Consider the following 72,089-nt stretch of genomic DNA (forward strand, 5'->3'; position numbering starts at 1 on the left):
TCCTGCTTAGGAGAAACTGTAAAAGGTGTGTTGTATGTGCCAAATTTACAATCAAACCTTTTATCTGTGGCACAATTGGCTGAAACAGGGTATGTCATAACATTTAAGAAAAGTGGTTGTGAGATATGTAAAAATGGGAAATTGTGTGCTACTGGTATGTTAAAAGACTCCTTGTACATTGTGCAAAATGCAAGGAAGCCAAGCTGCAAGGCTGCAGTTGGCAACACTCCATATCATGACCAATGTGTACACCTGATGCACAGGAGATTTGGTCATGCTAATTTCAAGTATATAGCACAAATGCCACAGCTGTGTGCTGACCTAAAGATAAAACCCTGTGATAAATACTTAGACTGTGTAGTTTGCAAAGAATGCAAAACACTAAAAGCTCCTGTGAGTAAGCACAGTGACAGAGTTACAACTAGACCTTTGGAAATTGTACACTCTGACATTATTGGTCCTTTTGCTCCAAGTCTTGGACAAGCAAGGTATGCAATGACCATCATTGATGATTTCTCAAGATACACATTTATCTACATCTTAAAACATAAAGATGAGGCATTTGAGAAATTTAAAAGTTTTGTGACATGGGCAAATGGAAAATTCCCTAGGCCTGTATCTGCACTCCAATGTGATAGAGGAGGAGAATACCTTTCTCACAAATTCAAAAGGTTCCTAGTGGAAAAGGGATAGAACAAATTCTTGCTAACCCTTACACCCCTCAGCAAAATGGTGTTGCTGAAAGAAAGGGCAGAACCTTGCAAAATGCGATGGAATGCATGCTGAAAGATTCACATTTATCTTTTAAGTATTGGGGAGAGGCAATATCTACTGCCTGTTATGTACAAAACAGATTGTATAACTCTGTGATTCAGGACACTCCATTCCATTTGTTTTATGGTGTGAAACCAAAGGTAAACCATCTTAGAGTGTTTGGTAGCACTGCATGGGTTCACATTCCAAAACAGCAGAGAAGGAAAGGAGGCCCCACAACAAAGAAAGTCATCTTTGTTGGCTATGAACAAAGCCAGAGGAGCTACAGGTTCATAATGGGAGAGAAATTAATAATTAGCAAAAATTTTGATCTCTCCGGGGCCAAAGGCTTTCCTAGCAACCTGCTAACAAGCTCTAAGTAGCCAGAATAGCATTAAGCTATCTGAATCAGGGCTGAATCTAAATCTTCTGCAGCTCCAAAATTAATTCCCCTTGTTTGGCACTCCATTAGATTCAATGGGAATTACTTTGCTCAGCCCTCAACTTGTGGGCTTCTCCCTAATCTGGTTGAGATTGATGTGGTATAACTCAGCTTTTCCTTTGCTTTCTTTTGGATTCCTCTCTGTTAAAATTAAAGCCCCTGGTGCCTTGCTTAATTGGTCCCCAGACTGCCAGGCTGCATTTAACAAGCTCAAAGCTTTGTTTATTGCAGAGCCTGTATTGCAATATCCAGACCCTGATCGTCCCTTTGCTGTGCAAGTAGATGCCTCAGATACTTCTACTGGGGCTATTCTACTTCAAAAGGACCCCTCAGGCAAGCTGAGACCTTGTGCTTATTTATCCAAAAAGTTCTCTGACACTGAGTGCCATTGGCACGTTTGGGAGAAAGAAGCCTTTGCCGTTAAAGCTGCATTAGAGAACTGGCACCATCTATTGGAAGGTACCAAATTTCCTTTTGAAGTTTGGACTGACTATAGAAATTTGGAAGCTGTTTGCACACCATGGCGCCTTAGCCCTAAGCAAGTTTGCTGGGCTCAGTTTTTTAGTCGTTTTAATTTCCAACTTAAATATTTCCCTGGAAAACGTAACTTTTTAGCTGATGCGCTTTCTCATTTACCTCAACATGATAGTCAGCAACCCGACATTGCTGACACTGTATTAACAAAATCACAACTGGGTTTGGCAGCTGTCACTAGAAGCCAAATGCGGCGCCAGCAATCCGAGCCTTGCAGGCGAAAAACGGAAGTACCTGCTCAATTGCAGGCTGACTTTCTTCGTGCTTTGAAATCTGATCCTTGGTTGCAAGCTAACAGAGACAAAGTGTCGATTTCTGATGGTTTCTGCTGGGCAGACTCTAAGTTGTATGTTCCTGAGACTTTGCGTTCTGAAATCTTACAGCAGTTGCATGACCATAAGACGGCAGGTCACTTCGGATTTGTAAAAAGCTTACAACTTGTACGAAGGCAATTTTGGTGGCCAACTTTCTGAACTGATGTGAAAGAATATGTGGCCACCTGCCCAGTTTGTGCTATGTCCAAGCGCAAAGGGGGTAAACCACAGGGTCTCCTCCAACCCGTAGCAAACCCTACCAAACCCTGGGAGCAAATTTCAATAGACTTTATTGTGGATTTACCTCCCAGCCAGAAAAGGACAGTTATTTGAGTGCTAAAGGATTTCTTTTCAAAGCAAGCCCACTTTGTTCCTTCTGCTTCTTTACCAACCGCTCAACAGTTGGCCAAACTGTTTTTACACCACATTTACCATTTACATGGATGTCCTACACGTGTGATCACAGATCGAGGAATCCAGTTTACTTCTCACTTTTGGAAATCATTTATGAAGTTATTAGGCACCAAACAAGGCTTAACTACAGCCTTGCACCCTGAGACTGATGAAAATTCTGAGATTCTTAACTCTGTTTTAGAGCAATTCCTTAGAGCTTACCTGTCATGTTCCCGTTCCGATGTTTATGGTTCCTCGTAACGTTTCACATGTCATATCTGCAGTTGCGTGACTGCCTGGCCACGCTGGTAAATTTCCTTTGTGCTGACTTGTGATCTTCTGGAATGTATGTTTGGGTTATCTCTGCTGTTCAAGGTTACTTTCTCAGGCCGATTCTAACGGTTGCTAGCATCTGGGGTGGGTGGTTGCTATGCTAGCCTGAGGGGAGGGTTCGCAACGGGAGCAAGGCTTTTTAAGTTTGTATTTGGTGCGCTTTTGCTCATTCTCAGCTTTCTTCGTACTTTGCATACTATTCATTCAATAAATTAGTTTTCTCTAGTAATTACTGATGAGACTCCTTTTATTGGAATAGGCAATCATTACATAAAGCTTTAATATCAGTCTGCTAGCATCCATCCAGTTTCCTGTGAGGAGTTTAATTAGCGATGACTGAAACTGCCCAAACCTCAACCACCGGCTCGGGGGAAAGTCAGCTCTCCAGAGGTGGGGAACAAGAGCCCATGGGACCGCGGAGAGAGGGGACTCTCACGCCAGGGTCGGATGACCTCTCCGAGGCAACGGATTCCAGTTGCGATACGGAGAAGGCAGTGAAGTCAGTGGTAGTCAAGAAGACGGAGGGACCCTTGTATGGGTCGCCACCAGCCCCAGCCAAGCCGGTGTATTCCTCGCTGTTTCCAACCGTGCAGATCACCAAAAGGACAAGAGCAGTGACACCAACGGAGATGGAGACGGAGAAATCCCAGCAGCTGGAGGCGAGGATGAAATCCATAGAGGATTTGTTGGCAAAGTTAACCTTTACCAGGGACACTCAAAAAAAGGAAAAGACGGGAGGTGAAGAAGGTAGTGACTCTCCTGACACCTCCGCGTCCCCAACCCCCCCTCCCCCAGTAGACAAACAGGGAAAGCAACGGAAATATTGGGGGGGAGGGCCCCCGCCGAGCAGGCCTCCAAAGAAAGCCTCCTTACCTTCCCCAAGTAGGGAGCAGAAGGAGAGAGGACGGAGCCGGGAGGGGGGGAGACGTGTGAAACTTTGACTGGCAGAGGCTCAAGAAATAGCGCCAGAGGTGCAGGAGGAAGAGCCACCACAGCCACGAAAGGCTAAGCACAAAAAGAGACACGATAGCCCAACCCGGGTCCAATATCGAGACTTTAATGTGAAGTTTAATGGGAATCCTACAAAGCTGTCATTTTTTTTGACTAATGCACACAGCTATATGGAAGAGTTTGGGAGCGTGTTTCGTTCTGAGCGGGCTAAGATTAATGCTGTCGCGACCCAACTAGAGGAGAGGGCAGCAGACTGGTTCGTGAGACTGGTTGACATGGACGCTTTGGAGTTGGATTGCTTTGATGATTTCATGTGGGCAATGAAAATGCATTTTGGTGATCCTCTAGCTGAGGAAAAAGCAAAGGTAGCCCTAAGGGAGTTGGTTCAAGGCTCCAGATCAGTCTCGGATTATGCGCTGGAGTTTCAAGCACTCTCCGGCAAAGTAGAGGATTGGTCTGCCACCACCCTTGTAGAGATGTTCAAAGATGGACTAAGACCAGATATACTACGATGGGCAGTTGTACGGGACGACCCAGCAACGCTGTATGAGTGGATACAATTGGCTGCGAAGGTTGAGCAAGCCCAAGCTAAGTATACTCAAACTAAAAGAGGTCCCAAACAACAAGCGATGGGGAAACCTACAAGGCCAGCAGCTACTGCTAGCAAACCAGTGAGACGGTCATGGCAAGAAGAAAAAGAAAGCCGTTTTGCCAAAGGATTGTGCCTGCGGTGTGGTAAGGAGGGGCACCTGGCAGCTGCATGTCCCCGCAGGAAACCAGAGGAACGGAGAGACAGATCGGGGGGGAAATCACCAGTGGCACCGAGGAAGCTGAAAGCGACAGTAGCAGAGCTGGTGGAGGATGTGGACTTGTTTTATGGTGGGCAAGACGAAAAAGAAGCCTCCCAACCAGCGGAAAACTCCAGCCACCTGCTCTAAAAAGCGCCAAAGAGCAGGTGGAAGAAGAGGGGCACAATCATGTCTCGGTGAGTGGAAATTTCCCAATGTTAACCGTGAGACTTAAGCTCGGTTCCCCTACAAAAACTGTGGAACTATGGGCTATGATTGATTCTGGATGCTCACGTTCCTTAATGCATCCTGATGTAGTAGCTGCTTTGGAGTTACCCACCTTCCCGTTGAAACGTCCCATGATTTTCACCCAATTGGATGGATCTATATCGGGGGGAAAACCAGTCACCCAGTCTACAGCGTTAGTGGCTTTGCAACTGGGTAGCCACTGGGAAAAGTTGCCCTTTGTAGTTGCACCGGTGGGTGGTCCCTTGGTCATTCTGGGGATGCCTTGGTTTGTTCAACAGAACCCTAGTATAAACTGGGTACACCGAACTGTTACTTTTTCAGATGGGTTCTATAAAGCCCCTCCTGGGGATGATGAGGAGGAGGATACCAATGTGGGGAGGGCAGCAGTGTCAACGCTGCATACCCTCGCTGTACCGTTGGAAGGGCTACCGGACCAATACCAGGACTTTGCCGATGTGTTTGGGGAGAAGGAGGCAGATCGGCTGCCGCCTCATCGGAAAACTGACTGTGCCATTGAAATTCTTCCCAATGCCAAGTTGCCCAGACCAAAGGTATATGCAATGACCCCAAAGGAATTGGCTACTCTTCGTGAATTCATAGACAAAAACTTACAGCGGGGCTTCATAGAACCAGCCAATTCACCAGTGGGTGCTCCAGTACTCTTTAGATCAAAGAAAAACGGAACTTTAAGACTATGCACGGATTTCCGTGGGTTAAACGCAGTCTCCCTATTAAACAAATCTCCCCTCCCGGTCATCAAGGAAATGTTAGCCCACTTGGTGGGGGGGAAAATCTTCTCTAAATTGGACTTAAGGGAGGCGTATTATCGCATTCGCATTCGGGAGGGGGATGAATGGAAAACAGCTTTTAATTGTGCATTTGGGGCTTTTCAGTATAAAGTGTTACCGTTTGGATTGGCTGGGGCACCTGGGGTTTTTATGCAATTGATAAATGAGGTCTTGCACGACCACTTGTTCAATGGGGTTTTGGTTTATTTAGATGATGTGTTAATATATTCAAAAACCATGAGGGAACATGTGCAATTGGTTAGGCAAGTGTTAACCAAATTGAGAAATGCTGAATTGTATGCCAAGCTATCCAAATGTGCATTTCATCAAACACAAATTGATTATTTGGGGTATAGGATTTCAGATAAAGGCATTGAAATGGATCCTGCCAAAATTGAGGCTATTTTAGTATGGGAGCCCCCACGCACACGCAAACAACTACAATCTTTCCTTGGATTTGCGAATTTCTATCGTCCATTTTTAGAAAAATTTGCTGAGATTGCCTTACCCCTAACTGAATTACTCAAAACAAAGGGTGTGGGAGACACCCGCAAATCAAAGAATCCAGGGGCACTCCTAAAATGGACGCCTGCTTGTCAACAGGCGTTTGACCAACTCAAGCGACTGTTTACCTCTGAACCAATCTTGCAACACCCTGATCCTGACAGACCATTTGTGGTGCAAGTCGATGCCTCAGACTTTTCTATTGGTGCCCTCTTATTGCAAGGCAATGAGCAAGGACAATTAAAGCCTTGTGCTTATCTGTCATGTAAATTCTCTGAGACAGAGAGACACTGGCATGTTTGGGAGAAGGAGGCTTTTGCGGTGAAAGCCGCTTTGGAGAATTGGAGGCATCTATTGGAGGGGGCGGCACACCCTTTTGAAGTGTGGACTGATCATAAAAACTTGGAGTCCCTTACTGCCTCTCATAAGCATAGCCCTAAGCAAGTGCGATGGGCTCAGTACTTCAGCCGCTTTGATTTTAAACTCAGATTCATTCCGGGAAAGAAAAACTTTTTAGCTGATGCACTGTCGCGCCAACCCCAGGATTCAGGAACAGCCCCAGATGTGGTGGGAACCCTCTGGACAGATTCCCGAATGGCACTAGCAGCAGTCACTCGCAGTCAGACGCAAGCGCAGCAACCTGACACTCCTGCCGGTCCTAGCGCGATACATGTATCTGTTCCTGCAGATTTGCAACAAAGGTTTCTGGCAGAGTTGAAATCGGATACTTGGTTGCAAAACAATCAGAGCGAGGTTACTTTGAAGCAAGGTTTGGCATGGAAAGATGATCGCCTCTATGTGCCTGTAACCTTGCGCAAAACCATGCTATTCAGGTCTCATGACGATAAAACAGCTGGGCATTTTGGCTTTACAAAAACTATTCATCTAGTGCATCGACAGTTCTGGTGGCCAACCCTCCGGCGAGTCAAGTCTTGCCCTGTCTGTGCTACTGCAAAACGAAAAGGGGGGAAACCCCAGGGCTTTGTGCAGCCAGTGGCCAATCCCTCCCACCCCTGGGAGGAAATCTCTATGGATTTTATTGTGGATCTACCTCCTAGCCAGAGAAAGACTGTCATTTGGGTTGTTAAGGATTTTTTCTCGAAGCAAGCTCATTTCGTCCCTTGTGCGTCTCTACCATCTGCACAACAGCTGGCACGCCTCTTTCTAGTTCACGTGTACAGATTACACGGTAGCCCCGCCCACTTGGTGACCGACAGAGGAACACAATTTACTTCACGCTTTTGGCGGGAATTTATGAAACTATTGGGCACTAAACAGGCGCTATCCACGGCTTTTCATCCCCAAACGGATGGAAATACTGAGGCGGTTAATGCCACGTTGGAGCAATATTTACGTGCTTTTGTTAATTATCAACAAGACAACTGGGTAGACCTCCTGCCATTTGCTGAAGTTGCTTACAATAATGCTGTGCATCAAAGTACTGGGGCGGTGCCCTTTTGTACTGTATTCGGCCATGACTTTGTCCCTATTCCTGAATTGCCTCCACCGTCTACTTCGCCCACCTCCCCGACCGATTGGGCCTCACAACTGGCAGATTCCTGGCCAAAACTACAGCAAGCTTTAGCCAATGCTCAAGCCACTTATCAACGACATGCCAACGAAAAAAGGGCACCACAACCTCTTTTTCAAATAGGGGATAGAGTATACCTTTCCACCAAATACATCAAATCCCCTCAACCATCCAAAAAACTGGCGCCCAAGTTCATAGGTCCATTTCCTATTGTTGCTCAGATTAATCCTGTTACCTTTAAGTTGGACTTACCTCACAATCTCAAGCGCTTACACCCTGTTTTTCATTGCAGTTTGCTTAAACCATTCGTGGAGTCTACCCATTGGCATCCTGAGCCGCCTGCACCTCCCCCCATAATGATTGATGGTCAACAACATTTCGAAGTCAAGGAAATACTAGACTCTAGACGTTTCCATTCCACTCTGCAATATCTGATTCGCTGGAAGCATTTCTCTCATCCAGAGTGGGTCCCTGTACAACATGTGCGCTCTCCCCACTTGGTTGCTCAGTTTCATGCTGCTTACCCTGATAAACCTGCGCCTTAACAATTAAGTTTTTTTCTTTGTGGGGGGGCGGTATGTCATGTTCCCGTTCCGATGTTTATGGTTCCTCGTAACGTTTCACATGTCATATCTGCAGTTGCGTGCCTGCCTGGCCACGCTGGTAAATTTCCTTTGTGCTGACTTGTGATCTTCTGGAATGTATGTTTGGGTTATCTCTGCTGTTCAAGGTTACTTTCTCAGGCCGATTCTAACGGTTGCTAGCATCTGGGGTGGGTGGTTGCTATGCTAGCCTGAGGGGAGGGTTCGCAACGGGAGCAAGGCTTTTTAAGTTTGTATTTGGTGCGCTTTTGCTCATTCTCAGCTTTCTTCGTACTTTGCATACTATTCATTCAATAAATTAGTTTTCTCTAGTAATTACTGATGAGACTCCTTTTATTGGAATAGGCAATCATTACATAACCACCAGGATGATTGGGTTGATCTCCTTCCCTTTGCTGAAGTTGCTTATAATAATGCTGTTCATCAAAGCACTGGCAAAACTCCTTTTCAGGTTGTCAATGGACTGGACTTTGTTCCCATTCCCGAGTTGCCACAACCCCCTTCTCAGGTGGGTTCTGCTGCTGACTGGGCAGCCCGCATTTCTGCCTCTTGGCCAGTTATTCAACAGGCCCTTGCTGATGCTCAAGCCACCTATAAAAAATACACAGACAGAAACCGTTCTCCACAGCTAGACTTTCAAATTGGTGACAAAGTCTATCTCTCCACAAAGTACATCAGATCTGCCCAACCTTTTAAGAAACTGGCACCTAAATTCATGGGTCCTTTTCCCATTATTGACATTATCAATCCTGTGACTGTTAAACTTCAATTGCCTCGCAATTTGAAACACATTCACCCTGTTTTTCATTGTAGTTTGTTGAAGCCTTTCCACACTTCTGACCACTGGCACCCTTCTCCACCTCCACCTCCTCCAATCATGATTGATGGACACCAACACTTTGAATTGAAAGGCATCCTTGACTCCCATCGCTTTCGGGGCTCCCTACAATACCTCGTTCGCTAGAAACATTTTCCCCATCCTGAGTGGGTGCTTGCTCAACACGTTAGCACTCCTGATTTGGTTCGCCAGTTTCATCTTGCTTATCCTGCAAAACCTCACCCCTGATTTCCTTTGTACTTCACTGTTTTGTAGTTTCATTTTTTTTCTAGGGGGGCAGAATGCCCTGGTTCCTGTTCCAATGTTCCTGTGAACATCATAACCAGTTCCCATGTCCTAACAGCCAGGAACCACACTGAGACAAGGAATAGGTCTCTAGTACTTTATTACTGCTACATTAGACAGAAAATCCTAACGAACTGAAGAAGCGTGGGAAAAACCCAGACAGATAAACCCCGAAACTCAAGGCGGGTCTGTTCTGGGTTTCTTTGAATGACAGCTCAAAGTCTCTAAACTATACATGCATTTTCCCCCCTGGATAGGGGCCCCCTCCTGCTCACCATCAGTACTCATGACATCCCATGCCATGCTGGTGCTGACACGTGTTACTGTTTGGGAGGGGGCTGCTCTTGTTCTTTGTACCAGGCACTGATGTAGAGACTTTGGAATGTCTATTTGGGTTCTCTCGCCTGTTCAAGGACACTTTCCCGAAGACCGGCAGGAACCATTAGGAACCCGTTAGGAATACAACCGTTAGGAATTCCTTTGGATTCCTCTCTGTTCTGCTGACAGATCTTGAAGAAGGGTGGGAAAAAAGGGGTTCTGACAGCAAAAAAATAACTTATGCTTCATTCTCATGCCTTCCAGTTGCCTAAGGTTTTAGTATTCAAGGATTGTCATGTTCACCGTTTCAATGTGCATTGTACATCGTAACGTTTTGCATGTCAAGTTGCTGACGCGTGTTCTGTTTGGGAGGGGCTGTACAGACTCCTTCTGCTGGGGTTGTTATCTGTATTCAGTGGAATGGAATGTGTTTGGGTTATCCAGTGTGTTCAAGGTTTTCTTCCCAGGAGATCAGCAGAACTCGTTACCAGCACCTGGGGTGGGGAATTTGAAACAGTTGGATGAGGGGAGGGATTACGTTTGCACCGAGGGTTTTTAGTTTGTATTTGGTGTGCTTTTGCTCATTCTCAGCTTTCTTTGTATTAGCATGCTATTCTTTAATAAACCAGATGTTATTAAGCTCCTGCTTGTGAGTGTGAGTATATTAGGATAGGCAATCATTACATAAAGCTGAGAATCAAAAAGTTTTACCATTAGCCCCTTTCCAGATTTGATCTTGTGAGGGAGTAGAGCTAGCAATGACTGAACCCAAACCCAAGACCGGTGGAAGCGAGGAAGCGAGCGACAGAGTGCCTGATTCTACGGTTAGGAGAAAAGAGAGGAACCCTACTCCAGAACCATCAAGGGTACAGGAGGGTTCGAGTTCCAGCCTGGAGGAAGAGGAGGTTGGAGAAGGAAGAGTGCCCAAAACCACCGGAGAGTCACCAGGCGAGCTGATCTCCTGGGATGAGGCGCAGGGACCCCTACCAGGGATGTCCAGGACGTCCTGGAAGCAGCAGTACCCATTATCCCCAATCGTCGTAAGGACGGAAGGGAAGCAGCAGGATGGATGAGAGAAGGAAAATCCCTGAAAGGCTAAGGGTAGTGGAGGCAAAACTGGAGTCGATGGAGTATATGTTTAAGACATTGTCAATGGCATGGGGGCCCCAGGTGAGGAGTGAAGGGGAAGCAAGTGCCAGATACTCGTCCCCTTCCCCCCCCCCCTCGGCGGCACCACCACTGGAGAGAGGCAGGAGATGGCACAGGGCTGAGCCAAGACCTCACAGAGTTCATCTCTCAGAATCCCCCCCTCGAGAACGGAGACCTCCAGCAATCAGGGGCACGACCGCACAACCAGATGTTGTACAGGGCCCGCCCAGAGCGGGAGTGAAAGACTTTGCAGTCAAATTTGATGGGGATCCAACTAAGTTGTCTTTCTTCCTCACAAATGCAAGGAATTATATGGATGAATTCGGACCATATTTCCATTCCGAAAGGGCCAAGATAAATGCCATTGCCAACAAGTTGAAGGGGCAGGCAGCTGACTGGTATGTTCAGTTAAGCGAGGCCGAAGCTCCTGAGCTTGATGAGTTCAAAGAATTCCTGTGGGCACTGAAGTTGCACTTTTTAGACCCATTAGCCAAAGAAAGAGCAAAAAGGGCTTTAAAGGATCTCAGCCAGGGGCAACGGTCGGTAGCAGACTATGCCCTGGAGTTTAAGGCTTTGGCTGGGAAGGTTGATGACTGGTCCCAGTCTACCTTAATAGAGCGATTCAAAGAGGGTCTGAATATGGAGGTCCTGAGGTGGGCGTTGGGCAGAGATGACCCAGACACCCTGTATGGATGGATACAGCTGGCCAGGAAGGCTGAACATGCCCAAGAGACCTTCTTGCAGACCAAGAGGGTGGCAAGGCAAGCGGCGATCGTCAAGGGACCATGAACCACTGCAGCGGCTGTGAAGCCAGGGTATCGAGCCTGGGAGGAGGAGAGGGAGCGGCGTTACACCAAAGGGCAGTGCCTCCGGTGCGGGAAGGAGGGCCACAGGGCGGCTGCTTGCCCAAAAGCCAAGGCAGTGGATCGGTCTGGAAAAGCGGTGGGCAAATTGCCATGGCTGACCAGGAGAACGACAGCGGCCAAGGGGGAGACCGAAGTTGATGAGGTACCCTACTTTGGCAGAGAGGAGGAAAGCGATCCTAAAGAGCTGGCAGGAAACGCCAGCCACCAGGAAAAGCGCCTGTGGGCAGGTGGAGGAGGACGGGCACAAAGATGTTTTGGTGAGTGCTAATTGTCCCACTCTGAATGTGAAGGTAAAGCTGGGCTCCTGCACGAAGACTGTTGAGGTTTGGGCATTAATTGACTCGGGGTGTTCCCGGTGCTTAATGCACCCAGACGTGGTTGCTGCTTTGGACCTACCCAGCTTCCCCCTTCAGCAGCCCATGGTTTTCACCCAGCTGGATGGTTCAACAGCGGGGGGGCGGGGGCGGTGACCCATTTCACAGGAACGGTGGAGATGCAATTAGGTAGCCACCGTGAGGGGTTAAAGTTTGTAGTGGCACCTGTTGGTCATCCCTTGGTCATCCTAGGGATTCCCTGGTTGGTCCAAAGAAACCCCTACATAAACTGGGAACACAGAACTCTGACTTTTCCAGGTGGCTTTTACCAAGCCCCTACGGCAGACCAAGTTCCTTGTGCTGCGGTGGGGAGGGCTGCGGCGGCAACCCCACGTTTCAGTGTGACACCTCTGGAGGGCTTTCTGGATAGATACCAGGAGTTTGCTGATGTGTTTGGGGAGATGGAAGTGGACCAACTCCCTCATCGAAAAACTGACTGTGCGATAGAGTTGGTCCCCAACGCTCAACTGCCCAAGCCGAAGATTTATGCAATGACTCAAAAATTGCTTGAGGCGCTGCGGGACTTTGTTGATAAAAACTTGGCTCGGGGGTTTATCAAACCAGCGAATTCTCCAGTCGGAGCCCCCGTGCTGTTCTGTGACAAAAAGGATGGCACGCTAAGACTCTGTACAGACTACCGGGGGTTAAATGCCATCTCAATATCAAACAAGTACCCTCTACCATTAATAAAAGACGTTAGCCCATTTGTCAAAGGGCAAAATTTTCTCCAAGCTGGATTTGCGGGAAGCCTATTTTCGCATCCGCATACGAGAGGGGGATGAGTGGAAGACTGCTTTTAATTGTCCATTGAGTTCTTTCCAGTACAAAGTCCTACCTTTTGGGTTGGCGGGAGCACTTGGGGTGTTTATGCAACTGATTAATGAAGTGTTACATGACCATTTGTTTCAAGGGGTATTGGTGTATCTAGATGATGTTTTGATTTACACAGAGATGGAGGAGGAGCATGAACGCCTCATTAGGCAGGTGCTTAGCAAGCTTAGGAGTGCCAAACTTTATGCCAAACTTTCTAAATGTGAGTTTCACAAAACTCGACTTGACTATCTGGGGTATAGGATATCTGACAAGGGCATTGAGATGGACCCTGTTAAAATTCAAGCGATCTTGGGGTGGGAATGCCCACGGAGGCAACTACAAAGTTTTCTTGGATTTAGCAATTACTACCGCCAGTTTATCCAGGGGTTCGCTGAAATTGCCTTGCCCCTTACTGATTTACTACGTACCAAGGGGTTGGGAGACACACGCAAGGCAAAGAACCCAGGGGCAGTGCTCAATTGGACACCTGAATGCCAGGCAGCTTTTGAAAACCTTAAAATCCTTTTCACTGCTGAACCCATTTTGCAGCAACCCGATCCCACTCGAACCTTTGTGGTTCAAGTAGATGCTTCTGATTTTTCAATTGGGGCGCTCTTGCTGCAAAAAGATTCTGACAATCACTTGAAGCCTTGTGCTTATTTGTCCAGGAAGTTTTCTGAGACCGAACGGCAGTGGCATGTTTGGGAGAAGGAGGCTTTTGCAGTTAAGGCAGCTTTGGAAGCATGGCACCACCTTTTAGAGGGGGCTAGATGCCCTTTTGAAATTTGGACTGACCATAAAAATTTAGAAGTGCTCCGCACCCCCCGGAGACTCAGTCCTAAACAGATTCGCTGGGCTCAATTTTTTAGTCGTTTCGATTTCCAGCTGAAGTTTATTCCAGGTAAGAAGAACTTCCTTGCTGATGCTCTTTCACGGTTACCCCAGGATTCTATCCATGTGACTGGGATCGTGGGTACTGTGTGGACGGAGCCACAACTGGGTCTGCAGGCTGTCACTCGCAGCCAAACCCATGCGCAGCTGCCTCCGACCCCAGTTTCGCCAGCAGGGAGGAGGACGCAGATTCCCTCTCACTTGCAACAACAGTTTCTCCAGACACTGAAATCTGATACTTGGTTGCAGGCAAACAGAGACAATGTTTCCTTTGACAGTGGTTTAGCTTGGAGGCAAAACCGCCTCTATGTGCCTGAACAGTTGCGGGCTGAAATCCTATCCCGTTCTCATGATGATAAGGTTGCTGGGCACTTTGGGTTTGTGAAAACGTTGCACCTGGTTCGGCGCCAGTTTTGGTGGCCCACTCTGAGGCGCGATGTGAAAGACCATGTCGCTTCCTGTCCTGTGTGTGCCATGTCAAAACGAAAAGGGGGTAAGCCGCAGGGACTCCTGCAGCCAGTGGCAAGCCCATCCCGCCCTTGGGAGGAGATTTCTATGGATTTTATTGTTGACCTTCCTCCCAGCCAGAAAAAGACAGTGGTTTGGGTAGTCAAGGGTTACTTTTCCAAGCAAGCCCATTTCATTCCATGTGCTTCTATTCCTTCCGCCCCACAGTTGGCACGCCTTTTTCTAATACACATCTACTGGCTCCATGGTAGCCCTTCCCGTTTGGTCACGGACCGCAGGACATAGTTCACTTCCCAATTTTGGAAATCATTTTTGAAATTGATTGGCACCAAGCAGGCGTTGTCCACTGCTTCGCATCCTGAGACTGACAGATCTATGGAGGTTTTAAATTCGACCCTTGAACAATTTTTAAGGGCATTTATAAACTACCAACAGGACAATTGGGTTGATTTGCTCCCTTTTGCTGAGGTGGCTTACAACAATGCAGTCCATCAGAGCACGGGGCACACCCCTTTTCGTGTGGTTTCTGGGCGGGACTTCATGCCCATTCCTGAGTTGCCACAACCTCCTACCCAGCCCTGTTCTGCTTCTGATTGGGCTGCTCAACTGGCTGATTCATGGCTGGTGATTCAGCAGGCTTTGGCTGATGCCCAGTCTGCTTACAAATTGCACGCGGACAAGCGAAGGGATGTTCAGCCTGATTTTAAAGTTGGCGATCAGGTGTATCTTTCCACCAAGTTCATGAAGTCCCCACAGCCATCACGAAAGTTAGCCCCAAAATTTATTGGCCCTAATCATTACAAGGATTGTGCAAGTGAAACCAATATAAGTTTTTAAGCTAAGAAAAAGCATGTGAGTTGTATGAGCAGAGGTTCTCAGTTAAATTCCTCAATAGCTTTTTTCTATATTCTGGAACTGAAGCAGCAGCATATTATATTTTGTTATCAAGAAGGCTTTGTTGAAGCAGCTTCTTGATAAAGTATTGTGATAAGTTCTGGAAACAAAAAACATGGGACAGTTTTGCACAAACCTTACGTTAATTTTTAATATGAACATAACACCTGTATTAATGAGAATGCACATTCCATGTCTCTCTGCATTCTATTCATCATTAATAATAATATTCATATGTCATATAGGCAAATTGTACAAGGCTCGAGGGGGCACTTAATAGTCATAGCTGTGGAAATGCTGATTAAGCATCTGAGTGTTGAAGCGTGTTAAACTGAGCACAAGCACTCTGCAGGTACTCAAGCAAAGATTCATGCTGTTAATTTAAGATTAAAAATTACCCTTGATTCAACAGCCCGGAACAGATAATAAATGCTAGCAGGATTGTGCTGCTGGATGCTTCATTGCACTTAAAAGTTAAATGTCTTGATTGCTGATTAGAGATTTGAGAATCATTGCAATGATTACATTGGCACCCTGAATTTGTGTCAGTACACTGCATGTGACTCCTAGCTGGTGAGATGTGGACAATATATCTCTAGATTAAAGATCGTAGCTTCTATAGAATAGCCTAAGTAGGCTTTGGTTGCACTTCAGGCTAAAATGTGTCAAAACTGGTTTTGCTTTTCTGATTACCAGGGTATCTTACCTGTGGCATGGATACAACTAAGGCTGATAACTAGTTTATACCTTCTCTTTCTTACTAAAAAGCATTACAGTATGTAAAAACTTTGGCGAAAGCCATTATGGGTGCCAGAGGCCAGTATCATCTGGTGATGGCTATAGCATAAGGAAGACTGTGACTTGGAATGTAAAAGGAATAAATGGTAAAGAATTAATCAATTAATTGAAAGAAGGGAGGGAGGAAGGGAGGTTTATTGTGTGTCTATGGAACTAATAGGGGAAGGATATAACAGAACTAAATGAAAGCCTCTGATCTTATGGAGTGAAACTGATATATACATGCAGAGAACTTTAATTATGAATAAAAGAGCTCAAGTGTATATCAGAAAATGCCATCTAGGTGTTGTGGCTGTGTATGCAAGTATTCATAGGTTGGTGATAGCTTCACCTTATTCTCCAGTGAATGGAGATAACAGAGGAACTATATTAATGCAACTGAGGGGGAAAAGTTGTTGTGTTAGATGACATGAATGGAAGGAAGGGAATGAGCAATGAAGATACGGACATAGTGACTGGGCCATTTGGAGACCCAAGAATGAAAGAGAATGGTCACTGAGTATCTGAGAATGATTTTGAGTATCTGCTTTAAAAAAGTTGTTTGTTTCAGTTATGAGGTTTAAGCAAAAGACTACAGTATTCATACAAACACATAATGAAACACTAAGTATTAATTTAAAAGCATCATTGATTTGATTATGATGAAGGATTCATAGAATTAGTGAATGGGGGTGATAAGGGTAGGGAAGGCCATTTTTTTGGTAGTGTCAAGAATGGATCTTGAGAAAAAAATGACACAGAAGGAAAGGAAAGAAAAGGAAGTAGAAAAAGAAAGACAGACAGACAACTACAGGAAGAAAAAGAACAAGTCCTGTATGAAAAAAATATATATAATAAGATAAATGAATTTCCCAACCAAATGTATGGCAAATGGATATGAGGAAAGAGGATGTGGAAGCTGCTTGGAACAGATGAAAAGGATTGTATTTTATAGAGGTCACAGAAATGTGTGGAGTTAAAGGGAAGGATGAAAAAAGATGTTTGGTGAAATGAAAAAGTGGGAAAACGCATATAAGAGAATGCTGCAAAAATGAGGAGAGAAAGGTAATGTATAATGTGCATACAGAAAGAACTATAGTTACAAAGAATGTAATCAAAGAGAGCATGGAGCAGTTACAAAAGGCAAAAAAAGCACAGATTTTGATGGAAATAAACGAATTGTTTCAGATGCGGGTAAAGAAGGCTGAACAAAGGATCTCCAGCAGGATGGATGGAATTAAAAATAAAAGCGATGTAATGATTTGGGGTGAAATTGACATGAAGGGATCCTGGAAAGAATATTTCAGATATTTGTATGGGAATTATAATGTCATTTTAAAGAGTGGAACTGAAATGAATGCTATAATGTTAGTGTCCAAGAAACATTTAATGAAAATGAAGTCATAAATGCTGGGAGAATGTTGAAGAATGGAAGGCTGCCGGTATAGATGGTATAACTGGAGAAATATTAAAACAAGGGTGTAGATTGCTTCCTTAGTTTATTTAGTCTATGCCCTGCAAGCATTTGGCAGGACTCTCATTAATTCTGTGTGAAAGGTAACAGTGGACAGTAGTTGAGGAGTGCAGCATGGCTTTATGCTGGGTAGGAGATGTGCAGCCCAGATTTTTGTACTTCAGCAAGTCATTGAGAATATGGGAAAGAAAAATTCACATATGCTGATGTAAAGAAAGCACATGAGAAGTTAATAAGCATGAATAAAGGAATGATAAAACATGCAAATGTGAGTAGATTAATAGGTACCGCTTCGGCGGACAGGTAACGGCGTTCTGTGTAGTCATGCCGGCCACACGACCACGGAAGTGTCTACGGACAAACGCTGGCTCTTCGGCTTTGAAACGGAGATGAGCACCGCCCCCTAGAGTCGGACACGACTGGACTTAATGTCATGGGAAACCTTTACCTTGTAGAAATATGAAGTTCAGTTGCTGAATGCAATAAGACTAGTATATAATGGAAGTACAGCGTGTGTCTGAATGAAATGCTTAGTGAATGGTTCAGCACTGAGCAGGAAGACAAAGGTGTATGATGTTTGCTTGGTTGTTTAATGTATACATGGCTAAATGTAAGTGGAATGATTGTGGTTATGTTAGAGGTGTGTCACTTGGAGATGTGAATGTACACATATTTCTATATGGAGATGGTTATGGGTTTTTAACTGAGAACCCAAATCTTGGCTTTGCCAAATGCTCCTCCCCCACCCCATATCAGACAACGTTCTTGCTTCTGGCTTTTGTGTGATAAGTTGTTAACACCTCTTTTTGGTATTTCCGGCCAATCTTCTGCAAGCATGTGGCTTAAGTGAATGGCATCCTTTAGTGTCTTCATTTTTATTTAAACTATCATTATTCTATGGTATTCCATAGATATTTTATCCTTCCACCTCCTGCTACTATTTAAGCAGGAAAAATTAAAAATAAAGAGATCTGTTTAAACCCTTTCTGAAATACTAAACAAATGGAGTCCAGTCTTTAAACTGCATATTGTCCAAGCTTCACACTTGGGATGCAGGAGAACATCCTTTCCTTTTCATCTATTCAGGAAGCGGGCTTCTATGTTTGGGGAAATTGCCAAAGGACGGGCTTCCCTTGTAGGTCTCAATACTGGGGTTGATCCCTGAGACCAGTATCTTGATCCTGGAAATGATTTCAGAAAACAGTTGGCAATCAGTGCAGATCTTTCCATATTGGACTGATATAATCAGAATACTAGATTCCAGCCTGCAGCTTAACTGGTGTATTTTGCATCAGTTGAAGCTTGCTGTTCTCTTCAAGTGTAGACCTATGTAGAGAGCATTGCAGTAGACCAGCAGAGAGCACATGTGCTGGCTAAAGACAGGGTTGATCATTTGAATTTCAAATGAAAATGAGAAGAGGGAAAACTTCAGCTATATTTGAAAAAGTCTGAAATCTTTCCAGTAAAAGGTAACAGTGCACAAGGAAGAAAGAGGGTAAATATTTTACATTAAGATTAAACTTAATATTTGTTACGGTAGATTCTTTAAGTTTGTTTCACGGAATAAATTCAATAAACTAATGTTCTTTATAATAATAGCAGCCAATTTAAGTCTGCTTTGTCAAAACTGTTTCACACAGAAGACACTTCCTGACAGCTAATTTATCAAATCTCCCATTTCTTTCTCCTACAGGATTTCCCCCACCCTTCTATTTAACAGTAATTACTTTTAGCGAATATTTTAAGACAACCTTCTCTAAGTGATGCTCTCAGATATATTGAATTTTAACTCCCACCATTCCTAGTCATAAAGTCAGGCTGGCGGGGGATTTGATGAGATGATGCTGAACCCCTCTGGAGAGAAAGGAAAGAGAAAGCCACCTTTGAGTCTAACTCAACAACTCTGAGCAACTGCAGCCATGCTGTTCTCTTGGCAACGGTATACACATGATTTGCCACTGCCTTCTAGGAATTTTTCTGATGTCACACACATACACACACTCCAATGCTATTTTTGCATTTACTATCTGCCAAGTCATTCGGATTCCCATGTAAGACGTAGTGCCCTCCTGCAGAAAGGCAAGATACCAACCAAAACAACTAGCTCATCTGCTACACAAATAGGAATCTGACATATTAGCAACAGGGGGAGGGTATCTAGGCCCTCACTTGGCAACTGCTCCGGGGTCAGAATGCCTGAATGGGGCTCATACAGACATCACAAGAATGTGCCCAATATAAGTCACTTTGCTTTTGTATGCAAGTTGAATGTTAAACTGTGGGAGCTTTTTAATGAGACAAATTAAATTACACTCTGCCTGACAAAGTTTATGAAACAATATTGGGGATACACATTTTACAAATCCACCCCTTTGCACACTAAAACCAAGTGACTTTGGGGGAGGAAGGAGAGGGAATTGATAATAGGACTGCTATATTCTGGCATAAAAAAATGGTACAATTCTTTTGATAAAATATATAGCAGAGAGAGATCTCGTGCAGCTTCTCTAATCCCAGTACAGTGAAAGAGCTGTGCTTAATGTTAGAAATCATTTGAAAAAAAAAATAGTACAAAGGAGACTTCTCTAGATCCCCAGGCCATCACCTGAAGAACATCTATGAGCAAGAACATCTATGTGCCTTGTTAACAACTAAGCACTGAATAAATATCTAGCAATGAAGACTTTTTTATTTCAGAGCCATGCAAATTATTGGACACAGTGATTTTTTCCCAGATAAGTAATTGTTCAAAAATACATAGTAAAAAGTTTTGGGCTGGTCATAAATGAGGTGTTCTTGCATGGGCCACTTTTTTTCTCCCAAAGCATGGATGTGTTTAGTACATTTGATCCCTACAAGTCAAATTTGCCCCAAGAACATAGCTGCAGTGCTCCAACAAGTGTGTATCAAGAGCACAGGAGGCAAATGCATGCTGCAGGGTCTTCACAAAGCAAGTTACATTTCTTCTGAAGTTTTCCACATGTTGTCCCCACCTTTTCATGGAAATTTTCTGAAGTATTTTTGTTGGACCCTTGAACTCAGAGCCAATGAAAATGCTATCCATAGCTGCCCCAGTGCTAGGTGTACAGAAGATTATCTACAGCTTACCCCAAAACAGCATTGAACTATAATTGATAAAAATGGCACAGGCAGTGCATTGCCTGTATCTGTCAGATAATATTGAAACACAAGATATATCTCCCAACTGATTACTTGGCACCAGGTATTAGATAGCTAAGACTGAGTGGCTTTGGGTGCTTGGACATTCTGGTGTCAAGGTTTTTCCACCACTGGTCCTGGATAGGGTGGCACTGCCTCAGATGGACCTGGTGCGCAATCTGGGGGTCCTTCTGGACTCATGGCTCCTGATGGAAGAGCAGGTGGTAGCCTTGGCTAAGAGGGCCTTTGCAAACCTTCAGGTTGTGTGCCAGTTGTGCCCTTTCCTGGACTGGGAGGCTCTGCTCACTGTCATGCATGCCCTTGTGACCTCCTGTCTGGACTACAGCAATGTGCTGTACATGGGGCTGCCCTTGAAGGTCATTTGGAAGCTTCAGCTGGTGCAGAATGCAGTTGTGCAAGTTGTAAATGATGTCAGTTATTTGGCACATGTAACACTACTGCTTTGTGGGCTGCACTGTTTGCCAGTTTGTTTCCAGGTGCAATTTAAGGTGCTGGTTATCACTTTTAAGGCCCTTCATGGCTTGGGACCAGGTTACCTGAGGGACTGTCTTCTCCCAGTTGTTTCTACCTGTCCAACCTGGTCTGGCAGGATCCCATCAGCCAAGGAATGTCAGCTGCCAGGAACCAGGAGACGTGCTTTCTCTGCTGAAGTGCCTGCCCTATGGAACATCCGCCTTCCTGAGATAAGGATGGCCCTGATCCTGTTTGGAAGGCCTTGAAGACCTGCTTAAAGGCCTGGGGTCCCAAGTGTGTGAAGGGCCCTGTTTCCTGGTTATGCTAACACCAGATTATAGTATTTCTTGGCTGCTTTATGTATTTAATTTAGTACTGATTTTATATTTTATGATTGTTTATATATGTTTTAAAAAATCAGATTGTTGTAAGCCGCCCAGAGTCACTTCTGTGAGATGGGCAGCCACATAAATCTGATTAATAAATAAATATGTATGCAGCCTATCTACACAGAAAAAATGCTCAGTATAAAGTTGTATTATTCATAGTTGTTCTATGATGGTATTTCCATGGGTGCGAGTTATCACTTAATACCTGAAAACAAAGCTTATAGCATCCTCCTCCAACTTTGTGCCTTCCAGAAGCTTGAAGACTAGCAACTTTGGGAACTGTAGTACAGCTTCTCTAGAAGGCCCCAGGCTGGGGAAGTCTGGCTAATAAGATCCTTATTCAGTGGTACCTTACATCCATCCAAGAATGGTTTCCCAACTTTGCTTTCAGGAATATACCTGGAACACAAAAACATCTGTGTAGGAATCATCAATCCCCCTTTAAAATAAATTTCATGCAGGGACAGAAAAGAGGAAGTTATATACATGCATACCCTAACATAACCTAGTACACCTTCTATCATCTGTACCCAGAAGGAATAGTAGTGTAACGTAGTACCCAAATGTTAATCTTAGAAATATAACTTGTTGATCAGGCTTGGCATCATCTCCTGAGAAATATTGTTCCTAAAAGTAATTAGCTAGCTTTTCAACTTCCAGGGAGACAGAAATACTAGATTCAATTAGTTGTCCAAATATAACTCCAAAGCAAAGGAAGAAAAGAGCTAAATAGACTGGTAGACCAGGGCAGAAAAGTTGCTTATGTAAGGAAGCTGAGTTTCTGTTTTCAATAAGCATAATTCAGAACAGGATCTTTCATTTTGATTTGGCTTGATTCTGAGGGAATTCAAAATGTCTTTCTACAGATTTTGCAATAGAGAAGGGACAGCTCCTTTCCCAAGTACAAATCAGCACAGCTCTTCACATCTCACAAATATTTTGAACAGTTAGCAACGGGTGTGATCCATAAATGGTGACATTCCATTTCCAAAATGGGAGCAAACCTAGGATAGGGACATTTTCATATATACTGTACCTTAACTGACAGAGATTCAGTTAGCATTTAGACCAAGGTCTTTCCCAGACCTATATAAAGGATACTATGGATAACATCTGGGACTTGCTGCCAGCAAAGCATACGCTTTATCACTGAGTGACCCCCAGTTGCCATGGCTCTGAATTCTAGAGACATCTGCATGCCTTTGAACTCCATACACATTAAAACACATACTGAGTTCTTTATTTTACTGTTGTGTTTTTAATTGGTTTTGTAGTAGGTTTTAATAGTAGGTTTTCTTGTACGCAGCCCAGAGTCACTTCGTGTGAGATCGGCAGCCATATAAATCTGACAAATAAATAAATAAATAAATTGTAGGTCTTATCTATGTTTATTTAAAGCACTTGGTGGCCTAGCGTTCTGGGATAGATTAGATATAAAAGCTTTTAAAATATACTTAAAATACTAAAACGTTCCTTGGGAAAGTGCTCACAAGCACAGCATCACAGCTGAAAGGCTCTTCCTGTTGGTCACACCATCTACCTAACCTCTGAAGATCTCTGGAGAAAACCTCTCAAAAGACCTTAAAATCTCAGCAGGTTCACATGGCAATAAGGTAAGGTAAAGGTTCCCATTTAGTTTTGTCAGACACTAGGGGGCGGTGCTTATCTCTGTTTCGTGGCCAAAGAGCCAGCATTGTCTGAAGACACTTCCACGATCAGGCAGCCAGCATGACAGTCACAGAATGCTGTTACCTTCCCGCCGAAGCGGTACCTATTTATCTATTCGCATTTGCATGCTTCTGAATTGCTAGGTTGGCAAGAGCTGGGGTGAGTGCGGGAGCTCACTCCGTCATGTGGCACTTGGGTTTTGAACCGCCAAACATGCAACCTTCCGGACGAAAAGCCTGGCATCTTAACCGCTGAGCCACCATGCCCCCTCACATGGCAATAAGCATTCCTTTAAAATTTAGGCCAAAGTATAGAACGTTACATGAGATTTGTACTCTGTGCAATTAAACAACTGTTTTGGAACTGTACACATAGAACAAATTGCTTTAAGTTTTAATTACAGTGGGACTTCTAAAAAATGTAAGAATAAGGTAAGCAATGTTGTTCTGCTCTTTGGTATGAAGAATTCACTATAACTTCAGGACTCCATGGTTTTGCCTATTCTTTATTCTTTTATAATAGATCCTAAACAACATCCATTTCCCAATCCTCTTCCCAGACCATCTTCCCTTGCCTCTTTTTGCTTATGAGAAACACCCCCACAAATATATGAGTACCACTAGCTCCAGTCTGTCCTGACGGAGTGAGGCCCTTCTCTTCCATGTAGAAACTGGAATGGATCTTTTGGTTATGGCTGTACAGCTGACATTTCCTAGTCTAGGCCTGTCCATAGTTTTTACAACTTCCATTAACATCTGGTGGATGAAACCCAGGTTGGGATAGGCTGGCCCAATAGAATTCTAGATAAATGGATGTTTCTTGCAGTGAAACTAGTCCAGAATTGCAGTGAAACTGGCCTATAGTTATTTTCATCCCTTTTCCTTCACATCAACGTTCAATCTAGCATTCAGCATAAATTTAAAGGTCAACAAATGCTTTGAAATAAACAACTTTACTTGATTTCATGAAATAATACACTTATTTAAAACTCTCACCCAATGGAAGACAAGTTTTTTCCCCTTTACCATATGACTCCCACCAAAGTTAGTATCAGAGGATTGCATGGGGAATGTATGTATAATAGAGCAAAACAAACTTCAAACTACTGGAAGACAATTTATTCCACCTTTCGCAAGGTGATCCCTTCTTAATAGGATCTCAGTATAGAACACTCAATCTTAAAAAAACTGGCTCATGAATGGTTTTGATTATACCATGAAACTCTCAAGATACAAATTCTCACTGAAGTCATCAAGAACTATTTTGTTTAATATAATGCATGATTCCCAGCAATCCTGCCCATATGCCATGCATGCTAGGAATTACGAGAGATAAAGTCCAACATTTCTGGAAGGCACTTGTTTGGGAAAAGGGGTTCAGATTGCTTGCAGAATTGTTCCCAGCATTTTAGGAAAAAGTGGTACATATACATCCAGAGGAACCCCCAGAACAAATCTTACATTGTAAAGCTTTTTTGCAGAGATATTTAGGACTAGGATACCAAAACTATAGGCCAAAACGGTACAGCATACTGTCAACACATGTTTGGAAACCAACTGTGGTACTGGATTCTTGCACTGGGCTGTGAATTGAACTCACCTGATCATTTGTTTGTATTTTTATCACCGCCCATCTCCCCCACACGGGGAACCTCCCCCAGCCTTTACACCTTACGTTAAGTGACCTCTGCCCTCATGTATCTTTTGGCTCTTCTAGTAACGTGGCTGCAACCTAAGGTTTGCGTACATGTACTCCCAGCTCAATCTTTTTACTATTTAAAAAGGGGGAAAAAACTTAAGCGGACCTGCAATAGTTTAGAAAGTTTTAACTGTTAGACAGACCAAACAGAACTGCTGATTACATACATGTGAATAACAAATCCAAGTTATTTCCTGATAGGTGTTAGTTATTTGGAGGTTGATAAACCAAAGAGCTGGTACTTTAAGAGGCTTGTTAACAAAAGAAAAAAGGCTAACTTTAAAGAATAGAAGATATACTGTAATAATGAGTGATTTGAAAAGAAAAAAAGAATGAGACATTAATAGCAAGCAAAATGAAAGATTGACCAATTTTTTATTTAAAAAAGCCAAACATTTAACTAAATACCAAACAGCATTCACTAGTGAGCTTAAGAGACCTGATACAGACATGAAAATAGGACACCTTTTGCTAGTGCATTCTAATGATATGCTCCCTCTTCCGAAAGACAATCCAAAGCAAAACAAAACCAACATTTACATCATCTTGTAATTAAAATTAGCTAAAATCCCATCCTACTTTAAGTATGTCCAAGGATTTGCAATGTATATAGTAGAATGGATAGCACAGTGGATTCTTAAAAGTTTCCCACTTCCTTAGGATGCCTGTCCATTGTGAATACTTCAGAAACTTCCCTGAGCTTTGAATGAATAACCGAATACAGATCATGCTTACCTGTGTCTTTGCTATTAAATCTAGGCTTTTCCCCTTTTTTTTTTCTCTAATCCCTGGATGCAGATCTACAGATCTGGGCTGAAAAATCAATGACCGCTAGATAGCAGCAAAGGGCTAGGGTGGTTTTTGAGAGGGCAGTTTTTTCCTACCATCTATTGGTCCTCCATATTTTGGCACCCCAGATCTACTTAAGGATAACATCTGATAATATCTGAATTTATTGCCCTGAATCAAGAGGCTCACAGAGAGGAGATCTTGATGAAAGACAAGACAAAAACTCTAGCAAGTGGAGGAACTCTGTATACAATGAAGTAACATACTTCATCAAGTCATTTAGTCCCAATCTAAAGGAAAATTACATAGTGCAAGACTGGGGGGGGGACACATCCGGGTGTAGGACACATCTATATTTTGAAAAAAACAAAAAACGAAACAGGTCCTAGGTGCTCTTACGAAATGTCTGTGATGAAGGAGCTTCTCTACCCACACAGTGGGTGCTATGGTGGTGTGACCAATCACAAGACACATGCATTTGTCAAGACAAACAAGGTCCTGCCATCCCATCAGGACCCCCCTGCTCCCTCAGTTTCCCTTTGCTTTTCTTCTTCACACGTCCATTTCCAAGCAGTTCGATGTAGCCAGCCATTATTCTTAAAGAGTTATAAAGAAGTCCTTGGGGTGGCTATGTCCAAACAGGAGCTGCCCAATTTTAAACCAAACCAAAGCAAACAAACAAAAAAATTCCAGAGTGGCTTTGACAAGAAGGCAGCTCACTTCCAAAATTAGCTGAACTGATGAAGGGGTGTGATTTTTTTATGAGAGTTTGGGAACCTAAATAATAAGTGTATACATGTCAGGGGCTAAATTTAGTTAAATACAATAGGACTTACTTCCAAATAGTATGCCCTGGGCTGAGCTACTTTTCTGTAGTTCCACATGTCTAGAGATGTGTACCACTAGGTTAGCTGTTCTTATGTGACTTTTAAGTGGAAGATACTATATTGTCTTCAACACAAAATATCACATTTTATAGGCAGAAAATGCTTCCTTCTTGAAGAATCCCCACCCACTTCCCCATTAAAGTGACTGAGCATGGCTTCCATCTTGTACAGATGTTGCTCACCATGCATGGTACACTCCATCTTTTGAACTCTCCCCTACAATTAATCTTGCTGACAGCAATAAATATTATGAATGTTTGAAATTCAAGGTAGAAGAGTATCTATCATACAGAAATATAAAATTTGGCAATATTGTTCAGAATGACACAAATGGCTGGTGTGTCTTCTTTGCTAGTTTTGCTGATCAGTTGGTTTGGGAGTGTAACGCAGAGCTTGGTCTCCCTTGGGTTGTACAAAGAGATCACTCTTAGACTGACATCAAAGCAAAGACATCCTTGCTGAAGTTAGGCATTAATGCAGAAAGGCTTATACACTGTATTGCTGTATCCCAACCATATGCTGATTCTCTTCTTTTCCACTAGTAATATATACTAGGCCCATTTACGGCAATAAACACATCAGCACGTATAGCACAACTATCAGAATTATTGTAATTTTTTGGTATTTTGGAAAATGAGATCTTTGCAACTCAAGATTGCTGCCTTCCATGTTTGTGATAACAGTTAAAACAATAGGTCATGCCTGCAGTAATTCTCAACTCAGCAAAGTGTAAACACCTGAATCTCTGATACTATATAATCCATGATCTGATTCAGCTGCCATTTGCCATCTTGAGAACTTTAAGTCATCATTCAAATGGAATAATAGTGCATATCAGAACAATGATCCACAAGATTCACTACAGATACGTTTGCAAAGAAGGAAGAGCACCCAACACAACCAATCAGCCCATTTTTTGTATCCACTGTCTTATTTCACCTCTTCAGCAGCAAGCAAAATACCAATGGTGCATATTGGCTTGTATCACAGTGATCCACAAGGGAAGGCGTAGAGTGCTGAACATCAAGGAATTCATTCGCCCAGACAATGTGCTCCTTGAATCTTCAAGGAACTTTCCTAAGGTTCCAATTCCTGTTTTTCAAAAGAATATATACATATATGCATATCAATTATTACAGCCTCTTGTAGCTTATGAAATAATTTAATGTGTACAATATCAATTAGTGAAACAATAATGCATCAAAATAAATAATTATAAAAGCACAATTATGGCAATGGCTTAGCAAAATCATATAAATAATTTTTTAAAAAACTGACCTGCAAGAATTAAAAATATAAAGTAACAGAAACTGCTGCCAACAAATCATGTACAATTCATATTTGAGCCTTTTTTTTCTCTTTTTGTTACTGTTTTTCTTTTTGTTCTATTAAATAAAGCACATACCCTCCAAATCAATTAATCACAAAAATCTTCCTTAAAAGCCAGCATTCTTCCAATGCTCCCTTAAGAAGATGCTCTCTAAAACTGGTCCCACCACACAAAAAGTCCTGTTTCTAGTAGATACCTGCTGAACATCATTCAGCTGAGCGACACAAAGAAAACGTTAGATAACAAAGAGATAAATAAGGGAGCACGTAGGCAACCAAAGTCATTTAGCATTTCTCTCCAAAAAATGTATGTAAGTCAAGTTCATTTGCAACTAAGTCTCTCCCAAAATTTCACGGACAACCAACACACCGTTCCTCTCAGATTCAGAATGGTCAGGCTTCTTCTCAGGGAGATTCCAGATCAGTGCCCAGCAGAGATCTAACCAGGGCAGAGTTCAGCTATCTTCCCACTAGGATCAATAAAGTCACAACAAAGACCACCAAGAAATATTCCTTTTCCATGCCACAAAGGGCCAACTTCTTTGAGAATTTATTAGAATTAACCCTCCCAAAGAGCTGAATGAAAATCAGCTGAGTTACCTAGATATAATTGAACAGGGCTACTGTCCTAACAACCAGGAAACACGCTGAGACAAGGAACTGGTCTCTAATATTTATTGCTAGTACATAACAGGAATCCTAATAAACTGAAGCATGGGAAAAACCCAGACATATAAAACCCAAAGGTTAAGGCGGTCCCGATCTGTGTCTCTTTGAATGGCTGCCCAATTCCTCAGTGCAACGCATGCGCTTAACAGTCTGGATGGGAGCCCCCTGCTCACCATCCTTACTCATGACATCACCCTCCCCTCCAGATTCACATTCCATTTCAGCCCCCTCCCCTCCAGAGTCTTGATAAGATTTGCCGTCTGCCTCTAAGGTCCCATGGGAACTGGGCAACGATGGAAAGTCTTCAAAGGAAAACTCCTCCAAGGGCGAATCAGTGCTGCTCTCCAGGTCTGATAACGCTTCTGGCCCAGGTGGTTGCTGCTGGGAAATAGCTAGATAATTAGAAGAGTCGTCCCCCCTCCCCCCTGGGAAATGTAAGCCCGAGGTGGAGGGCTGCGGCTCCCCCACCTCCTCTGTAACCGGAGTCAAGGCTTCAGGCGGGGGGGGGGGAGAGGAGCACACTCACGAACTCTTCTGCTTGGGATTCTTCGGCTTGCTCAGCCGAAAGAGGAATCTCGGGTAGAGTGCGAGGCTTGGGTTTGTGAGGAAAAAGCTGATGGAAACGATGAACCAGTGCTGAGGCATGTACATCTCTGGCATTCTCCCACGTGCGCTCTTCCTCAGGGTACCCTTTCCGGTGTATGAAATATTGGATGCCCCTTCCCCTCCTCCGACAGTCCAGAATGTCCTCAACTTTGTATTCCTCCTCCCCCTCCACAATTACTGGAGGGGGGGGGCAGTTGCGATCGCAAGGCACTTGGGGGAGGGTCTTTGGCTAGCAAGGCTCTGTGAAACACTGGGTGGGCTTTCATGGATGCTGGTAGCTGTAAACGATAAGCCACTGGATTTATCTGCTGTACTACAGTGAAAGGGCCCACAAACTTAGAGTCCAATTTCTTGGAGGGTCTGGTAGAGTTCAAAAACTTGGTAGAGAGCCACACTTTGTCTCCTACCGCAATCACTGGCCCTTCCTGTCTGCGAGCATCTGCAGACCTCTTGTAAGCACTCTTTGCCCTGTTCAGCTGCTCCTTTAACAACTCCTGTGCAGCTTGTTGCTCTTTAAGAAAATCAGCTGCGGCTGGGACAGTTCCCTGCTGGGAGGAGGTGGGCAACACCTGAGGGTTAACCCCGTAGAGTGCTTGGAAAGGAGACATCTTGGTAGCGGACTGTACAGAATTATTATATGTAAATTCTGCCATGGGGAGCAGGGCTGGCCAATTGTCTTGCTGATAAGTGGTGTAACACCTGAGATACTGCTGTAACCATTGGTTAATCTTCTCGGCTTGCCCATTACTGGCAGGATGATGCACTGATGACAGGTGGATCTGGACCCCTAATGACTGGAAAAGGGCCCTCCAGAACCTGGAAGTGAACTGTGGGCCTCTGTCACTCACCAAGTGATTCACCATGCCTCTATACCTAAAAACATGGTCCATGAACAACTGCGCTGTGGCTGGTGCAGATGGGAGGCCCTTGCAAGGAATAAAATGCGCCATCTTTGTGAAAAGGTCCACCACCACCAGTATGGAAGTCAGCCCCTGGACCGGGGGTAAATCAGTGATGAAATCCATGGAGATAGTATCCCAAGGCCTACTGGGGGTGGGTAGGGGTTGCAAGAGTCCTGTGGGCTTCCCTGGGAGAGGCTTGGCTCGTCTGCAGGTGTGACAAGAAGCAACGTAACCCTTGATGTCTGCAGCCATCTTAGGCCACCAGTAGTCTCTCAGAGCTTTGGAAACACCTCCGTGGCCTGCTGTTTGATGGTCATGGCAAAGTCTCAGTACTTCTTCGCTCAATGAAGGGGGAATATATAATCGCCCACTATGCCAGAGGATTCCTGCCTCCACATTGAATGGGGAGGCAGTGTCTTGCGGGGCCCTCTGGAGGTCATCCATCCTGGCCCTGGCATACGGGTCCTGTTGCTGCTGAGCTCTGACTCTTGTAAATAGGTCATCTGCTTGTCTGCCTGCTGCTAAAGTCTCTGTCTGGCTCCCCCTCATAGACTGATCGAAGTTGTGAGGTTGTAATATGGTAGCCAGTACCTCCTGGTGAGTGGCGGGGTTTGCCTGAAAGGATCGAGACAGGGCGTCTGCCAAGCAATTTTGCGCCCTGGGCACATAAGAAATAACAAAATTGAAACGGGAGAAAAACTGGCTCCATCTGATCTGGCGTGGGGTGAGGGATCTGGTGTTTTGTAGAAGCTGTAAATTCTTGTGATCGGTACAAACTCTCACAGGAAGGGCTGCACCTTCCAGCCAGTGCCTCCACTCTTGGAATGCTGCTTTAATTGCCAGCAACTCCTTGTTAAAAACATCATAGTTTCTCTCTGCTGGTGAGAGCAGGCGTGAAAAAAAGGCACAAGGAAGCAATGTATTCTCGGCTTTGTTTGTATATTGCAATAACACTGCCCCAATGGCAATATCTGAAGCATCTGAATACATTATGAATTGCTTCGTGGGATCAGAGTGTCTTAACAGCGGCTGGGATGCAAAGAGTTGCTTAAATTCTTGGAAGGCTGCTTGCTGTCTCTTCCCCCAAATGAATTTTGATCCCTTCTTCAAAAGCTGTGTGAGGGGTCTAGCTCTGTCACTAAAATTGCTTAGAAAACGCCTATAGAAATTACAGAACCCTAACAGCCTTTGTACATCTTTAACATTTCGGGGAGGTGGCCAAGAGAGAATTGCCTGGACCTTAGAAGGATCCATGGATATGCCTTCTGTTGAGACTTTATAGCCCAGGAAATGTAATTCAGTTAAATCAAAGGCACACTTCTCTAGCTTGGCGAACAGCCTGTTCTCTCTCAGCCTTTGCAAGACATTACGTACATGGGTTACATGAGTCGTAGCGTCCTCAGAGAAAATTAATATGTCATCTAGATAAATGACCAGATACTTATCTAGTAAATCAGAGAAAACTTGATTCATAAATCTGGAAAATATGGCTCCTGCATTAGACAAGCCAAAGGGAATCACAAGGTACTCAAATTTACCAAACCTGGTGTCGAAGGCAGTCAGGTATTCGTGCCCCTCTTTCACCCGGATCAGATTGTACGCACTCCTGAGATCCAACCTGGTAAAAATGCGTGCCTTCTGTAAGCGATCTAGCAGATCCGAGATTAATGGCAGAGGATAGGATTCTCTTTTTATTACCTTATTGAGGGGACTGAAATCGTGCACTACTCTCATGGGTGTCTCCTGGGTTGCAGGTGCCAACGGGTCAGGCTTCTTTGGTACGAAGAAGGTAGGAGCAGACACTGGGGAAGTAGATGGTCGGATGAATCCCTTTTGGAGATTGGAGTCCAAGTAATCCTTTAAGGTGGCTAGTTCCTTGGGAGACATGGAATATTGTTTCCTTGCTGGAACCCTGGCTCCCGGTATCAACTCAATGGTGCAGTCACAGTCCCTATGGGGTGGTAGTGCTGCGGCCTCTTGTTCGCTGAAAACGTCTGCAAAATCTGTATACTTGGCTGGCAACTGGACCCCCCCTGCTACCATGACTGTGTTGGTTGCTGGAGAGCGTGGAGCGGCTTGAACCTTGTGGTGCTGGCATTCCTTAGCTGGGAAGGAGATTGCTCCTGTAGTCGAGTTCAGCAACGGGTTGTGGATCCTCAGCCAAGGTGTGCCTAGGATTACTGGCACATTTAGCGATGCAGTAACATAAAGCTGGATCCACTCAGTGTGGTCTCCCGTTGTCAGTTGCACCGGTTCTGTAAGTCTTCTAATCGGCCCTGCCTTGAGGGGCTGGCTGTCAATGGTCTCCACTTCTATGGGGGATGGCAATTCTCTGGTCGGGATGTTGAAGTCTTGTACGGTCTGCACATCAATAAAATTGGTTGGAGCTCCGGAATCCACGATGGCCTCTAGCTTGACCTGGTGCTCTGGGTTGACGTGTATGAGTACGGGTAAGTAGTAAAAGGCTTGCCTGGAATCCTCGGAATGAGCCCTCCTTAATTGATTGATGGTCTCCCTGCTGAGCTCTGTGGAGGGAGACCAATGGAGTTTCCCTGGTTGGAAAGAGAGGCGGAGCTGGTTCCTGTTTCAGCTGCTTGCCTTGGGGGTCTTACTGAAGTTGCTTGGCCTCTCGCTGGGCAAGCTCTCACCATGTGCCCCTGGGCTCCGCAGTAGAAACAAAGGGCTCTCTCTCTCCTTCTCTGCCTCTCAGCCTCGGAAATCAGTCTCCTGCTTGCCCCAATCTGCATTGGCTTCTCTTGTGCTGAGTGAGTGGATGCTACGGAGAGAGCTGGAAATCCTGGAAACGCTCTGAGGGTCCTGTTTCTCTCCGGCTGCATCTGCCTGAGCTCTTCTAGTCTGGCATCTATGACCACCGATAACTGATATAAGGCTTCTAGGGTAGCTGGTGTTCCCTGGCACACTAATTCATTCTTAATTTCTTCATCCAGCCCCTGTTTGAATTGGTCTTTTAATGCACTCTCATTCCAGTCCAGATCTCCTGCTAACAACTTGAAATCAGCAATGTAGATTCCCACCCTCTTGTTACCTTGCTTGAGCTTCCGAATTTCCCGGCTGGCCGTGGCCTCTCTGATCGGGTCATCAAAGTGTGCTCAGAACCCTGCCAAAAAGTTCTGGTAGTCGTTGAGAATCGGGTCATTGTTCTCCACCATGGGAATAGTCCATTTGGCTGCTGGTCCCTTTAGCAGGCTTAGGATGAAGGTGACTCTGGTTCTATCTGTGGGAAACTCTGCCGGTCTGCTGTCGAAAAACATAGTGCACTGTGTGAGAAATGTTTTCAACTGTCCTGCTTCTCCTCCAAACTTCTCTGGTAGACTGCCCTGGGATCTCAAGACTACTGGCGGAGCTGCTGCTGCTGGCGCCGGTTGTGGGTTAATCGGAACTGGTTGTTGTAACTGCTGTAGCATGGCAGCTTGTAATGTGTTGATCTGGAGATCTACTTGTTGTTGGTGTTGTTGCAGGGCTGCTGCCAATTGTTGGATGGCGAGCCGCATTTCTTGGTTTTCTGAAGACATTTCCAAATGTCTCTCCTTAAATTCTTGTTCCTCCCTCTTTCGATGGGAGTAGGAGTTTGTTAGGATTGATGTCCTAACAACCAGGAAACACGCTGAGACAAGGAACTGGTCTCTAATGCTTTATTGCTAGTACATAACAGGAATCCTAACAAACTGAAGAAGCGTGGGAAAAACCCAGACATATAAAACCCAAAGGTTAAGGCGGTCCCGATCTGTGTCTCCTTGAATGGCTGCCCAATTCCTCAGTGCTACGCATGCGCTTAACAGTCTGGATGGGAGCCCCCTGCTCGCCATTCTTACTCATGACAGCTACCGTATCTGGATGACTACTAGATGGCAGTAGAGAGATACAGAAAACTCTTAACTCTTTGCTCCCATCTAGTGGCCATCTGGCTTTTTGCAGCCCAGACATGGTAGCCCTGTAACTGAGGGCATTTGTCCTTACTTCTTCACAAATGACAGCAGGATAACTATGGAGCGATTTTTCAGGTTCAGCTATCTAAAATGGCTTATGCTACTTCCCCATTTCACTCTGATACAGAAGAAATATAAAATACACTGAAAGTATTCACCTTTGAGGCCAAATTAGACTTCAAGCGAAGAAATGTAAAGACGGTGTTACTTTCCTTGGATTCAAAAAACGAGTCGTAATCCTAAAGATAAAGAAAGGATTTTTAAAATATATACTTTTAAAATATTCACCCTCCAATATATAAATATATGTTTGTGTGTCTATATATTTACATGTGCATGCCCTCCAGATATATTGGACCAATTCCCACAATCCTTTGGCAGCATAAGCTAAGGATTACAGGAGTTAGTCTAATACATTATGAAAGCTGGTGTCCATAGTCAAAAAAACAGGGTGATCAGGCAATTAGATATATCAAGAAATAACCCATAACTGTAACATCCCCCTGGAGATATGAATGGTGCCCCCTCTCTTGGATTCTGGAAAGCCCTTAAGACCTGGCTCTGTTCCCAGGTCTGGGGTCAATGTGTCCATCGATGTATTTGCAGGGCCCCTGTTGTATTTGTACAGTTTACTGTTCCAATGGTTTTAGTCTGGAATGCCTGTTTATGTGTGCTTGTTTTTATTGTTTTCTGGATTTTGTAGGCCACTCAGAGTCTAATAGAGTGGGCAGCTGTAACAAATTTAATAAATTAAATTGAACATGATTCAATTTTGTTCATCCATCAAAAGTGTCTTGTTCTGCTGGTCATACAAAAGAGTAAGATGCAGTGTTCATCACTTGAAAATGTCCTGATTTCCTTGTGACATGAAAGCACAGGATAAACAATTAATAAAATATTTACTTTCCTTCCTAGTCCTCCCCTGCCCAACAGATCAGTACAGATCAAAGGACTATAAACGGCTGCTTAATCTGCTCAACTTGTCCACTGCCAGATTGGATATAGAAGTATAGTATTAATAATTAAACCCACTTATAACAATGTAACTCCGCAAAGGATCGTTACCTTGTCGTGGTGCTGGAGCTTGAGCACCTCAATGATGCCATGAGCTAAACCGTGAAGGGCCACCCAAGACGGGAAGGTCATGACAGAGAGGTCAGACTAAATGCGATCCCTGGGGAAGGTAATGGCAACCCACCCCAGTATTCTTGCCGTGAAAACTAAATGGATCAGTACAACCAGAGATATGTCGGTATACCATCGGAAGATGAGACCCCCAGGTCGGAAGATGGTCAAAATGCTACTGGGGAGGAACAGAGGATGAGCTCAACTAGCCCCAGTCGTGATGACGCAGCTAGCTCAAAGCCGAAAGGACGGTTAGCGGCCAACGGTGCTGGTGGTGAACGGCCAATCCGATGTTCTAAGGATCAACACACCATTGGAACCTGGAATGTAAGATCTATGAGCCAGGGCAAATTGGATGTAGTTATTGGTGAGATGTCAAGATTAAAGATAGACATTCTGGGCGTCAGTGAACTGAAATGGACTGGAATGGGCCACTTCACATCAAATGACCACCAGATCTACTACTGTGGACAAGAGGACCACAGAAGAAATGGAGTAGCCTTCATAATTAATAGTAAAGTGGCTAAAGCAGTGCTTGGATACAACCCCAAAAACGACAGAATGATCTCAATTCGAATTCAGGGCAAGCCATCTAACATCACAGTGATCCAAATATACGCCCCAACCACAAATGCTGAAGAAGCTGAAGTAGAGCAGTTCTATGAGGATCTGCAGCACCTACTGGACAACACGCCTAAAAGAGATGTTATTTTCATCACAGGAGACTGGAATGCTAAGGTGGGCAGTCAAATGACACCTCGAATTACAGGTAAGTATGGCCTGGGAGAACAAAACGAAGCAGGACATAGGCTGATAGAATTTTGCCAAGACAATTCACTCTGCATAACAAACACTCTCTTCCAACAACCTAAGAGACGGCTTTACACATGGACTTCACCAGATGGACAACACCGAAATCAGATTGATTACATCCTTTGCAGCCAAAGGTGGCGGACATCTGTACAGTCGGTAAAAACTAGGCCTGGAGCTGACTGTAGTTCAGACCATGAACTTCTTCTTGCACAATTTAGGATCAGACTAAAGAGATTAGGGAAGACCCACAGATCAGCTAGATATGAGCTCACGAATATTCCTCAGGAATATGCAGTGGAGGTGAAGAATAGATTTAAGGGACTGGACTTAGTAGATAGGGTCCCGGAAGAACTCTGGACAGAAGTTGGCAGCATTGTTCAGGAGGCGGCAACAAAATACATCCCAAAGAAAGAGAAAACCAAGAAGGCAAAATGGCTGTCTGCTGAGACACTAGAAGTAGCCCAAGAAAGAAGGAAAGCAAAAGGCAACAGCGATAGGGGGAGATATGCCCAATTAAATGCAAAATTCCAGAGGTTAGCCAGAAGAGATAAGGAATTATTTTTAAACAAGCAATGCACGGAAGTGGAAGAAGACAATAGAATAGGAAGGACAAGAGACCTCTTCCAGAAAATTAGAAACATTGGAGGTAAATTCCAGGCAAAAATGGGTATGATCAAAAACAAAGATGGCAAGGACCTAACAGAAGAAGAAGAGATCAAGAAAAGGTGGCAAGAATATACAGAAGACCTGTATAGGAAGGATAACAATATCGGGGATAGCTTTGACGGTGTGGTCAGTGAGCTAGAGCCAGACATCCTGAAGAGTGAGGTTGAGTGGGCCTTAAGAAGCATTGCTAATAACAAGGCAGCAGGAGACGACGGCATCCCAGCTGAACTGTTCAAAATCTTGCAAGATGATGCTGTCAAGGTAATGCATGCTATATGCCAGCAAATTTGGAAAACACAAGAATGGCCATCAGATTGGAAAAAATCAACTTATATCCCCATACCAAAAAAGGGAAACACTAAAGAATGTTCAAACTATCGAACAGTGGCACTCATTTCACATGCCAGTAAGGTAATGCTCAAGATCCTGCAAGGTAGACTTCAGCAGTTCATGGAGCGAGAATTGCCAGATGTACAGGCTGGGTTTAGAAAAGGCAGAGGAACTAGAGACCAAATTGCCAATATCCGCTGGATAATGGAAAAAGCCAGGGAGTTTCAGAAAAACATCTATTTCTGTTTTATTGACTATTCTAAAGCCTTTGACTGTGTGGACCATAACAAATTGTGGCAAGTTCTTAGTGGTATGGGGATACCAAGTCATCTTGTCTGCCTCCTGAAGAATCTGTATAACGACCAAGTAGCAACAGTAAGAACAGACCACGGAACAACGGACTGGTTTAAGATTGGGAAAGGAGTACGGCAGGGCTGTATACTCTCACCCTACCTATTCAACTTGTATGCAGAACACATCATGCGACAAGCTGGGCTTGAGGAATCCAAGGCTGGAGTTAAAATCTCTGGAAGAAACATTAACAATCTCAGATATGCAGATGATACCACTTTGATGGCTGAAAGTGAAGAGGAATTGAGGAGCCTTATGATGAAGGTGAAAGAAGAAAGTGCAAAAGCTGGCTTGCAGCTAAACCTCAAAAAAACCAAGATTATGGCAACCAGCTTGATTGATAACTGGCAAATAGAGGGAGAAAATGTAGAAGCAGTGAAAGACTTTGTATTCCTAGGTGCAAAGATTACTGCAGATGCTGACTGCAGTCAGGAAATCAGAAGACGCTTAATCCTTGGGAGAAGAGCAATGACAAATCTCGATAAAATAGTTAAGAGCAGAGACATCACACTGACAACAAAGGCCCGCATAGTTAAAGCAATGGTGTTCCCTGTAGTAACATATGGCTGCGAGAGCTGGACCATAAGGAAGGCTGAGTGAAGGAAGATCGATGCTTTTGAACTGTGGTGTTGGAGGAAAATTCTGAGAGTGCCTTGGACTGCAAGAAGATCCAACCAGTCCATCCTCCAGGAAATAAAGCCAGACTGCTCACTTGAGGGAATGATATTAAAGGCAAAACTGAAATACTTTGGCCACATAATGAGAAGACAGGACACCCTGGAGAAGATGCTGATGCTAGGGAGAGTGGAAGGCAAAAGGAAGAGGGGCCGACCAAGGGCAAGATGGATGGATGATATTCTAGAGGTGACGGACTCGTCCCTGGGGGAGCTGGGGATGTTGACAGACAGGAAGCTCTGGCGTGGGCTGGTCCATGAAGTCACGAAGAGTCGGAAGCGACTAAACGAATAAACAACAACATAACAATGTAATTATTTGTAGGTTTGTTGCTCATTAATTCACTGCTTTGGCATTTCACCCAAACACCCTGGCTTCAGAGACAGCCACAGGCCATGGATACACCTTTGAAACACGTTCTGCAGCTTCTTCTAGTTTTGTGCTCAAATTTGACGTGGAAGAAAAAGCAGAGTTCACAATTTCCGGTTTTAATGTCTAACTTTTCAAGCCAAACAACTTGACAAAGCAGCCCTACTCAGAAGCTCTGCTGAGTGACCTGGGAATAAACTCCATTTAGCCATGGATAGGATGGGACCTCCGGATTTGAAATAACAAAACACAAAGCAAAATCTTAAAACAGATTTTTAACATGAAAACGGAAACACAAAAATCAGGTTCACCAAGGCCCGTGTCACCTTGCAGCTTTGTTTTATTTGAAAATGAATCCAGTATGTCTGCTCCTTGCCCTGAAATCTTGATATGTCAATTTTAAAATCTTAACAGATTTGTTTATTACTTATTTATTAAAAATATTTGTAGCCCACCCATTATCCTGAGGATCTCCAGGCAGGTTGAAATCCATAACACATTTCAGATTACACACATACCCAAACAAAAAAGTATCTCAAGTGGGGTAGGAATGGAAAGTATCACTGCCATTTTATTTTACCCATAGCAAGATATGACTAAGTTACTTTTTAAAAAAAGATGTTTTACTTCTATTATTAGGCTACATTAAGTGGAGGGAAAAAAACTTTCCTTGACACAAAATTCAAATTCATATGGCACTTTTCTTTATCGCATATTGGCACACTACAGAACAAAAACACTCTTCATACCTTTTGCAAAAGAGATGTAAAGCCAGTATTTTGTATATACTGTGTCCAATCACAGTGATTGCTTCACGTATTTCACTGTCATATTGACAGCTAATTGCTCTTGGCTAAGTATATTAGGTGAAACCATCTATCATGGTTTATTAAACATGGTTTATTGCTTAGCATGAACGAACCCACCATTTATCATAATCCAACATACCATTTACATAGCCAGTATTGGTTTACTACAGCACATTGACTCTTTCCTCCAAATGGAATAAATCTAAAAGATGGCTTTCCCCTCATGGCAAACAATAGGCATCCCATTTCCTTTGTCCATAACCTTTTTTCCTTCTGAGAAAACTATTACAGGCTCGTGTTCAGACAAGCTTCTGAAACTGAACTTCAAGTGTCAGCATGAAAGTGGTTCTCCTCCATCAAGGCTCATCAGGATGAGTACAGCCCACTAACTATTCTGCCAGTTTTCTCTTCTACCTCAAGTTACAGGAGGAAAGGTAAAATGGAATGCTTGGGCACCAGAAGAAATGCTGGATGGAAGGTGTCCAGCATGAGAGGGAGTCGGAAGAGAGGAACTCATACAGAAAGCCTAACAATGGAAGCCACAAGACCTCGTGTGGCTGCTTTCCTGGAATGGGTGGGAGGGGGCAAAGCAGCAAGGGAATGATCAGTTGGGGATTGTCCTAATTGCTGACTGGGCAGAACACCAGGTTAGCATTGTTCTCAGAGCTGAAAAACAGACTGAAATGTGGACAGCAATTCCTTAAACTAGCTTAATTTCCAGCCAGTCTCAACATGGGATACAAGCACATTAAGGTTGCCCTGGGCAAGACCCTTTCATGTCAATATTTATCAGGCTCTGCATGTTTTCAGCTATGGTGCAGGTGAAGTTGGACATGTTCTTTCCCACTTTTCTTCAATTTAGGGTCCTCTGAATATCTTGGATTACAGTTATAATTCTTATAATTCCCAGCCAAGTAAATTGTAATCCAAATTAACCAGAGGGATCAGGTTGAAGAAGCAGACTTATATTAAATTCCTTCTGACTGCCCAGCATTGTTCTATAGCTATTCTTCTTCCCAGGCCTTCCCAACTATGATTTAAGATGTAATATTGCGTTTACTCCTTTCTCACCTAAATTAAAGCACTGTATTAATCATTTAACCGCACCCCTGAAATCTGGTATTACTATAAAGTGTCTAGTGCATTAACATATAATTAAAATAGTTTGTACATGTTTGTTGTTTTGAAAGGCTTCTTCTTGTACTTTTTAAAAATGATTTATCTCCTGAAATGAAGCAGATATAACTTCTCTTATCACCCCCTTCTAACAGGAAAAACTTCCACCAAATTTCTGCTATAAGAAAGGGTTGGATTATAATTCAGCATTATATTGTAGTGATCTCTCTCCATCTTGGTTTCTGATGTATTAGTTTTCAGTTCCATGCTGCTTGTTGCATCATACAACCTATTTAACATTCATTATATTCATCCCGGTTCTCAGCCAACAATACAACATTGCCTGCATACAAAAGTACGCACACGTTCACATCTCTGACTTCTAATGTCATTACAATCATTCCTTCTACATTTACTCATAAATCCATAAAGCAGCCAAAAGCAGCCAAGGAGACATCACACATCCTTGTCTTATGCTCTTCCTGAGCCACTTGTGCTTTACTTCTACCATACGAAAAAGCAAAAGCAAATTTGTTAAAGGCTAAATTCTGAACACACGCATACATCTAGAGGCTGAACAATCATAGTAGTCTAGTTCTCACATTACATTAAGCCAAAAGCAAAGAAATCATTTGATGGCTTAACTGGTGCAAACAAAGCCAGAAGTTGTAGGACCTAGCTCCTTTTGCAGCCTCTATATTATGATTAAGCTCCCCCCACAACTTTTTATTTCTGCAATAATATCTCCACATTTACACCACTTTTCAATACTGAAGCCTCTTTGAAGTTATTGGCCCTATTTCTCTTAAACACTCTAACAAAAAGTAGCACCTTGTAAGTATGTAGTACTGTTCATAAAAAGATGTGAAGTGAAGGAGGATAGTGCAAAAGGAAATAAAGAGATCTATGGATGAGAGGGGAACAGAGGGAACTCACAGGAGGATACAAGCTCAGTTTTTATGCTTAGGCACCCAAGAATTTCAAACAGAAGAGGAAAAGGAATTCCAGGATCCTTTTCATTCTAATGGCAACTAAAATGCCAAATAAAATATCTTAAGAGATACACACAGCCTTTAGATACACACTGAGTAATCTTTTAAAAAATAGGAATGGTCCAATAAAAAATATAACCTTCACAACAGAGTTAACCAAATTCTTTGCTTTTCTCACTAACATAAAAAAGACTTGACCACTGATCTGAAAAAGAGCTGGTGCAAAGCTTATAGTGGTTAGCTCAGTGAGCTAGAGCTGGCTAAACTCAGGTTCAAACCCTACCCAGTCATAAGACTGCACTGGATACCCTGCTTGCTGCAGAAATACAATAAATAAAATATTTGCTGCAAATATAAAAAGGGGAGTGCTCCTTGGAAAAAAGGCCTTCCTGACTTGCTCACACCCCACTGGTCAGAATGTGGCCCATGTTTTGCTTTTGGGACTCGTCAAGGTGGGGATAAAGTGGGAGGCCTCTGGGAGGCAAATGGGAAGCGGAGGAACTGCATGTGGCTGGTTGGCCAGCCCACCCCTGCCCCAGGGGATGAACTTCTGTTCCACACCAAAACTGATGGCAGCTACTTACTGTACCTAAGGAGGGAAAAAACTGCTGCCCGAGCCAGATGCCCTACTGTACTTTGGTTGGCTCCTGGCCAGGAAGAGGCTGGAATCCAGCAAGCCCAGGCAAGAATCTACCGCAGAGAGCCTTTCCGCATGATCCCGGAATACCACATTAACATACTTGAATTAAATTGTCTATAGAAATTAGGTTTATAGATGTTAGCCGGTATCTCGAATCAAATGATCTGATCCATTTATAGAAAGTAAGAAGTGAAGAGAAAAAGAAACCCCATTTCAGAGTCAAGCACCCTGCTTCTCAGAGAATTAAATGTACAAAGGGCAATTCAGCCCTGTTTTTTTTAAAAAAGGATTCCTCTCAGCATTTCAAGTGTTGACATTTTCACAAAAACAAAAACTTCTAGAGTGTTTTAGAAGCACACCTGCATTGTTTTTAACCTCTTTATTGCTTTACTCTTTCACTAACAGCCTTAGGCTCTGAATAGGAGCTTCCTTGTTGGACTTTTAAATAAATCAAAAGATCCAGTCTTCACTACTGATACGTAAACACAGTGGGTGAAAATCTTTTATCCTGCAGCAACTCATGCAGTCAAGCAGGCTTTTAGGCAAATCTGCTAGTAATACCTTCCCTCTGTGGAAGATATATAAAGTCAATAAATGATTAGTATAATAAAGGATTGGCTGGGAGAGGGAATGCATTTGAAAAGAATACAAAGATATAGCATTCCTGTATATTCCCACATCAGTAGTTAGGAGAAACCATTGCAAATGGATCGTTTTGGCATGCTGGCATATCAAAACATTTGGCAAATATTTTAAGTTTACCTTTGCAGGAACTTCTTTTTTAATCACACTTTGAACTTTAAAAAAAAGATCCCTCATGTATATAACAAGCTCATGCCCTCTAGCTCTTCTACCTCTCTCTATAAATTATTGTCTGCCTTTCTACATGCTGAGGATGGGCTGTTTTTCATTAGCAGAGGGTCACACATGTTTTTTTTGTTTGTTTTCGGGGTGGTGGTGGTGAGAAGGTAAAAACTGAGCTGGTTGAATACGTAAGCAACAGCAGGGCCAGGTGAGAACCATGAAAAAAAAACCTCTTTAAAAATCCTCCAACTAAAGCCAGTTAAACATGAATCACTGCAGTACACTTTTCTCTCTCAACAGGCACCCACCTCTGTGCTTTTCAGTAGTGAGGCATTTCACCACGTTCCAGTGGCATAACTGGGCACTGGGGGACTTCAGGGACCTTCAGGAGACGGCTCCAGAAGGCATGCAGCCATAAGGGCAGTGGCTCTTAAACTGTTTGACCCAATTACCCCTTTCCCCAGTCTCAAATAATGTCATTACCCCCATATCACTAACCTCCCCCCCAAAAAACCCAGCATGTTGTTTTACAGAAGCATCTCAGCAGCAGCAGCCCCAAACTAGATCCTCTACTTACAAACAAGCTATTACAAATTGCTCCATTACCCCCAGGGTATGCCCAAATTACCCCAGTGTAATTTGCCTTAGCCTATAGTTTGCCACTCTTGCTATACAACGTTCAAAGCAGCTCATAAGAAACAAGAAAGCAGGCACAAGAAAAGCAGAATCAAGATGCAAATAGCAGAGGGCTAAAAATACAGCTGCCAATGCTGGGGGCCCAAATCCACCTGACCTCTAGATGGCAGCAAGGAGTTCATTTACTGTATCGCTTTGCTTTTTAAATCGATTACCTAAGCAGACAACTGTAAGAGAGAGAAATGATGGAGGACCCACTTTTATCCTGAAGCTATTGCCTGAGTGGTTAATAGGAGCTCTATTACCACAAACAATTTTCCTCCTAATGCAGACAAAGAGGACTATTGTTTCAGAACAAGTGAAAGAATGGGCAGCTGTTGTTTAATCTTGCCTGCTAATTATCTTTGGCTGTTCTTATGTACATCCCACTAACTATCTGCAGCTTCCACCTCTGGGAGCTTTCTGCCAACCCCATCTTATTTTGAACAAGGGCATGTGTTGTATATTGTTGTGACTGTAAAACACCACCTGCAGCCTATTTATCAGCTGGCAATCCGCCGTTTATGTAGGATCAGGAATTTTCCACTGAGCTGTGTGTGCAACTATAACACACACACTCAAGGAAGCTACTCCCACCAAAGCAAATCTTGACAAGCATTTACATGCCTATGCTTTTTTTCTTTCCTGAAAGACAACCATTTGTAAATAACTTGGTTTTCTGATGCCTCCTTCCTCCATGGTCAATAAGCTGCAGGAAGGTTGCATTAAAACTTCAGCCCTTGCAGAAATCATGTGCAGTTTAAAAAAAAATCTATAAACAGCTGAACCAATCAGAAACTGCCTTTGGAGGAGTAGGACCAATGAATGGCAAAGGGGTAAGCCTATTTCTGGGTTAGTATCCTCACTGGCTGCTCACCCCAAAGGTGATTAATTCAGGTGCTGTTAATTGCATTTGGAGAAGTTCTTTGTTTTACAAATGGTGGACTGTTGCTGCAATTTTGACTAGCTAGTACGACCGCATATAATTGCTATCAATGTTAATGTTGTTTAAGGATCCTCATAATCTGTGAGGCCCTGAACCAAATCTGAGGCTGTGCAGTCTTGGATCAATCCTAAAGACAGTTTCTATGATCAGCCGGAAAACCAGACCAACCACCGTTCCAGGAATATAAAGAATACAAATATAAAGAACAGTGTCTTTCTTTAAAAAATAAAGCTTTCAACTTTATGGCTCACTAAAAATTAAGCAAGAGAACAAAACATTTATTTTAGTAAAAAAAATACAATAGCTTTGTCAACATTCACAAACAGGGTAATATTGTGTCCTTGGTAGCCAGCTGCTGATTGTTATAAATTTATCAGCAAAAAGTAGCATCTTCAGGATTTCTGCTCAACCATAAGAAAATCTCCAGGGATACTTGCTTTGTTTTCTCCACAACACTTGAAAACATACAGAAAAAGAAAGCTTAACAGAGAGAAGTTTAACATGATTACAGAAATAGCTATTGCAAAATTTTACACTCTGAATTTCATTGTCTATGAAGCAGTGTGGTTAAAGGCCTGCTTTATTCGAAAAGTGTAGCAATTGGCTTCTGTACAGAAAGACCAAAAATACTTTGGAAATCAGATTTATATTCCCCATGACCTAATGATCACAAGACTGAAGATGTCATTTTTAGCCTTCAATTTTCAAAGCTCAGCTATTTATTACAGAATGGCCAAGCAATTGTAAAGGGATTAAAGCAGATATTATGAATTCAGATACGCTAACATGATTGTTATGCATAGTACAGAGGTACTGGCAGATGTATCCAGATGTTGGTTCAGTCCAAATCTCATCTTCTTTAATGGGCATCCAACCACGTCTGGATACTCACATTAATACTCACCACATATACTCACTGAATAACCAACAGTGTTGATCAGGGGGATCTGACAAACAGCACTGCTCGATTAATAATCCAGTGAAACGTTGGCAACTGCTGTACTCACATTAGTCACAAAAGTGCAACCTCACACACATGCATACACACAGAAACTCAAATATTAACACAATTTACTTCATTATCCTGTGCTTTTTGATGATTTTTTTCAGTGCTAAGTGTGTATTCTATTAATGAATATTTATGATAGTTTTTTTACTGTTCATGATAGGCCCTTTAACCTTAAAACCCTTAAATTTATTTGAGAGATCAAAGAACCTCTCCCAAAAATATGAAATGGCTCCATAACAAATGAGTGGAGCTTTTTTGCATTATTTGGGGTAACTCTTTCCCATTACAATTCTGCCTCCTTTTAGTCTGGAGTGGAAAGAGTTAAAGCATTCCTTTATTCCAATATAAGCAATATGGCTCAATTGCTACAAATACTAACAGGCACACACAAGGGCTTTTAGGTGCTAGCTAATGCAATGATGCATCAACTTGGCAAACAGGTTATGGGTGAGCCCATATAAGAGCAAAGCACTTCAGGATTGTAGCATTGGAAAAATAATGTTAGGAATTCAACAGGAACGTAAAAGTGAAGGAACAGATTTTTCTTATCTGCAAAAGATGAAATATTACTGTTTGCAATGGGTTTATTCTCAACCACTAGACTGCTATTTAATTTAGGTGATATGCTGGGCAAAAGTAATCTTTTCAGATTAAACTACTGGACCTTATTACATAGTCAAACCTGGAGGTGGAAAGGGGCAGGAGGGCAAGAAAGGCAGAGCCTTAACTTGTAGATCTGGTGATCTCAGGCCACATAAGATTCTCAGTCAAATCTCAGGAGCTCTTAATCTAATTTCAAAAACTCTCAGCAAACAACACATTCATCCCTCTGGCGAGAGTAATCATTTCCTTCCCTGACAGCCTATACTGTGTGACAGAAAAGAGTCAGAGAAGGCGAGAGAGGAAAAAATGGACTAAGAAAAATGGAAAATGGGGAGTCAAGAAAGCCACCCAGAACCCCATCCACGTGTGGCTCCTCCTGCTGATTTCAGTCTCATTTACCTTTGGCCTGTGGCCTCCCAAAGGTTTAACTCAAGAGAAAATTAGGCCCCAATGGAAGAACAGAGGCTGACCTCTCCTGCTTTAGGTAGTTCTGCCACGATCCTGTCTCTGTGCCTTGAGTTTTGTGGGCTACAGAGATGCTCACAGAACTGAAGCTCTTACTTTGGGAATTAGGAAAGCCAACAAGTCAAATCAAATCTTTATTAAGGTCATAGACCAGCACAGAGCGAGCCAACAAGCACTCTCCCATCATTCCTGGGAAGAAGATCCTTGAGCAGCCTGGCTCATGAGTAATAAATCAGGGAATGGCAACCAACCAGCTTCCGATATCCAAATCACTGTTCTAACTTATGATGGTACAACAGAGGAACACAGAGTAAAACAAAACAGCAAGTTCTCTAATAAGCTGAGACTTGACCCAACAAAAAATTATACACTGACCTACTGGGGAACATATTACTCTTCATAATGATTCTGGTGAAGACAAATGACTGGGAATCACCCTGCCTTTATTTTATGGACAGTGGATGTTTGACATCTCAGGAGACCAAGAAACACTGGGAATGTATGTACTCAGATACACTCAAAACTTCTCAGGCATGGCTGCTTTAAAGGAACAAGCAGAGTATAGCCATGCTTCTCTTTCCTGTTGGTTTTGACCAAGTAAGGGCTTTTTAAATTTCATCTAAGGCTAGAAATAGCTCAGAGATGGTTGGGGTTTTATATTTGCAAAAATGGGAAATCAGCCATTAGGTGTTTCTTTCTCCCATCATTCCTTGGTATAATCTGAACATTCCTCCAGAGCACATGGGAGAGAACTTAATTGGGCAGCCTTCACCATGATGCCCTCCATATTCATGCTATCTGTGGATGCTGGCACTGTTGCCCAACATACTCCTAGTTTCTCTTCTGTAACAAAATGCAGAAACCACAAACTTTGAAAATTACTTACTCCACAGTACTCATCATTGCTGAAGATCTGGGGAGGCAGAGGGTTGCCCTGTGCAGGCAGTTTGACTTGAGGAATATTTTTATACATCCATCGCCTTTGCTCCTCTGACATGGTGATATCCACTTCTTCAAAGTCAATCTTGTTGGCTTCCAGAAATCGTACAATGTCTTGCTGCCTCTTCTTTATCTGGAAAGAAAGGCAAAACTAAGAGGTAATCAGTTGTTGCCAGGCCAACTGTGTAAGTCTATCATGGTAAAGCTTAGTTTGATGATTCTTTAAGAATCATCAGTTTTTTGACATGATATAATATATACAATATATTTACCTATTTATAAATAAGTAATGATATATTAGAAAGCTATAACCTCCATGACATTTTAATATTCGGGTTTATTCATCTGTATCATATTATTTTCTTTTTTCATGTTCTCTTTTGTACTTGTTTATATATTTTTAACATATCCAAATTTTTTAAAAAGGACTAATCCCTTTGGATGCTTTCAAGATCAATGCCTTGCAATTTATTTCCTAATCAAACTTACACTGGTGGAACTGAAGGCAACACTTTTTTTTAATATGAGCTTGTGTCCACCCAACTGTAGTGTTCATTAGCAGCCTGGAGACAAAATCTTACTTTCCAATCAGGTAACAAGGCAGGAATAGCCTGTGCAAAGTGTCATTCAAACTGGAGCTCCAGGATTTATAAACAAAGAACAACTCCTGGTTAAGATCCTGGCTGGTAAGAAGTGAAACCAGCCAGGATGCTTGGGATGGCTAAAACAGAATGTTTTGCTTCATACAGCCATTCCAGCTAGTAGGACAAGTCAGCTGAGAGCAAACAGTCTATCAACAAGCAGTGAACTCTTTTGCAATAAACACAGAATCTCTAAAATTCTGGATTATGATTCCGCAGGAACAAGGGAACTGATTACGAAGTCTAAACATTGTCCTAGAGCATTTTGCTCTGGGTTACTCTCCAAGAGGGAGTGGGCTAAGTAATATTTTACAGCAGGGGTTTACAACTTCCATCAGTGATAGGGCAGCACTCCAAAGTTAGAGGCAAGTACCTTTTTGGGGGGTTTTTGATATAATTTTCATTAATGATTTTTTTAAAAATGAAGATTAAAACTAGTATAAAGAAAGAGAAAAAGAAAAAGAAAGAAATCAAAGAGAAAACTAAAAGTGCAAGAAAGGGGGAAAAGTAAAAGAAAAATAGAAAAAAGAAAAAAGATACAAAAAAGTAGTTGTACAGCAGTTGTAAGTACAATTATAAATTTACCTCTTTATGATTACAACATAACTCTCTTCTTTCTATAATCTATCCTGTCTAATCATCAAAACCATAAATTGTAAGTACATTTTTTTGGGTTTTACACGAAGTCCATAAGGGATTTCCAGTCAGCAATAAATGTAGATATTGTCTTTTCTCTGATCAAAGAAGTCAGTTTGGCCATCTCAGCAAGTTCTATCATCTTCACCAACCATTCCTCCATTGTGGGTACTGCCAAATCTCTCCATCTTTGTGCATACAGTAATCTTGCTGCAGTTATCATATAGAAAAACAAAATTCCATGACTTTTTTCCAACTATTTGTCCATCAGTCACAAGAGGAAGACTTCTGGTCTCAATTGTATATTAATCTTTAAAATCCTCTAAGTCAGTGTATGTATTTGAATCCAAAATATTCTAGCTTTTTTTACACATGCACCAAGCATGATATAATGTCCCTTCTTGTTGTTCATATATCCAGCATATATTTGAAGAGCCTTTATACATTCTAGACAATTTCTCTAGTGTCATTTACCAATGGTACATTATTTTATAAAAAATCTCTTTAAGATTATAACATAATGTAAATGTCAGTCCTTTCAACTACGTATTTTCTCATTGTTCCATAAGGTCCTGGGCTAGAAACCAGGAGTCTGTGAGTTCTAGTCCCACCTAAGGCATGAAAGCCGGCTGGGTGACCTTGGGCCAGTCACGCTCTCTCAGCCCAACTCACCCCACAGGGTTGTTGTTGTTGTTGTGGGGAAAATAGGAGGAGGAAGGAATATTAAGTATATTCACTGCTTTGAGTTATTTATAAAAATAATAAAGGTGGGATTAAAATTAAATAGACAGAATATTATAACCAAAATGTTTAGCCCACTTTATCAAACATTTTTTCACTTGTTCTGTTTCAAATTTCAATAAAATTTATACATTTTTGCAATTATGTGTTCATCATTTGTACACAAATGAGGTGAGGTGTCAGAAATTTTAAAAGGTGAAATAGGGTGCCTTTAAACAATTGTAAGCTCTAGGGACCTTTTTTACTCCTTAATTCCCATTCAAGTCCCTAGTCAGAAAAAAGGACCCAATAGTTGTCCCAGTTCATTCTGGGAATCACAAAAGGATACTGATGTAGACCCTAAACCATACCTATTTGCGCCCATTTTAAAAAAATTCTTCTAATTCCTCTCCATTAGCATTTTAGACCAGCATTCTGGAAAATTATTCTCCACGTGGGAGGGGGCTATACCTATAAGAATTCAGAGATAGTATGGCCTTTTTAAAGCTTCCATATAAAGTGCATTTTAAAAAAGTAAAGCTTAGATTCAGGGAAGAGTTACCATTATGAAATACAATAAAGCAACAGACACTGAAAGCCATTTCTCCAACTGATAATTTACTCAGTGGGATATTCAGGGGACTATCAAAACAACATTACTCATTATGAAAGTTTTACCACGGACCTCCAAAAAGGGTAGGGGGAGGGATTCAGTACCTGTTTGCCATAGCAACTGCCTCAATACAAACATCTCAGGAGAGGGTACTGATTTCCCAAGGCACATGTTCAACAGTACTACAGAGGCTATGTGGGAAGATGTATTACAATATGCTCTCCAGTCTTCGTTTTTTAAAAGCAATGGATGATTAATTTGCTAACTCAAGTCCAGTATATGCTGTTGACAGACATAATCCAGAGAAACTGGTATCTTTGAAACAGAGATCCCACCAAAAAGCTCAGTGTCTGGAGGCATCTCAACTATAGATGGCCCAAACTGTTGAGTTCCTATACAACGTTTCTGCTTCTTCAGAACAGAGTAAGGATCTTCTAAGGCTCTTTTAATCGTTCATATGGACTGTAAATACTACTTCACCCTCTTTGCCTTTGTCTTGACCAAAAGCTCTTTCGCCCTTACAATTCAAAAAAATACGCCTTCAGATGACCCACAGGAAGGAACAATTTTGTTGAAGTGAACTACATCGGTCCTAGTCAACAAGGCTAACAGTTAGGAACAATGAATGCTGAAGTTTAACAACTTCTGGAAGGCCACATTTCATCATCTCTACTTCCCCCCTCCCCATGAAATGGCTAAGAAGGCACAAAGTGGTGATTAAGAGATTCTATGAAGGCAATCTGAGAAATATACCGTATATATCCATGAGTATATAAGTCAAGAATTTTAGGTTCCAAAATACACCCAAAAGATTGAGTTTGGTTTATCTGAGAGTATATATGGTATACCTTCAATCCAAAGAGCTTTACATGCAAATTAAAGAAGTATGCTAAAGAAACACATTTTATTAACTTTCTGAGTAATCAAGCATAATCCTAAACCCCAAACTCCTTATTCATGTAGAAAAATATATTACTCTCAAATTACTCATAAATACTCTAAAGAAGAAAATGCCTTTCACAGTTCCCAGTATGTTATATTTTATCAGACTGTATCCAGAATGTGCTGTTTGGTTCTTTTCAAATAATTCATTTTATTAAACATTCTGCTTTTTCAAAACAACTTACTCTAGCTGAACAAGTGGTATTTTTCCATGCTTAAACTTGCCATTTTACCCAATGAACTTTATGCAGTCCAGGAAATTGCTAGACAAGAAAGCAGTTTTTATGTCTAGTTTTCCAAGAATAGTGGGGTTTGGAGTCCTGCAAATGGTTCCCCCATTAATAGGGCTGTGCAATCCTTCAAAAGAGATGCTTTAGAAAAGGTGGCGTGCATAGAAAGTACATCATTTTGAACTGACCAAGCCATCACATCTTTGTTCAGACTGGCCCAGCTGTTCAGTTAATCCTGACTATCTCCCCATGCAAGTGCATTCGCAGGTACTTGGCTTCACTGCATGCTAATACGAAGCAAAATAGCTGTAGATGCACCTGTAGGCAGAGACAGCCAGGAGCAGCTTCTGAAGCAAGCCTCAAAAGAGGAACGGCTGCTTTAAGCGGTCAAAAAGAAGCACACCCTCACAGGTTCTGAATCATCCTTTCAAAGAATTTGCACAGCTCTGCAGATTAGTGGTGCTGAGTAACTGAGAAAAGTGGGACACCGATGAGCTGAAAAGAAAAGCTGGCCATTACCTGTCAAAAACAGGTTGTGATACACTCACTGCCAGGCTGCTCAGAAATCACTGTACAGTATATTTCAAAAAAATGTTCTAAATGCTAGTGGTTTGTAGACAGCTTAGGAATACTCTATTGGTGGCAAGGTGTGATTGACAAACAGTTCTGAAGATGTTTAGTAGTGGGTCAGGGAACTGGAGGTACAAAAGCCAAGAAGGCAGCATCCAGACTGAACAGCATATATTCTAAGTCCATACCTAGCACTATGCCAACATAGTTCATTTTAATCATTTTTTCCAGAAGTCACAATGGCTGAGCTCATACACAATGCATATCCATAACTCATGGTTTACAAGTCACAATGCAAACTTTGCAAGCTTTGCAAAGCTGCAACCAAATAAATACCACACACATCTTGGTGTGTTGTATGAATCCAGAGATTAAGCTGAATAAGGCAGCCAAGCACTTGAGACTTGCAAATTTAACTAGTCTGTACAAATTTTATTCTTATGCACTTAATGGTAAAAAAAAAAACCTTAAAATCCTCAGTTCAAGGTTTCTGATATGAAAAATTGAAAAGCAGTATTTGCTTTTGCTTTAAAAGTTTACATCTGACTGCATGCAGAGCATACATTAGTAAAATTTATGGAGCTACTGAAAATGACTGTTTTCTGTTGGCATCTTGCACACCTATTTTAAACACGGCAATTAGCTCAGCAACTGGTAGAAGACACAGATCTAGAATTTCTGCATGCTGGTACTTTTTTTTTTCAAGAACTAAATCTGGAAGTACAATCAGCAGATGGATGACAAGAGTTGGGTAAGCAAATGTCAATATTATTAAGCAGTTTAAAATGACTCAGAATGTACATCAGCCAGACAGGGATTGGTAAAATAAGACCAAAAATATGCCAGCTGTTACTCAACAGAGGTGTTCTGGCTTAGAATTTTGAAACATTCTTTGACTAAGCAAAACATATGTGAATTCTAGAACTTGCAAAATTAATTTAATCACCTTAGGAAAGGGCTTAAGAATGCTTTGGGGGGGGGCGGAGAATATTTATGTTGTGTAATCAGAAGCCAGGAAAAGCATTCAAAATATTTAACTTTCTATATTGAGTATTTTCTAAACCCCACAATCTGATCAAATTCATGTACCATACTTCAACAAACTGAGAGCCAGTTTGGTGTTATGGTTAAGGTGCTGGGCTGGGCACCAGGGGACTGTAAGTTCTAGGCCTCCCCTTAGGCATGAAAACCAGCTAGGTGGCTTTGAGTCAGTCCCTCTCTCTCAGCCTAACCCACCTCACAGAGTCTGTTGTGGGGAAAAGAGGAGGAGGCAGAAGTATTACGTATGTTCCTGGCCTTGAGTTATACATAAAAAAGGCAGGATAAAATAGTAACAGTGAAAAGCATTACCAAACAAGGCATGGTCCTTAAAGTACCATGAGTACTTCAAGTATATGAAATATATGGGCTGTATTTCCCTTCTAAAGATATATCTGGCACCATTATTTCTGATGGTACAAATTACAAGTTGTACTACCTGCCTCCACCTTCCCAATGAATGCCAGTATGTAATGAAATCATCTGCCTTATGATTGATGTGGAGATAGAAAAGCCTTCGTGCTTAGAGACCAGAGTAAAGCATCGAGGACTTCTCGCACAAGATGTATTTCATACAAAGGTGTCGTCATCCTACAGATTATTGTTCATTCTGAAGAGAGCTCTACATCCAATATAAAAAGGTAGCAGTGGCAAGCAAGGATGAAAGACTGCAGGCTGAGATTAAAGTCTTGCATTTTGCCAGTATTATCAGAATCTATTATTCCTTTAAGTTTGCCATCTGATTGAGTTTCTGGCACAAACAGCAATTTTACCAGAAATGTCTAAGAATTGCTAAAAATGGATTTCTGCTGTAATCCTCAATACACTTACATGGAAAAAAGGTCCCTGAGTAATGTAGAGAGTATTTCCAAGTTAAAAAAAAATCTCAGAAGGGCAGCTGTATTAATCCACAGTAGGGAAATATATATTTTATAGCATACTAAAAATAAAAAAATGGCAGAAACATTCACACATTACTGTCCATTTTATCAGACATGCAAAAAGTTATGCTGTGATAAAGGGGTTGGCTTTTAAATCAATTTAAAAGCTTCAGCTTATTTTTACTGAGTAAACATAGAACAAGGTTGCAATAAAATGCAAAGGAGATTCCACAAGCCTGACATTTTCTTGTATCTATATACTATAGTATGTATAATAGGACTGTACTGGAGTAATAATAATGTACTGGAGGTAAGGGAAATGAACCCTGTCTTTTAAGTGAAGAGAACTGTCAGTTTAGTAATTTCCAATGTTTTGCTGAAGAAGTTAGAAGGGAGTGACAGCCTATTCTTGATACAAATGACCACAATATTTTATCAGGTTATTTATGAGAATAGTTCTACTCCTATTTTGAGGAATAGGCGTGGGTAGGTGGTGGGGAGGGGAGAAATCTGTTATACTCCATGACATGTATACTTTGGGATCCTTCAAGTTTCTACTTTTTAATAGCAATGTGTTGCCATCAAGAGCATGAAGTGTCTTCTACATGCATGTAATACCACCTCTCTCTTTGCCACCTGAATCAAATGAGGACTGTCTTAAGTGCTTAACAAATGGCTGAATGATGGAGGGCCAATAAACCTCAATCTAACTTTGGCATTGAATGCACGAGTGCTTTACAGAGTGCCTTTACCATCAGTGGGAAAACTATGGCTGTTGCTGGCTAACATAGCTTATCCATGGTGGTCCATGCTTTGATAGCCTCCCGACAGAAACTTCAGATGTTAATCAGCACAACCCGAGTACAGCAAATTTAAGCAAGCTCCACTGCTTGCTTGCTTGCTGTAGCCAATTCCAGACTCTGGTACTTACCTTTAAAACCTGGCAGAGTTTGGGTTCCAAATATACTAAGGAACATTTTCCCTGCATCAGCTTACACTTTAAGTTCAGAAGAGGCGGCTCTTCATAAAAAGTCTTGGGCTTAATAACAACTAAAGTGATATAACACCACCTTTATGGAAGATGGTCCCCACAGTAGTTGAAAACCTACTTATTGGTGGGCAAGTCTGTCTATTCTTCTGTATTTTGTCTTTGGGTATCTTTTTACTACAGTATTTTATTACCTGTTGTAATAATAGCCAATTATTGATGTGTTGACAAGGAAAGCAAACTACATAATTTGTGAATCTAGCTTTTTCTGGGGGGCGGAGGGGAGACAGCAAATGTAGATTAGCTCAGGTGTCAACATCTGAAGAACAGACTTTCCCCCTCCAGCTTACCAGAGTGAAAGACCTTGTAGTAAAGGTCCTTGTAGCCTACTTGCTAACTTGCATAACTAGAGTGCTAAGAGAGAGTATCTGAAAGGCAGAGAATTGAAATCCACTCTTCATTATCTACTGACAGATATGGCTTCTACATCATTATTCCGTATGTGCAAAATAGTCCATCATTTGTACCGTAGCTAAAGGGGAAGAGCAGAATGGTGTAGTTTGATGCTATGCATTATGATATAGGCAATGGTCTATATTATGGATGTTACACTATTACTGCTGCAGAGTTGCCAGTAGCCCTTCTCAGACCCTACTGTTTATTGAGAAGGGAACAATGGTGGTGAAAGTAAATTATTAGGCCATATCACTTTCCACAGTATACTAAGTAGAAAAAATATTCAAGCATTATGTTTACTTATATACCACTTTGTTAGACATCCACAGTTCCTTTGCTTTGAGTATGAGAATAATTTGCCTATTTCAGTTGTTTATGCATACAGTGGTACAGATACGGCACCCAAGATATGAGTAATAAACCTTAAGAGAAGAAAGGATTTCCTGATTTGCACAAGGTAAATATGCACAGGGCCACAGATAAATAGTACAACTTGATATATGCCTGCTTAATCCCAGGTTTGTATTTGAGACATGGATAGCATCTTCAGTTTCTTGGTTATTTTAATCATTGTTTTTAAATATGTGACACAGATTAAACATTTTCATGATGTATTACTATAAACCACTTGCTAAGAATAGACCAACAGTTCTACTAGGAGGGAGGCTTTTATTATGAATGTTCAGTGACTACTCATAATACAGGTTCTAAAGATATCTAATAGTTACTCAGCAGCCTCCTGAAATGGATAATTACTTATTGGCTATTACCATACAGCTACTTAGCATGATACATACTTGTGCCAACCCACATTGTGCTTCAGCCTTTATTACACGAACTGAATGCAACTATCATCTAGCTAAAGATCTTCTAACAGAAACTGCAAAGTCCATAGCAATAGCATAAGTGTGTTTTGCAGAAGGCAAAGTTCAGTATCGCCAATACTGAAGCATAAGCAGTTACTGTTGTAGAAAATCCCCTTCAATGACTCTCATAAAAAGCATGTGCAGATCCATATTTATGCTTACCTTGGTAAGATTTTAAATTTCTAACTCATAGAAATACAGAGGTCTCTAGAGATGGCAAAATTAGTTACAGCAACGGACAGTCCTAGGGATTATAAACTACCAGTACAATACGTATAGGAGCCTTCCCCAGCTTGGTGCCTTTTAGATACATTAGATTTCAAACTGCACAACACCTGCAGGATGGAAGATCAGAGAAGCTTGGTTTATCCTATTACTGTACAAAAGACAGTAAACCGCAAAGTGTTAATGAAAGTGAAATCACACTATCATCTATAGAGATAGCAATCCTACATTCTCTGAGTGACAGTCCTTACAGAGCCAAAGTATCATTGTGTTTGTGCAAGAGGGAGGATCTAAAGACTTGAGAGAATCTTGATACTGCAGAAACATAAGCACTGAGGAAAAAAAAGAGAAAATATTGGTGGGGACCACCCAAACAAACTAACGTTAAAAAACTTGATAAGCCAACTAGACATGCAGCTGAAATTTAAGCACATTTACAGAGGAAGTTTAAATAAACAGCACATGCTCCCAAGCTAAAATGTTTATTTGAAGAGCTGTGGGTGTTGGTTTAAATTGTATTTTAGTATGTACTTTCTAATCATTTTAGTATAAATCCTCCCCCACTTTCCTTCAATGGATTATAGTATAATACCACAATCTTAGTAAGACTTAAATTTGACTTGCATCAGAAATACATCCTTCTGAGATTGTTAATTGAAAAGTGCTTTAGAAGCAGCAATATTACACTGAATTTAATGCGCTTTACACCCAAATATATGCATATAATTACAACGCTCCATTATCAGCATAGATGAGCTCTGGTACTGATGGTGAGTGGGGTCATTGTTTATCATTGGGCCTTAGAGGTTATGTGTGGTGGGTTTTGTGTTTTAATCTTGTAAACTGCCCAGAGTCATTTGTGTGAGATGGGCAGGTATATAAATCCTATAAATATATAAGGGTTTCTGATACACCTGACAGTCCCATTTCTACATGTGGATTCCTTTAAAAAAATAGTAAATAGAGCATTATTAATTTCCAAGTGTTCATTTTAAAATGGGTCACTCCCATTTTTCCAAAAGGGTAACAACGCCAGCAGTAGTTCTGACACCTCATTTTCCTTCACCTTTCCAGATTACAAAATTAAAGGAAACGGGCCAGCGGGAGACATAAGCAACACTGATTAGTAAACTGCAACACGCATTCAAGCCCGCCCAACCCCAGCGCTTCTGCAATGGAGAGGCTGTGGCAGCACCGCTCGCCCCTCTCTACCAGAAGAAAGCGGGGGAGAAGCAACCACGAAAGGCTGCTGTTAGCGACGAACAGCAACTACGCCGCTTTCCCGAGTTACGGACTTTCTTGACTTCGGTAGAAATCGCTCTCTCGATTCCGCCGCTTTCCTTCTGAAAGGCTTCGAGCGTTTTGTTTTCGATCGGATCGCGAGTTCGACAGCCTCCTTGCGCAGACGCTCCTTGGGGTCTGTCGAAGGCACAACCTTCCCTAACCTCGCGCCCCGCTTGTGGCGGACAACTCCTACCATCCCCAGCCATGGGCCGTGCGGGGTTAGGCGTGATGGGAGTTGTAGTCCGGCCCAACATCTCTGAGGACACCACGGGGGGGTGGGGAGGAAGGAAGGGGCAGGTGCAGTGGAATCCAGTGGCTCCCTCGCCTACTCGTTGGACTTTCATGCTCCCCAGCCTCCCCGCCTGTCTTTTCCACTCACCGCCACGGAACCAGAGGAAGACGCGATGAAAACCCGAATGACCATCTTCCCTTCTTTCCTCCCTCCCTACATTCGCTTCACGGCAGGTCCCTCTGCCAAAGTCTAGAAGCGATGAGCCTTCCGCACCTCCGGGTCGCGTCGTTCGGTCTGCCTAGCCTGCCGCGCTCTGAAGCACGCAGCCCTTCCGCCCTACCACCCGGCGATCGCAGGGCGCGCCGCAGATAAGCAGGGCTGCAAGTGACTCCGAGATGCGGCAGGGCTCCGAAGATAAGAGAAGGAGGTGAGGGAAAGGGAGGGTGGAGGGTGCAGAGATGTCTGGGAAGTGTAGTTTTACGGGCCAGACTCCAGCTGAGGAACCCTTTCCTTCTCCTTCCGTTAAAGTTAAAATGAGAGGAGGATGATATACAAAAAAATATAGACAATACACATTGTTTATTTATTTATTTCCTATACCACCTTTATTAAAGGTAAAGGTTTCCCTTGACATTAAGTCCAGTCGTGTCCGACTCTAGGGGGCAGTGCTCATCTCCTTTTCAAAGCCGAAGAGCCAGCGTTTGTCCGTAGACATTTCCGTGGTCATGAGGCCAGCATGACTAAATGGAACGTCGTTACCTGCCCGCCAAAGCGGTACCTATTAATCTACTCATATTTGCATGTTTTCAAACTGCTAGGTTGGCAGAGCTGGGACTAGCAGCGGGAGCTCACCCCGTCACGCGGATTCGAACCACCGACCTTCCGATCAGCAAGCTTAGCAGCTCAGCAGTTTAACCCGCAGCGCCACCATGCCCCTCACCCCACCTTTATTATTTTTATAAATAACTCAAGGCAGTGAACATACCTAATACTCCTTCCTCCTATCTTCCCCCAACAACAACCCTGTGAGGTGGGTTAGGCTGAGGGAGAGTGACTGGCCCAAGGCATCACATTATTGAAAAAAATAGCAAAATCATCTCAATGACACACCAATGGAATAAATATCAATTGACACAACAGTAGGATGAAGGATCTACAAGTATGCCTTCACAACCTTGTCCGATAAAATGATGACTGAGCATCTAGCTCATGGTTAACTGGATCAAAGCCCACTGAATCCAATTGCTTAGGTTCTCACAACACACTGAGCCCAGCCAATCACATTAGCCTAGCCTGTTCTGCACAGCCAATGGGTGATTCCAGACAGCTGGGTCCTAGCACCATCAATCAAAAACCAGTATTCAGCTATTTCACTGACCTCTTTAACAGATTATTTGTGGAAAGATGAAAAGCAAAGAAGGCATGGGGAAAAAAACAATGAAAAGAGAGAAGTCATTGTCTGGGTGTGCATATACTGTACATATTTACACCCTAACATTCTGTGAAGGATATAATTTCCCAATTTTAAAAGCTTGTCTAGAAGAACCCAAAAAGCTGGAGTTGGTGGATAACTAGGTATTACTTTTGGTGTGAAAGAAGTCATAAAGTTTGCTTTAGAAGTGGAAATTCTTGATCCTTTAACATATTCAGATGTACCCTTGATTCCAACCATATTACAAGTCAGACTGATCCAGCCTCGTGACTATACTTTGTATTTGGCTTCGATTTCCAGGTTAATACACTAGTGTTTCCATTAATTGCACAGGTGCCTCTTTTCATTCATGGTCACCAGATCCTTCCTCTTGGCCTTCTGCTTTTGCTTTTTGTTGTCCCCATGTCAGAACCACCTACCAAGGAGCTTCTGTATGCTTTTGAGTTAAAGGCTGTGGTTGTCTCTTTGTTTTCTCCATCCCTTTTGAGGTATTTTAGTTTAGATTTAGGAATTGTAGTTTTGTTTTTCTTTGCCCCTTGGGATTGGAAGCCCAAGACCTGACAGTTAAAGTTTCAGTGCCGGCAGGTTTTTGTGGTGAAGGCTCACAACCTGAAAAGATCCTGGTTGTGCTTAGTGACCCCCTTTAACACATCAGTCCTTCCAATCTTCTAGCTCCATTTGTCTGCTAATTTAGAGCTTATAGTCTTATATGGCTGTTTTATCAAAATATGCAGCACAAGTTGTATTTTATCTAGTTTAAAGTAATGTTTATATTTCATTCAATATTTCTTTTTATTCTTTATTAATTCATTCTTTCAACTGACTTGGGCCTTTAGAATATACTTGTGCTTCTATCTTTCTCCTTTCTCATAAAATGCTGGCAGTTACCTGGCTAAAAAAGGGAAATCTTCCAATATCCTCTTTGGCTAACAGGTTCTATTCATCAGAAAGTAGAAATCATTTTTCTTTGTGTATGTTAATTCTAATCATAGCCAATATTTTAAAATTGATATAAAGTACTGTCCTGGTACAACTCAGATATGTCATTATTAGTACATTATATGGATATTAACTATTAGGTACATGTATTTTAGATTGGCTATTGCTTAATATATAAACATTCCTTTGAGGCTCAGGGTTTATTTGCCCTGCCTGGAGACCCAGCCTGGAGGAGTCATTCCAATGCACATTTTCTCTACGCCTTCTGTCTGTATCTGTAGCAGGGGAATGTAAGTATCATCTTGAACACAGCATAAGACTTTATCATAAGTTTACTGTAGGATATACAAAATTTGGCAATGGATCCAATAATATTTGAATTAATCCCTACACATGTATCTGATGAACTATAATCAATGAAAGCTTATGTCGTGAGAAATTTAACAGACTTTAAGGTGCTGCAAGATTTGTTATTCCATTTACATCTGGCCCAAAAGATGAGAGCATCTTCACCCTGCAAGATCATAGCTTGGCTGCATGGAGCAGAGCAAATTGCTATGACAGAAGACAGGGAAAGTATTGCTTCAGCCACTGTAGCTCCATCCCACCAAGAGGGCAGAGTTCAGGCATAGCAATAACTTGACACTACAGTATTTAAGCTGAATTCACACACTGATCTAAGTCAGCCTTTCTCAACTGAGTGCCCTCCAGATGCATAGACTTTAACTCCAACGTTCCTGGCCAGCTTGGGCATTGCTTAGAATTCTGGAACTTGATGTTTGCTTATCTGGAAGGCACACAAACAGGGAAGGATGCAGGAAACTGTTACACAGTTTGATTTGATCTTAGTGTTGTGTGCAAACTGTGCCATGCTTAAACAAAATATGGCTTAGTGTGCTGTATGAGCTAGGTCTTACTGCTCCTTATCAGTTCTTCATGGACACCCAGTATAAAAGAAGATCTAGTGCCCATGACTTCTAGCTACTGACTGTTGCATGTACTTTGTCCTCTATAGGTAGTAGAAAACCAGCAGTATGAAGATTAAGAGAAAACCTCAGTGAGACTACCAATATTGGCTGATCCCCTACAAGATTGTCAACCTATTTCTCCAAAAACTAAATTAATTTTTAGTCCACTCGTAAACTGTTTCAAGGAGGGAGAATAAGACTCAATTCTTAATTATTCCATAATATACACTCTGCTACTGAAAAGAAGATTATTAATGTTAAATGTATCCATGGCAAGAGGTGTCTCACTGAGGGCCAAAGAATATGCAGCAGGGGTAAATTTATGGGAATAGGTAGTCCTACAATTTGAATCTAAGCAATATAAGACTTAATGCACCACAGTGATCCCTTTGAATTGGGCACAGAAACCAGTCCCAAACTACTGCAGTTATCTCAACATGGGAGTAACATGGCACCACTCACACAACTGCATTCTGTATCCTGATCCCCCCTGCCCCATCTCATCCTGGCAAAGCACCACCTTCCATTTTCTGTGTGTTTTCTCAGCAGGCCTCCAGCCCAACAAGCGATCTCAGTGCTCCACTTTCTGTCGTCTCCTGCCGGTCACACAGGCAGTGAAGTGCAGGGTGCCATTTATGTGATTGAAGAACTTAGCAGAACAAGGTTTTCATAGCAAATGGGAAAAAAAATATCCTCCCAACCCCATGAGGGAAAGAATCAGAACATTTTGGCTCTTTCCATATATGTGAGACAGCCCTGCCTGTTTGCAACTTTGCCATACTCACTGTGGACATCCCCTTTCCCCCTACATGTTAAATGTGGCTTGTGATGAACAAAAGTTTGCTCAGCCCAAGTTCAGGTCCAGTCTGGGGAACATGAGGAACTACCACCTCCTTTTTGCACCCCCATACTCTGCTCTTAGGACCATCACATTCAGAACATTGCAAAGAGACTAGCAATGGCTCTGAGCGTTTTCCCCACCATTCCAAAGAGGATGGCAGTGACGTTTCCTTTCTGCCCAGATAGGAGGTTTATATCATCCAGCGGCCAATCATCTGCCCTCTCTGGGAATCTGTTTTCACAGTGGTTTAAGTACTGTCATCACGTTAAATGCAAAATGGAGTATTAATAGATGCATCGGTTGATAACACTTCTAACTAGTTTGCCTGTTGAAGGCAGGGTAGACAAGTAACACTAAAAAAATAGCTAATGAACTACTGTATTTCAGTTTTAAATAATAAATGTAGCACACCTAGCAGCACCAGCAGTTATCGCACTAAATAAATGAGAGAATCATCAGTAACTCATTGGGAAAACACCATCACCACAGCAAAATGGAAAGGAATGGAAGGGGGGGGGCAGCATTTGTAGAGCTACAGTATGTGGATGTCCTCTACCCCACTTGGAAAAGTGTTTTCTGAACATCAGTAGAACCTGCCAACAGGTCACTTGGGTACACTGTAGACTGCCACTGCAGAGGGTTGCCCTGCACAGGCACTTCGAAGAAATCTAGTGGGGCTCATGCAAGCTCATAGCAAAGAGCATCTTTGAATAATAAATGTAGCTTTCCAGTCATAAATTTGGCAGCCCTGTCCAAGCAGGATAAAAGACAATCATCCAGTGAATCTGATTATCTCTTTCCAAATGTATGAAGAAACACAGGAAAAGAAGGGAATTCTATGAACATGCTATTTGTCTGACTCCATTTTCTTTGACATCAAGAAGAGTCAGCTAACCTAACCTATTTCCAGGTTGTGTTTGCTTATTTCCCAGCCCAGACGCCTATGGGAATATCCAGATCTTCTAACACCTTGCGAAAGTCCAACATGGTTGGGGTGATCTAAATCTCTGAGCGAAATGTTCTTCCACAGGGTAGGTGAGGTAACAAAGAAGATCCCTTTCCCTTCCATTATTTCATATTTTGAATTTTAAAGTTTTGTTGGCATTTAAAATTATCTCTCTTCCACCTGTTCACTAAATATTTCTCAAAACTGCAGTTTACTTTGCAAATATTAATTTAAGACGTGTCTATGTATAATGCTCAGCCACCATTAAGATTCTTACTAAAATGAGAGAAAACAACCTGGCAATTTCTCTGGACTCCAATTGCCTTTTGATCAATATTTTTTTTAACTGTATAGTCTGATGGCAGAAACAAAGTGGCTAGATTATAGAAGTAAGTGGGTAGGATTATGGCTCAGCAGAGATCTATAAACATCCAGTTATGGAACAGAACTAAACCTATTTTTATAAGTATCCATCCCATTCCAAGAATTAGAAAGTTTCAGGGATTTCAGCACTCATCCAGAATTGTTTTCTTGGATAAGGTCACTAGATATTTTTGACGTTTCTATGCTATAAAGCTTCCTTACACATATATACAAGCTGAATGAAAGGTAAGGCTATTCAGCATTAGTACTCCAAGAGATTCCTCCCTGCACCAAATTTTGGGGGTAATACAGGTTTTCCTGCTATAAGCAAAGTCAGTTTTCATCCTCCTTTTTTATTTCTAGCAGAGATTAATGTAAGAGACTACTCTACTCCCCTTGGCCTAGTTGAGCCAAATGAGTCATTTTCCATCTATCATGTATGCGTTCTTAGGGCAATTCTAGCTCCTAAAATTAGGATGTTCAGGTTACTAACTCTCCATTGTTGGATGAGCTTAGACATCTGCATCCAAAATTAATAGGGCTCCTCACAGGTATTTTAAGGGCAAATCAGACAATACAGCAACTGTATTATTTCCCCCAGTAGGTGTTTTAAAATGTTATTTAATTGCAACGAAACAGCAGACTGATCCAGACTGAGACTATCATGTGAGGGATGAGAGGGAATCTAACACTCCCCCCCTGCCTTTTCATAAAAAAATTCATACACACTCAGCACTCATATGCTGTTCACAAGTAAACAGTACAGAGTATAAAAACAGAAATGTACAACCCAGTATGTGAGAAAGAGAAAGGTGCTGTGATTCTGAATAGGAGAAAAGTGGCACAGGAACTTGGATATGTGTGTGGCAGGGGGAGCAATGAGAAAGGTTCCTTTCTTAGATTTACTGCTGAGCCATAATCCTACCCACTTATTTCTATAATCTATAATCTAGCAATTTTGTTTCTGCCATCAGACTATACAGTTAAAAAAAATATTGATCAAAAGGCAATTGGTTAGTGTGAGTAACTTGATACACAAACACACACACACACACAATCCTTTCAAGCTTCCAGTTATTCTTTGCTTGAAATACTTTATTTAGAAGCTAATAAAGTGAGGCAAAGCTTTCAGCTATCAGACCTGGATTACAGATGGTGGAGTGGCTATTAGATGTAATGGTTAACTGTGAGGTTAGCTTTGCAAAATAAACTGTCATGGACACTTATGAAGTCACCAGCAGAATGTAGCTACATAGATCCAAGGAAATCACATCCTTCTTGGTTAGGAAACCAATTTGTTGGTTAGAAAACTGGGTTCAGATTTCCTCATGAAAGTATAACATCCTCCTCCATTTTTCATTTTTCCTTTAAAAAAAGTACAATAATTCTACAATAATATCTTTCCACTGAACAATCGTCAGAATTCTCCGGTTCTGTAGAAACCATCATATTAAAAGATTTGAAATTTGCCAATTACTTTTACAAAAAATATTTACAAATATATTCAGATATGTTTAGTTTCTTAATTGAATTTAAGATCAGGCTGGAAAAGATCTCTAGCCAAGACCCTGAGAAAGATGATACTGGGCTAGATGGACTAGTGAGTTCTTTTAGACAGAAATGCAGACCATCAATTGTGTGAGAAAACCCAAACTACCCTCATCCCCTAGGCCAGGGTTCCTCAACCAGGGTTCCGTGGAACCCTAGGGTTCTGTGAGAGGTCACTAGGGGTTCCCTGGGAGATCACAATTTATTTTTAAAAAATATTTCAAATTCGGGCAATTTCACATTAAAGAGGTAAGTTTCATTCTTTATTTTTAGTTTAAGAGCATTGTTAATGCATATATACAGGCCTACACATGAAACGAGTATAATAATTTTGTAACTTCTGGCCTATACTTGAGCCTGAATGTGCAAGGGTTCCCCAAGGCCTGAAAAATATTTCAAGGGTTCCTCCAGGGTCAAAAGGTTGAGAAAGGTTGCCCTCGATACTTACAATGCTGGGTATATACAATTATGCCTTGTCCTAATCTCCTCCTGCTTTGCCTAAAACAATGCAAGTGAAGCAAGAGGAAACCAAGCATGATTACATATGACTAGTGGCAGTATCATGAGAGCACCATGGAGGTCATCTTCCTCCATTGATGGATTTATACTCCTGTCTAGAAGAGGCCAATGTCTAATGAACCTAGCTTTGGGATGTGATGGATATCATGAAGCTGTGAGAAACATTTTCCTTACTGCACTTGGATAAACTCTTGATTTATTGTTTATGAAAACTTTTAAAGATAAATCATTGAATGTGTAAGACATAGTTCCTGATAACTGGAGACCTGAAAATGAAGATACATACTTTTGTTTTGAGATTCAAAGTGTAATACATTTGCCAGCAATAGAAAGGTGACCATGATAATTGTTATTATCTGTTTTTTGAAGATCTATGATTCAAGGCACCAAATTTGCCCACGAAGTCAAAGCATACTTATCTAAGATCCCTTCAACAGGGAGGGCCAATGCTTCCTCCTGCATCCCCATGATGTCCTCGGATTTCTGTGGAGCATGGGAAGCTGAGCTGATTAACTTTCAGCTCAGCTTCTACTTCAGCACTGCCTTCTTTGAGGGCAGTTTTGCAGCATTTCTTCTGGAGCTGTGGAACAGCTGGTTTCCTACTAGAAACCTGCCTCCTGGGATTCCCTTGTCCCATCTGAAGTCTCCATGCCATGCTTCCACCACCACCACCCCCACCTGGTATGGGGGACTGTTGGGAGGAGTGGCTTTGCTCTTCACCCCAACTCACTTTTTTTCTCTTCTTTGCTGCACAAGAAAATGTAGCAAGGAAAAAAATAGAGCATGCTAGTTTTCTAACTTCCTCATTGGCCTTGTTTCCTCCTCCTCTAGCTAATGAAATTTCAGGGAACAGCTGCAAGAACACTCATGAAATGCTGCAAAAGTGCAACAACAGGTAAGAGTCACTTGCTGAGATGGGTGGCCATATAGATTGAATAAATAAATAAAATAAATAAATGGGAAATGCCCTATATTTTTTCCTTAAAATCAATATTCCTAACCTTTTAAAATAAAACTGCAATATGTGCCTGAGCTAGGTTCTATGGCTAGTAATCTACAAGATGCTGGTATGTACCACTATATTACTTATTGCTGTAGCAACGCTGAGTTTCATCATAACTGCCTGAATCAGTGTTGAAGCTCCGCTCAGAGGATTCATTGTCAACTGCATGGAGATTCACATCCATTCAGAAGCTTTCACAAAGCTGCAAAAGTAACACTAATCACAGTCATGACCCTGAGTGGCTGGTTCACACCATATGCTAAGCCACAGTGTGTTAAATAAATCACAATTGGTTGAGTTCACATAAATTAAACCATATAATACAATTTACAAACCACAATGGCTGCATACAGGCCAAGCCAGAAACAAGCAAACAGTATGACTGAATCCTGACAGAAAGTAGAAAGGAAACAGTGGTTCAAGAAATTGGATAAAACAAGTTAGTCCACTCGTATTAGCAAAACCTACAAAAGTCTCCTGGAAGTTCTCAGGTCAATTAAAACCTTTGTGCCAGTTGAGAAAATAATTCAACAAAACTTTGTTGGGGTAAGACCCTATGCTCCAGACTGAATTTCTTGGAGGAAAAATAGGATATGAATGTAATAAAATTAAATAAATTAGAAGACTGCCTTCCCAATCCCATGAGCTTTTTGAAATTTACATAGAAATGGGAGGAGGAATGTACTCTATATAATAGGAGCAACCAACTACTTTAAGGTATTTATTATTGCAAATCTATAGCAAAACATCTAAAGGGCGTTGCGGGTTAAACCGCTGAGCTGCTGAGCTTGCCGATCGGAAGGTCGGCGGTTCGAATCTGCGTGACGGGGTGAGCTCCCGTTGCTAGTCCCAGCTCCTGCCAACCTAGCAGTTCGAAAACATTCAAATGTGAGTAGATTAATAGGTGCCGCTTCGGCGGGCAGGTAACGGCGTTTCGTGTAGTCATGCCAGCCACATGACCATGGAACTGTCTACAGACAAACGCCGGCTCTTCGGCTTTGAAATGGAGATGAGCACTGCCCCCTAGAGTCGGACATGACTGGACTTAATGTCAAGGGAAACCTTTACCTTTACCTTATCGCAAAACAACAACTTGGGTTGAAAGAGGAGGTGGGGAAAATGCAATTTAACTAAAATTAGTTCAAGAGACATTGAGCTATCTAGGCTCAAGATAGTTCTGTCCCCTTTGGACTAAATATGATTACAGGTCACATTTGGGGAAAGTAAATAACTACAGTAAACAGCGCAAAACTAAAATGCCTTAATATGTGGTAGGAACCCAGCTCAGTTTATAAAATAAACATCAGGATGCAAGCTCTGCCTCTTTTCTACATGTGTTGAGATGTTCCATTAGGGATGAAGTTTGTGTCATGACACTTATCTTTCTAATGATACTGACAGATTCTGTGGACACCAATGGATGAATCCTCATTTGCCTATCAAAAAGTACAAAGTAGTAGTAATGACAGGAAGAACTCTACCACTATTGTTAGAACAAAGAGAATCAATATGAAAACTAATGTATCAAAGCCAAGGTAGTTCTGAACTGGCAGGGAAAGTGAAGTTAACAATTGCAAATTATATATAAATGACAAAAATAGAGCAAGTAGATGAATGTTTACTAATGATAGGAAGATGGATCTGGACATTTTAAAATAACGATCAGCAATGACATAACTAAATAAATAAATATATTCTGCCATCACTAAAAAGCTTCAGCAAAGGATCATTACCTTGTCGTGGTGCTGGAGCTTGAGCACCTCAATGATGCCATGAGCTAAACCGCGAAGGGCCACCCAAGATGGGAAGGTCATGACAGAGAGGTCAGACTAAATGCGATCCCTGGGGAATGTAATGGCAACCCACCCCAGTATTCTTGCCATGAAAACTAAATGGATCAGTACAACCAGAGATATGTTGGTATACCATCGGAAGATGAGACCCCCCAGGTCGGAAGATGGTCAAAATGCTACTGGGGAAGAACAGAGGATGAGTTCAACTAGCCCCAGACATGATGACGCAGCTAGCTCAAAGCCGAAACGACGGCTAGCGGCCGACGGTGCTGGTGGTGAACGGCGAATCTGATGTTCTAAGGATCAACACACCATTGGACACTGGAATGTAAGATCTATGAGCCAGGGCAAATTGGATGTGGTTAATGGGAAGATGTCAAGATTAAAGATAGACATTCTGGGCGTCAGTGAACTGAAATGGACTGGAATGGGCCGCTTCACATCAAATGACCACCAGATCTACTACTGTGGACAAGAGGACCACAGAAGAAATGGAGTAGCCTTCATAATTAATCGTAAAGTGGCTAAAGCAGTGCTTGGATACAATCCAAAAAAGGATAGAATGATCTCAATTTGAATTCAGGGCAAGCTATCTAACATCACAGTGATCCAAATATACGCCCCAACCACAGATGCTGAAGAAGCTGAAGTAGAGCAGTTCTATGAGGATCTGCAGCACCTACTGGACGCCTAAAAGAGATGTTATTTTCATCACGGGAGACTGGAATGCTAAGGTGGGCAGTCAAATGACACCTGGAATTACAGGTAAGCATGGCCTGGGTGAACAAAACGAAGCAGGACATAGGCTGATAGAATTTTGCCAAGACAACTCAATGTGCATAACAAACACTCTCTTCCAGCAACCTAAGAGACGGCTTATACATGGACTTCCCCAGATGGACAACACCGAAATCAGATTGACTACATCCTTTGCAGCCAAAGGTGGCGGACATCTATACAGTCGGTAAAAACAACACCTGGAGCTGACTGTAGTTCAGATCACGAAATTCTTCTTGCACAATTTAGGATCAGACTAAAGAGATTAGGGAAGACCCACAGATCAGCTAGATATGAGCTCACTAATATTCCTAAGGAATATGCAGTGGAGGTGAAGAATAGATTTAAGGGACTGGACTTAGTAGATAGGATCCCGGAAGAACTATGGACAGAAGTCCGCAACATTGTTCAAGAGGCGGCGACAAAATACATCCCAAAGAAAGAGAAAACCAAGAAGGCAAAATGGCTGTCTGCTGAGACACTAGAAGTAGCCCAAGAAAGAAGGAAAGCAAAAGGCAACAGCGATAGGGGGAGATATGCCCAATTAAATGCAAAATTCCAGAGGTTAGCCAGAAGAGATAAGGAATTATTTTTAAACAAGCAATGCGGGAAGTGGAAGAAGACATTAGAATAGGAAGGACAAGAGACCTCTTCCAGAAAATTAGAAACATCGGAGGTAAATTCCAGGCAAAAATGGGTATGATCAAAAACAAAGATGGCAAGGACCTAACAGAAGAAGAAGAGATCAAGAAAAGGTGGCAAGAATATACAGAAGACCTGAATAGGAAGGATAACAATATCGGGGATAGCTTTCACGGTGTGGTCAGTGAGCTAGAGCCAGACATCCTGAAGAGTGAGGTTGAATGGGCCTTAAGAAGCATTGCTAATAACAAGGCAGCAGGAGACGACGGCATCCCAGCTGAACTGTTCAAAATCTTGCAAGATGATGCTGTCAACGTAATGCATGCTATATGCCAGCAAATTTGGAAAACACAAGAATGGCCATCAGATTGGAAAAAATCAACTTATATCCCCATACCAAAAAAGGGAAACACTAAAGAATGTTCAAACTATTCAACAGTGGCACTCATTTCACATGCCAGGAAGGTAATGCTCAAGATCCTGCAAGGTAGACTTCAGCAGTTCATGGAGCGAGAATTGCCAGATGTACAAGCTGGGTTTAGAAAAGGCAGAGGAACTAGGGACCAAATTGCCAGTATCCGCTGGATAATGGAAAAGGCCAGGGAGTTTCAGAAAAACATCTATTTCTGTTTTATTGACTATTCTAAAGCCTTTGACTGTGTAGACCATAACAAATTGTGGCAAGTTCTTAGTGGTATGGGGATACCAAGTCATCTTGTCTGCCTCCTGAAGAATCTGTATAACGACCAAGTAGCAACAGTAAGAACAGACCATGGAACAGCGGACTGGTTTAAGATTGGGAAAGGAGTACGGCAGGGCTGTATACTCTCACCCTACCTATTCAACTTGTATGCAGAACACATCATGTGACATGCTGGGCTTGAGGAATCCAAGGCTGGAGTTAAAATTGCTGGAAGAAACATTAACAATGTCAGATATGCAGATGATACTACTTTGATGGCTGAAAGCGAAGAGGAACTGAGGAGCCTTAGGACGAAGGTGAAAGAAGAAAGTGCAAAAGCTGGCTTGCAGCTAAACCTCAAAAAGACCAAGTTTATGGCAACCAGCTTGATTGATAACTGGCAAATAGAGCGAGAAAATGTAGAAGCAGTGAAAGACTTTGTGTTTCTAGGTGCAAAGATTACTGCAGATGCTGACTGCAGTCAGGAAATCAGAAGACGCTTAATCCTTGGAAGAAGAGCAATGACAAATCTCGATAAAATAGTTAAGGTCAGAGACATCACACTGACAACAAAGGTCCGCATAGTTAAGCAATGGTGTTCCCCGTAGTAACATATGGCTGCGAGAGCTGGACCATAAGGAAGGCTGAGAGAAGGAAGATCGATGCTTTTGAACTGTGGTGTTGGAGGAAAATTCTGAGAGTGCCTTGGACTGCAAAAAGATCAAACCAGTCCATCCTCCGGGAAATAAAGCCAGACTGCTCATTTGAGGGAATGATATTAAAGGCAAAACTGAAATACTTTGGCCACATAATGAGAAGACAGGACACCTTGGAGAAGATGCTGATGCTAGGGAGAGTGGAGGGCAAAAGGAAGAGGGGCCGACCAAGGGTAAGATGGATGGATGATATTCTAGAGGTGATGGACTCATCCCTGGGGGAGCTGGGGGTGTTGACGACTGACAGGAAGCTCTGGCGTGGGCTGGTCCATGAAGTCACAAAGAGTCAGAAGTGACTAAACAAATAAACAACAACAACAATCACTAAAAAGAGAAGTGAAGTTTCAGTCTTACACACCAGCGGTTCCCAACCTTTTTGGCACCAGGGACCAGTTTCGTGGAAGAAAATTTTTCCATGGACTGGCGGTGGGGGATGGTTTTGGGATGATTCAAGCGCTTCCTTTTCCCCCGACCTTTTTTTTTCTTTCTTTGCGCTGTTCGGAGATAGCAGCCAATGGTAATGCAAGCGATGGGGAGCGGCTGTAAATACTCAGTCTGTAAATTCGCTCACTTGCCCAGTGCTCACCTCCTGCTGTGCGGCCCGGTTCCTAACAGGCCACAGATCGGTACCAGGGGTTGGGGACCCCTGTTATACACCAATTACATGGAAGTCATAAATAACTCAATGGTGCTAATCTGCTCTGATATTGGTAAAGGTTTCCCTCGACGTAAAGTCCAGTCGTGTCCGACTCTAGGGGGCGGTGCTCATCTCCGTTTCTAAGCCTTAGAGCCGGCGTTGTCATAGACACTTCTGGGTCATGTGGCCAGCATGACGACTCGAAATGCCGTTACCTTCCCGCTGAAGCGGTACCTATTGATCTACTCACATTTGCATGTTTTCGAACTGCTAAGTGAGCAGGAGCTGGGACGAGCAACGGGAGCTCACCCCGCGGCGCGGTTTCGAACCGCCGACCTTCCGATCAGCAGCTCAGCGGTTTAACCCGCAGCGCCACCGTGTCCCAACACTGATATTGGTAAGTCCCTTTAAATTAAGTGGGATTTATTTCGAAGTTAACATTCATTAGTTTTGTCTATTTCATAACTGCTTTAAGTTTGTAAAGAAGACGATGTACAATTTGACTTTTAACCGAACTTGAAAATGAGCAAATCATATAACACACTCAGCAAAGTAAACAAATAAAAACACAGAAGAGAGATCAAGAGATGGACATGGAAAGTATGAAGAATTGGTTCAAAACCAGTATATATTAAATTGCTGAATGCCACCCAGGATATGAAGAGCAATCTGCTTTTTATTTTCTTTCTACAAGCTGAAAATATTTCTAAATTTAAATTTTGGCTTTTCATTACTTTATAAAATTAGATTACTGATCCAACCTGTTGATACGTCTCATAGTCAAATTC

The 72,089-nt window shown here is 42.3% G+C and overlaps 1 protein-coding gene across 1 annotated transcript; it reads right to left on the minus strand.

Moving 5' to 3' along the window:
• Positions 1 to 25,073: 25,073 nt before the first annotated feature.
• On the minus strand, positions 25,074 to 57,894 carry SH3BGRL2 (SH3 domain binding glutamate rich protein like 2). Its single transcript, XM_063312758.1, has 4 exons — positions 57,643 to 57,894; positions 47,121 to 47,306; positions 34,005 to 34,085; positions 25,074 to 27,485 (listed from the first exon to the last, which is right to left on the minus strand). Exons 1-4 carry the CDS (start codon positions 57,685 to 57,687, stop codon positions 27,471 to 27,473), a joined length of 327 nt encoding a protein of 108 aa, XP_063168828.1. The 5' UTR covers positions 57,688 to 57,894; the 3' UTR covers positions 25,074 to 27,470.
• Between the last annotated feature and the right edge of the window lie 14,195 nt (positions 57,895 to 72,089).

Source organism: Candoia aspera, chromosome 1 (assembly GCF_035149785.1).
Source record: "Candoia aspera isolate rCanAsp1 chromosome 1, rCanAsp1.hap2, whole genome shotgun sequence".
NCBI lineage: Eukaryota > Metazoa > Chordata > Lepidosauria > Squamata > Boidae > Candoia > Candoia aspera.

What these genes read in the sequence shown, in the direction of transcription:
- SH3BGRL2 (XM_063312758.1), bottom strand. Translation starts at nt 57,687, where the DNA reads ATGGTCATTCGGGTTTTCATCGCGTCTTCCTCTGGTTCCGTGGCG. An exon ending in CTTCCTCTGGTTCCGTGGCG is followed by an intron (nt 47,307 to 57,642) that starts GTGAGTGGAAAA and finishes CTTTCTTTCCAG; the next exon opens with ATAAAGAAGAGGCAGCAAGA. An exon ending in GCAATGATGAGTACTGTGGA is followed by an intron (nt 34,086 to 47,120) that starts GTAAGTAATTTT and finishes CTTTATCTTTAG; the next exon opens with GATTACGACTCGTTTTTTGA.